At 36.2% G+C, this 72,089-nt stretch overlaps 1 protein-coding gene and 1 long non-coding RNA gene across 2 annotated transcripts; both read right to left on the bottom strand.

The window, feature by feature from the left end:
- Window positions 1-17,191: 17,191 nt before the first annotated feature.
- On the bottom strand, window positions 17,192-41,840 carry LOC122027423 (CCR4-NOT transcription complex subunit 9-like). Its single transcript, XM_042586376.1, has 9 exons — window positions 41,584-41,840; window positions 40,917-40,988; window positions 40,001-40,090; window positions 37,979-38,021; window positions 27,405-27,511; window positions 27,172-27,267; window positions 26,517-26,707; window positions 26,273-26,342; window positions 17,192-17,460 (listed from the first exon to the last, which is right to left on the bottom strand). Exons 1-9 carry the CDS (start codon window positions 41,752-41,754, stop codon window positions 17,353-17,355), a joined length of 948 nt encoding a protein of 315 aa, XP_042442310.1. The 5' UTR covers window positions 41,755-41,840; the 3' UTR covers window positions 17,192-17,352.
- A 10,596-nt stretch (window positions 41,841-52,436) lies between these two features.
- LOC122026382 lies at window positions 52,437-53,401 on the bottom strand. The gene is made up of 3 exons (XR_006124134.1): window positions 53,376-53,401; window positions 52,638-52,718; window positions 52,437-52,510 (listed from the first exon to the last, which is right to left on the bottom strand). It is a non-coding gene; the product is annotated as an uncharacterized LOC122026382 (long non-coding RNA).
- Between the last annotated feature and the right edge of the window lie 18,688 nt (window positions 53,402-72,089).

Here is a 72,089-nt window from a genome sequence, read left to right on the forward strand (position 1 = left end):
AGTTTGATTTCTCAGTCTAGTTGCGCTTTATTTTTTAAATTTTGAGGCATTTGAGTTACACTATCCACACCATTACTGCTGACTTGTCCATGAGTAAACTACTAGCACACTTATTATCAGGATTTCATGAGTTACACTTCTCAGTGCTAGTATATTTAGTGATATATTTTTCTATCTATAGTGGAACAAAATGAGCATGATATTTTTCTGATAATAAAATTTTTCGCACATTTATGATTTAGATTCATGTTGTTAGAATATGAGTACTAGTATGTTTGGTGTGTTGGTGCGGGAAGCATCAGACGATCGAACCCAAGTTTTGATAATGGCAAAGGGTTCAAAGTTAAGTCGTCTGGTGATCTAACAGTTTGAATGAGCTTGTAGGAAAAGTCCTAAGTGTACTTAGGCAAAAGTCCTAGCTGCGGTTAGGCAGGTGGAAAACCCTAGGGGGTGGTAACCCTAGGTCATAGGAGGTGGTAACCCTATGCAGAAAGTCTTGGCGGGTCGAGAGCTTCAGGCATAAGTCCTAGGGGGTGGTAACCCTAGGTTGAAAGTCCTGGTGTCGCGAACCAGGTGGAAGACTGGATGGACCGGGAAGCGGGAGTCCAGCAGAAAGTCTGGAAGCTTCGAACGCTGAGCAAAAGTCCAGTCGATCTTGAGGATCGCACAGGCAACAAATAAATCTCCTGAGTGGAGTAGGTGAGGACGCGTTCCCCGTAAAGGGAACAGTAGGCGTCGGGTCGACCTAGGGTTTCCAGTTGAAAATCTGAAGTCAGACCCGGACAGTCCGATGACTGTCGACTATCATTTGTTATATCATTTTTGTGATAACTTTGTTTTGCAGGGTATGTGTTTGGGACTAACACATTTTGTAGGAACAAAGAAGCAACTTTAGCCTTGGATGAACAGTGTCCGAGGCGCCTCCATGGGGCTTGGAGGCGCCTCGGGTACAAGCCGAAGCCAGCTGTCCAGAGGAGTTGGAGACACCTTCAACGGGACTGAAGGTGCCTTGGAGAAGCTTTGAGGCGCCTTCAAAGGGATAAGGCGCGATCGGATCAGCGCTTATCACCGCGGCGGACTCAAGGCTTGGAGGCACCTCGGACAGGCTTGGAGGCGCCTCCAACATAGTATAAAAGAGGGGTCGAGGCAGCAGCTTAGTACAACAATTTCTAAGTGATCAAGCTACAACGTGCTGCTTCAAAAACGTCCTGAAGTGCTGCTACAAGTTCCCGACGACCCAGAAATCTGAAATAACTATTCTGTCGTCGGTATAATTGTTTTTAATTACTACATTGATTGTAATTCATTTGTAACCTTTTGCCGAGCTTATAGTTGTTGCCCACAAAAAACGATCAATGATCGTGGGCCTTGGAGTAGGAGTCGCCATAGGCTCCGAACCAAGTAAACATCCTGTGTTTGCGTGTATTCTTGTTTTCTCTTTTATTTCCACTGCATTTAATTACTCGTATTTTATGATTCCGAAACGAAATAACCACGAGCGCTATTCACCCCCCACCCCCCTCTAGTGCTTCTTGATCCAACAATTGGTATCAGAGCGGGGTCGCGTTGATCTGGTGCAACCACTAATCACGCAATTTTTCTTCATGGTGTTTTCGATTTTACGGAGTCAATTAGAATCTAGCTTAATAGCTACATTCTAATTCTTTTTACGAATCGGTTTTTTGCTCGAAGTTGGTGGAACACCACTTAAGCTTGTAATCTTAACTTTATTTCCCACACTGCTAATCCAAGACCTAGTCTTGGGATGTTTCTTTTTCCTTTTATTTTTGCATACTATCAATGGCCCAACAAGAGGGTTTCAACACCGTTCGCCCCCCGCTCTTCACCGGAGAAGATTTCGGGTACTGGAAGGGACGAATGGAAACGTTCCTCAAAATCCAGTTCGAAACATGGATGATCGTCAAGACGGGATTGCAACTACCAACCGACGAATACGGCAATCCTACACCCTGCGAAAAATGGGAACCAACCCTAATCAAGAAGGTGGAAGCCGATGCCAGAGTGACCTGCACTCTCTAGTGCGGACTGAACAAGAAAGAACTCAACAGAGTTGGACCGTTCTCCAACGCAAAAGAACTATGGGAGAAGCTGATCGAACTCCACGAGGGCACCTCCGACACTAAGGTTAGTAAGAGAGATATTTAATAAATTATATAATCTAAAGATGCAGGAAGGAGAGACAGCAAGTCAATTTCATGCTTGCATACAAGACATTCTCAACTCCCTCCATGCGATCGGGCAGAAAGTCAAAAATCGGGATATTATAAGGTACGCTCTAAATGCTTTTCCAAGGAGTACATGTGGGCATCAATGGTAGATGCCTACAAAGTCTCCAAGGACTTATCTTCCATTAGACTTTATGAATTATTTTCTAAATTTGAACTGCATGAACAGACTAATACACAACCAACCGAGAAGGGTATTGCTTTGGTTGCAGGTACTAGTCGAACACGCGAACCAAGATCACGGCGAAGAACTGAACCGGAGTCGGAAGATGAACCCGACTCAGACGATGAAGACGACGAATTGACCTCCGAACTTGTGAATCTTGTGAAGAAGCTCTACAAGAAGAAGAAGGGCTTCAACAAAAGAGACCTAAAGAAAGCAATCCAATCCAAGGAGAGTCAACCAAGCTCAAAAGTCAAGTTCGAGGTAACTTGCTATGGGTGCAACCAGAAAGGGCACATTAAGGCTAACTACACAAATCAGAAGGATGCAAAGAAGCAGAGGAAAAAGAAGGTGTTGAAGGCGACATGGGACGAATCCTCAGAAGACGATACCGACGACGAACTCGATCAGACGAGTCTCCTCGCACTGATGGCCCGGGACCAGATCGTTATGTCCGAGAGCGAGAGCGAATCGGAAGCCGAGTCCGAACGAAGCCACGGATCTGTATCCATTTCCTAAGGGCTTGACACCGCTGTAAGTATTCCTCGGTTAAATAATTTAGTTAATTATTTATTATGCAAATTAGCAAAATCAAACCTTAGGGTCAAGTCACTTCTAAAGGAAGTAGCAGTTCTTAATGAAGTAACTAATTCCAAAACCTTGCCTGACCCAGCTCAGACTGGAAATTCAACTCAAGTTCAAAAACTTGAGGAAGAAAATTCCAATCTAAAAAATCAGGTCAAGGATTTGGAAAAGACATTGGAACGGTTTTCTTTGGGCTCCAAGAACCTTGACCTAATTCTTGGGACACAAAGAGTCGTTTACAATAAAACTGGGCTAGGATATAAAACCAAAAAGAAATATAGATCTTATCTATCCTTAGTAAACAAACTAAATAGCAAATCAGTCCAAGCATGGGTACCCAAGTCCAACCTGGTTAATTAAGTTTGACTTGGTCAATATTGGGTTCCTATGGATCAAATACATTATCTCGATAGACCATACCGAGGTTATGATCCAGGGGGAGCTAGAAGAAAAATAATTAAAATTAAATTAAAATTAAATTAAAATTAACGTTAAAATAAAAATCAAAAATCAAATTAAATTTAAATTTTAAAATTTAGATTAATTTAAAATTCAAATTAAATTTAGAAATTAAATTCTTACAAAATCTTAAAAATCCAAGGGAATGCTCCAGAATAGCTGGCACCTCCAAACTTAATCCACCCGACAAGGGTAACAAAGAATAGACTACCCGGTAGGGTAATTAAGGTTAGAATAAAAAGGGTTAGGGTTAACTTGATTCACGGTACTGGTGAAGTATTGGATGATAGTACGTTGGGGAAGCTTAGTCATCGCATGTCTAGGAAGATATGGCTTCGACCTGGTGCATTTGGCTAAGTGGAACTGACCGAAGCTACCCTTTATGGATCCTAACCAGTTAGACCAAGGTTTTGTACTAAGTTCAATGGGTAGGACTATTTGGAAAACCTCGAAGGCATGGTTACTTTAATGATGTCCTTGTGACTCACCATAGCCCAGAAGTTTATCCAAAAATATCTATTTGTTGAAACCAAAACTAAACCTAAATCTAACACAAAGTTAAACCAAACTCTAAAATTGAACCTAATTCATCTCACATAATTATAGAATTCCCTGATTGAAAACTTAGATCGGGTGAGATGACTAAGGACAAATCAAAATTAAAATTTATATTAACAGCAAAATTAAATTAAATCAAAATTAAAATTAAAATTAAACTAAATTGAATTAACATTTTGTTAAACTTAAATTAACTGAATATTTTTTCAAAATTAAATTAACTTAATAATTTTTTCAAAATTAAATTAACTTAAACTTAATATTTTCAAAATTCAATATTCGTTCAAAATTTAATTAACTTAATGTCTTTTCAAACTTAATTAACTAAGTTAACTTAACTTAAACATTTTTAATCAAATTAACTTTAAGACTTTTTAAAAGTTAATTTAAACTTAATATTTTCAAAATTTTAATTAACTTAATCATTTTTTTCTTAACTATTTTTTAAATTAATTCAAAATTTAATTAACTTTTAACTAATATTTTAATTAACTTTTTTCCCAATCTAATTAACTTAACATCATGTAAAATTTAATTAACTTTTCAAAATTAAAAAAAAAATACACGTGGCGCCTCCCACACAAGGGAGGCGCCCTAAACAGCAGCGGGAAAAGTCCCGCCGACTTAACGTAAGGCGCCTCGGATCATCTCCGAGGCGCCTCCAACAACACTTATAAGGCGCCTTAAACAACATTTAAGGCGCCTTCAACCCACGATATTGCCACGAACATAAAGCCTTCTGTTCGTCTTCTGCCGAAGCTTCACACGAGTTTCCCGTGCGATTTCTCCCCAAACCAAGGCGCCTTCAACCCAGCTCTTCCTCCTCTACTCCTAGCAATGCCTCCTAGGTATACTCTAATCCACCCTTACTCATCTACTACATGATTTTAGTACTAGTTTTTGCTATTTTCTTGTATATTGTCAAAAATAGGAAACGCCGACATGCTGATCCTACACCGGCTAGGACTCCTTCTACGGATCCTAGATTCCCCTCTGAGCGACATAGGATAGATTTTGCTAGATTTACTTTTGAATCCATTAAACCTAGGTACGTCAGTAGGTCATTTTTTGCCCAGTTCTGTCACCCTGTAGTCCAGATGATAGATTACTATCGGTTAGGGAAATTGGTTTACTGCAACAATACAGTAAACCAGGATTTGTGTGCACAGTTCTATCACAACCTCAAGAAGGTTGATGATAGTACGTATTCCACCAGGGTTGGTGGAACCGACATCCAGTTTACTCCCTCCCTGATTCGCACTAGTTTAGAGCTTAGGGAGTCTACGTGTACATTCCTATGCTACCCGGGTAGAGATCTACCATTCGGTGATCCCTATTCCCATATCACCCTAGACACCATCTATATGCATTTTTTCGGGGAGGAGAGACCTTTTGGCCTGACTGAGTTCAGGTCAACTCTTCTTAGGGTTCAGGACTACGTTATGTACAGAGTCCTGACAGCATGCATTTTGCCGATCACATCTCGTGACGTCACAAAGATGTGATCTTCTCACTCATTCTTTTTGTACGCCCTGAGTCAACATTTAGATATAGATATTGCACGGCATATGTTCCATAACATCATACATGCATCTAGTACGGTCACATCAGGAGTAGTACACATGCCCTATTGCCATATCTTGACTCAGTTCTTTTCCTCCCTTAGGATAGATGTGGTCGTAGGGACACTTATCTTGCTTACCCTATACGACGAGTTAGGACAGCGTAGTCTTCGGTTAGCCAGTATAGAGGTCACCGCTGAAGGGATTCTAGCCTGGAAGGGCCGGCCACAGCCAGTCGCTGCTCCTATTGCCCCTGAGGCCGAGGATGCACCGGGCGAGGGAGAGGAGTGGCCTGACTTCTTAGCCGAGGAGTTTTTCGTAGATCCATTACCTTCCACCTCTGTCGGGCCCTCCACATCAACCGGACCTTCGACTTCTGCATCACTTTCCGTCGAGGATAGACTCGCTCGTCTCGAGGTTCAGTTCATTGAGACTCGACGCGCTGTTCGAGATAGCCATCGCTTCCTCCGATCCCTACAATCCGATATAGTTGCGGGATTCGCTTCTCTCCGGGGGAGATACATCGCTAGGGCCAGCCTGTACCCGAGCAGCCCCTTGCACCACCTCCAGCTGATGACCCTCCAGCTGATGACCCTTCTCTTTGATGTTATGCATTGTATCTTGGATTGTGGACACAGACTCTTTTAGTTCCTAGTCTAGTGATACTTATGTTACTCTGCTCATTTATGCTTACCAGTCTTTTGATATTATTATTCTTGGTATGTATTGGGTAGAATAGATTTTAATTTTCAAACAAATTTCCTACAATATTCACTTTAAAATTCTTATTGTTCTTCAAAAATGCGTTTTTCAAAAATTATTTTAAAAACCAGGAAAAATAATGTTTTCAAAATCCCAGTTTTCTTAGTTTTTTAAAAAATCTGGACTTAGCCTAGGATCCTCTACCTTAGAAATCATGTTCCCCTAGAATTCAGCCAAAGCATCTCACAAACACCTAGGCTTACCTTGATTGTGCTTGAAAAACTTAGAATAGTGTGAGATGCATAGGGTACAGCTTAGACTCAAGAAAGCTTATATCTGTGCATCAATATGAGTCTAGGCGTTAAATACCTAATTTACAGTAATCAAGTCAAGTCATCCAGCCCTAGTCAAATCTAACTGGATCTATTGACTTAACTTGACTAACCAAGTGAAAATTATTGTCCTCTAGGCAATCAGCTAGTAGCTAGATGGTTAGACATGTGGCCAAGAAATTAAGTGTTTGATTTTTAGGGTTACACAACTTGCACATTAGGGCACTGATACCTTACTCAAAGAACTTAGTTAACTAGCAATCAATTTTACTCAACTCATGCTTGGACATTAAGGTTTAAACTTATTGCTCCTCCTTGGCCGTTAAGTATTTTGGAATTCACTATTCATTTAAATATTTTTTTAAAAAAATAATAATAATATTTTTTCATATACTTTTCAAAATTTAGTGAAGTTTATTTTTTTCTCTTTCCAAGTTATTGTTCAAAAAACTTATTCAAAATTAAGAAAAAATTTACCAACAAAGCTTTCGAATCTATCTAACAGAGTTTGAAAATTGGCTAAAGTTATTTTTCAAAGTAAACTTTTTACTAGCTCTTTAAACTTAATTGAAAGAAAATTATCTCTTTAGACATTTAGCTAAGAGTTTTACAATGAAAATTAATTATAAAAAGCTAAGTGTTTGAAAAGTTCTTTAAATTAGCCAAATATCCTTTCTTTAAAGCTAAGTGTTTTCTTTAAAAGTTTTTCCCAAACTTAATTCAATTTTCGTACTTAAGAAAATCCCTTTAAAAGACTTTTAAGTTTAATGAAAAATCTTTGAATAAAGTCTTTAAAAGCTTAAGTTTTCAAAATTTTGGCTAAACAGAGTTGTTTTGCACTTAAACTATTTTCACTTAGCAAAATTTTACTAAGTTGTTCCTACAAAGTTTTCCCTACAAAATTTTAAAAGTCAGGTGTTTTGAATGTTGGTATCAACATTTTTGGGCTTCAATATTTTTACTAAGTTTTTCCTACAAAGTTTTTTGATATATGGCAAAGGGGGAGAGTAGGACAAAAAATTCAAATTAAGGATAAGAGTTCTCTTATTAAGGGGGAGCCTTAACTTTGAAAATTTTAAATTTACCTTAACTTTTATAAAGTTTAAAATTTCTTTAGCTTGTACTTAACTTGTTACTTAAGTATGCTTACGTTTGTGCTTAAACTTCTTATTTAAAAGCATGCTTATGTTTATTTATGTATTTTGTTTTACTTAACTTTGAATTTGAGTTGCCATAATCAAAAAGGGGGAGATTGTTGGTGCGGGAAGCATCAGACGATCGAACCCAAGTTTTGATAATGGCAAAGGGTTCAAAGTTAAGTCATCTTGTGATCTAACAGTTTGAATGAGCTTGTAGGAAAAGTCCTAAGTGTACCTAGGCAAAAGTCCTAGCTGCGGTTAGGCAGGTGGAAAACCCTAGGGGGTGGTAACCCTAGGTCATAGGGGGTGGTAACCCTATGCGAAAAGTCTTGGCGGGTCGAGAGCTTCAGGAAAAAGTCTTAGGGGGTGGTAACCCTAGGTGGAAAGTCCTGGTGTCGCGAACCAGGTGGAAGACTGGACGGGCCAGGAAGCGGGAGTCCAGCAGAAAGTCCGGAAGCTTCGAACGCTGAGCAAAAGTCCAGTCGATCTGGAGGATCTTACTGGCAACAGGTAAATCTCTTGAGTGGAGTAGGTGAGGATGCGTTCCTCGTAGAGGGAACAGTAGGCGTCGAGTCGACCTAGGGTTTCCGATTGGAAATTCGAAGTCAGACTCGGACAGTCCGATAACTGTCGACTATCATTTGTTATATCATTTTTGTGATAACTTTGTTTTGCAGGGTATATGTTTGGGACTAACACATTTTGCAGGAACAAAGAAGCAACTTTGGCCTCGAATAAACAGTGTCCGAGGTGCCTCCATGGGGCTTGAAGGCGCCTCGGGTGCAAGCCGAAGCTAGTTATCCAGAGGAGCTCGAGGCGCCTTCAACGGGACTAAAGGCGCCTTGGACCAGACGTTGGAGGCGCCTTGGAGCAGCTTGGAGGCGCCTTCAAAGGGATAAGGCGCGACCAGATCAGCGCTTATCACCGCGGCGGACTCGGGGCTTGGAGGCGCCTCAGACAGGCTTGGAGGCGCCTCCAGCACAGTATAAAAGAGGGGTCGAGGCAGCAGCTCAGTACAACAATTTCTAAGTGATCTAGCTACAACGTGCTGCTTCAAAAACGCCCTGAAGTGCTGCTACAAGTTCCCGATGACCCGGAAATCCGAAATAACCATTCTATCGTTGGTATAATTGTTTTTAATTACTGCATTGATTGTAATTCATTTGTAACCTTTTACCGAGCATATAGTTGTTGCCCACAGAAAGCAATCAATGATCGCGGGCTTTGGAGTAGGAGTCGCCACATGCTCCGAACCAAGTAAACATCCTGTGTTTGCGTGTGTTCTTGTTTTCTCTTTTATTTCCGCTGCATTTAATTACTCGTATTTTATGATTCCGAAACGACATAGTCATAAGCTTATCTTTACCCTCATGCTGTTAGGCTATCACTTCTCGATCCAACATGGTGATCTACGTTTCTCTATCATTAATAGTAGGACATGAGCATTGTTTGTCATTGAAAGGATTTGGTTATAGTCTAGCTTGAGGATCTCTATACACCTTGCCGTATTTTGATAGTTGAAAGTTCTGAAAATAGTCATGATTCATTAAATTTGATAAGTACTTAATTTCCCATGGTGATTTCTTAACTACACCTTGGTTATTAGATTGATGCTCGAAACATTAAAACTCATTTTGAAAAATAGAAATCTAACTAATTGCATCATTACAAATATGCAATTGAAAAAAAAACAATGCATATGAAATAAGAGATTGAAAAAAGTTATTGTTATAAGTGGAAACTAGATATTTGTCCCTTTGAGACCAAGTTAGGCTACTGAAAAAATGAACACTAGATTTCTCTTGTTATCAAGCACATGCTTTAGACCTTGGGTAGATCTAAGATAGATGAACCAAGCAGTCTTACTGCTGGGAATAAAAAGAAAAGATGGTTCAATGATGACTTGACTAAGATTGGAAATCGAAACTTGAGAAATTTAGGTCACTATTTGCACTGAGCACGGAGAACTCATTCTTAGGCTAGTTAAATCCATTCATGATCATGCTCACTATTGAAATTATTTGATAGAGTTAAATTGAATCGCTAGGGATTATGATGCACTTATTCCTACATATGTTTCTAGACTATAAAATTTTGTTTGATAACAACCGAATGCTTACTTGTAGATCATTCTTGATTATACTCATCAGTTTCACTAGTTTGGTAGAACGGAGTAGAATCACTAGGGATACTCATTATTAGCTCATGAATCTATATTGTAGGGTCTGCTTGAGAACAAGCAAAGATTTAAGTCTGGGGGTGTAATGAGCGTAGATTATATATGTTATTTTATATCGTTTAACGCACATCTTTCTATATTCATTTGACTATGATGTATGCATTTGCACCCTTTTCTATCTCATTTCAACATAATTACTACTTTTTATCTAGAGATCTACTCGGTGTTTATTTTCATTTTCATGAGTAGTTTAGAGTGAGAAAAGATTTAAGGATGCAAAAGAAGATCACTTGAAGAAGATCTCTTCCCCGTGGTGAGGAAAGAGAAAGAGTGGAGTGCCCAAGTCAAGTTCCAGAAGGTAGTCATGCCTAATGGCACGGCCAAGGAAGCAAATAAAGATAGGTCATGCCGAATGACACAGCTATGAAGAAGAAACAGCGCAAGAAAAGGGGAGGTCATGCCTACTTCTAGAGCAGAGTTGGGTTTGGCCACGCCCATGCCCTAAGGCACGGCCATGCCTCCAAAAGCCAAAAAATCTCCAGTTTTGAAGAATTGGTCATGCCAAAAATGTTGGTTAGTCCTAAGAAAACGTACCGGTTCCATTGTACAAAAAAATTTTCTACAAGTGTCGAACCTTTCCTTAAATAACCTATTGTGTTCTTTAGAAGTTAAATTAGGAATCGCAGACGGAACTTAACATCATTGATTCCAAATTTAACTTATCTGTTCTTAATGGTTTAGATTTGAATCGCAAGCGGAACTTAACACTATTGATTCAAATCTACCTAAGTTATTAATTCCATAAATATTAATTTCCAAAATTGACTTCCAGGACTGCATGGTGAGGCACATGGCCTTCTTGGATATGGGAGCAACCACCACCGCCTAGGCAAAGCCTTTTAAGGAAAGCTAATATTTATTTCCTTAAATAACTCTAGGTTAACCAAAAAGAACAATCGAATCACAAATTCGAAAAAGAAGAAAACACAAACTCAAAAAAACTATTTTGAAAACTCTAGAATCATATGCCTCTTGTGTTTGGTATTTCCATAAATAACTATACAAAGAAAACTAGTATGATGCGGAAAACAATTACTAGTTATACCTTTCTTTGTAAGCAAAATAACCTCTTGATCTTCTACCGTATTCTTCTTTTTATCTCAGACGTTGTGTGGGCAACGATCTTCCGAGACGAGAACCACCAAGCACCTTCTTCTCCAAGCTAGATTCGGCCACCAAGAATTCTCCATGAGAAGTAGAGGTCCGGCCACCACCACCAAACTCCAAGGGATGCAAGAAACAAAACCTCCTTTCTCTCCTTCTCCTAGCTTGAACTGGCCACCATCAAGAGCTCCAAGAGGGGATAAAACCGGCCACTAGAGAAGAAGAGAAGAGGAGAGGGAGAACCTCTAAGGGTCGGCCACACCAAGGAGAAAAAGAGAGGAAGAAACGAATAGAGTTGTTCACTATGAAGGCACCTCTACCCCCTCTTTTATAATCCTTGGTCTTGGCAAATAAGGAAATTTTAATAAAAACTTCCTTAATTCTTTTGTCATGAAAAGGAAAATTTATTTTAATTAAAAAACAATTTTCTTCTCATTAAAATAATGGCCGGCCACTAATCTCCAAAACAAGAAAAATTTTAATTAACACAAGAATTAAAACTTCCTAATTTATCTTCGGAAATTTATAAAAATTTCTCCAATAATTTTTCCCTTCATGGTGGATTATAAAAAGGAAATTTTATAAATTAAAATCTTTCTTTTAAACATGTGGATGATTTCCAAAAAGGAAAGTTATCTCTAAAAATTAAAATCTCCTTTCAATCGACAAATAAGGAAAGATATCAAATCTTTTCTTAATCTTTTGTAGAAACTTATAAAAGAGAATATATAATTTTTAAACTCTCTTTTAAATCATGAACATGGCTAAAAAAGGAAAGTTTTCTCAAAATTAAAATCTACCTTTCAATCTACAAATAAGGAAAGATTTCAAATCTTCTCTTAATCTTTTGTAGAAAGCTATAAAAGGAAAGATTTAAATTTCAAACTCTCTTTTAAAACCATGATATCCACATAAGAAATAATTTTAATAAAAATCCTTTTTTAATATGATGTGACCGGCCACCTAACCTTGAGCTCCAAACTATTGGCCGGCCACCTTAAGGCTCAACCTTTAGGCTTGGCCGGCCCTAAGCTTGAGCTTCAAGCTTAGCTTGGTCGGCCCCTATTGGTTGGGTAAGAAGGTGGGTATAAATCTCTATATACAAGAGGCTACGATAGGGACCAAGAGGAGGAATTGGTTTTGGTCTCCCGATGAAATTAAGCTTCCCGTGTTCGCCCTGAACACGCAACTTAATTCCATCAATAATAATTCATTCCACTAAAGAACTATTATTGAACTACCGCACCAATCCCAAATTACATTTTTGGGCTCCTTCTTATTATAAGTGTGTTAGTCTCCCTGTGTTTAAGATGTCGAATGTCCACTAATTAAGTGAGTTACTGACAACTCATTCAATTAATATCTTAGTCCAAGAGTAGTACCACTCAACCTTATCGTTATGTCGGACTAAGTCCACCTGCAGGGTTTAACATGACAATCCTTATGAGCTCCTCTTGGGGACATTATCAACGTAGATCACTAGGACACAGTTCTTCTATAATCAACAACACACACTATAAGTGATATCATTTCCCAACTTATCGAGCTTATTGATTTATCGAACTAAATCTCACCCATTGATAAATTAAAGAAATAAATATCAAATATATGTGTTTGTTATTATATTAGGATTAAGAGCACACACTTCCATAATAACTGAGGTCTTTGTTCCTTTATAAAGTCAGTATAAAAGAAACAACCTCTAAATGGTCCTACTTAATACACTCTAAGTGTACTAGTGTAATTATATAGTTAAGATAAACTAATACCTAATTACACTATGACCTTCTGACCTGTAAGAACGACCGTAATTATATGGCACAGCCAGGGGCCCAGAACCAAAGCCAAATTGGCTCTAGCCATGCTAGATGGCATGACCAGACGCCCTAGGAATGGTTTCTGCATCCAAAGGCTTAACTCGACATCAAAGGATAAGATTTCCTCCTCTTGGATTTCTATTATTATGATTCTTTGGATTGCATTTCTGGCTATTATGGAATAGATTTAAATTGCTCTAAGATATAAGAAGTAATTGTAATGTGTGGATGTTGTAAACTCTATTGAACTGTCAATTCCCTTGTTTGATGAAGCTTGTATGCATATGTTCTGTTCGATGAAATGCTTGTAAGAAGACTTTCTTTAAGGACATGAATTTATTTATCTAGATTGCATGTATGCGTAGATTTCATTTCTATAATAGATACATTGTTGTGTGTCTATATCTGGGTTTGAGCATGAACCTAAATTTTCATTGGATAGATGCATAGTTTGTTCTTCTTAGGATACTTATTTGGAGTTGAGTATCTATGGTAACTATCCTTCTATATGAAACGTAACCTCCTAAGGGAGAACAATTCTATGTATAGACAAGTCTATCACTTGACCTAATGGGCTTCCCCTAATCATATACTATGCAAGTGACTTACGTAATCTAGAGGCGTAAAACTGGGGGAGACCTTGTGACAGAAGGTACTCTATTGAAAATTCAGACTTTCTAGATTACTTCTTCACTTGATAGCATACATGGTTACTGGCAAGGGAAGTACTCCGATATACCATCATGGGGTGGTATTTAGTAGTAATTTAGATTGTCCTACAATCATATAAGTAAAAAACTATAGAAGGTCAAATTCATAGCACAGCATTCACCATTATAATGAAACTAACGGCCTAGAACATTCACTGAACTAAGGACTTCCTCAATTACTTTCTTTACTTTCACATTTTAGTTGAAAATCTTAAAACAAACACTTATCGATTTTGTCTATCTAAATTCGAAGTGTAAAATCAACTAGCATTTAATCTTCAGTCCTGGTGGGATCAACTTATAAATTTTATTACTTGACGACAACCGTGCGCTTACGGCTTATCACATCAGTGAACCTCATTGTTTGGATCATCTGAAATAGATACGGATCCGTGGTTTCTCTTAGACTGGGCTTCGAATTCAGATCTAGTTTCGAACTCGAACTCAGTTTCAACCACTTGTTCCCATGCATGTAGCACAAGAAAGCTTGCTTGAGCTTGTTCCTCTTCTTCTGATTCTTCTTATAATGATTCATTCCATGTAGCCTCGGCGTCTTCTTTCTCCTTTGCTTCTTTTTCTCCTTTTAGGTTCGGACATGCTGACTTGAAATGCCCCTTTTTGTTGCAACTGTAACAAATTATGTATGATTTGCCTTGTGTATTTGTGTTCAGACTTGAGTTCTTGTCTTTATTTGAATCACCTTTTTGATCTCGTGTTTAGTGAATCCTTTCTTCATTTTATATAATTTCTAAACTAGATTCACTAGTTCATTGGTGATCTCGTCGTCGTCGGAATCCAATTCAGCGAATTCGGGTTTGAGTTGGTACTTGGGCTTCAGCTTCTTATTTGTGAGTTTTCCTACAAGCAACGCAATACCTCTCTCAACCGAAGTAGCATTAGTTTATTCATGAAATTCAAATTCATAAAATAATTCATCTAATTTAATAATTGAAATATCCTTAGAAACATTATAAGCATCTACCATAAATACCTAAAAAGTATTTCTTGGAAAAACGTTTAGGGCATACCTTATAATGTCGCGATTCTCCACTTTCTAACCAATTGTTTGAAGACCATTGAGGAGATCTTGAATTCAAGCGTGGAGCAAGCTTGCAGATTCTCCTTCCTATATTCCTTTGTTATATAATTTATTTAAAATTAAATATCTTTTACTTACTTTTGTATCGGAAGTGTCTTCGTATAGCTCGATTAGTTTCTCCCAAAAGTCCTTAGCGCTATTGAAAGAACTAACCCGATTTAGTTCTTCTTTGGTTAGGCTGCACTGGAGTATCTAAGTTGCCTTGGTGTCGGCCTCGATCTTTTTCTTTGTTGGTGCGTCCCACTTATCGTAGGAGATAGTTACTCCATATTCGGTGGGAAATGTGAGTCCAATTCGGATTATGATCTACATTTCCACCTGAATCTTCAAATGATACTCCATTCGGCCCTTCCAGTAACCAAAGTCCTCGCCGGAGAAAAGAGGCGGGCATGCAATGTTGTACCCTTCTTAATGGGCCATTTAAAATCTTGCACACACAAAAATCGAAATATTCCAAGATTTGGTCTTGGGTTTATTAGTGCGAGAAGAGAATAAAAAAATAAGATAGCTTGAGTGGGGTTGTACTAGTCTTGAGAACGAAAAAATTTGAATGGAAAAAATATCAGAAGGGGTGATTGTTCTGATTCTGATTTATTACGAAAAGCTAAAAACCGGAAAAAAAAAAAAAAAAACTCTTATGGTAGTTGCATCAATTCAAAGCAACCTCTCTCTGATACCAATTAAAGGATCAAAAAACGTGCTAGAGGGGGTGAATAACGCTCATGACTTTTTCACACTTTTCATAAAACTCGAGTTAAATGCATAGTGGAAATAAATAACAAAGTTAATATAAGTTTCTTTTACTTGGTTTGGAGCCAATCATGGATCACTTTTGTTGAGCAATCCACTAACAATTCAAATATTACAAAATCTAAATGTGAAAGTATAGATTTTACTTTAAATTAAATATATCGACAAATAGAAAAATCTAGTGTAGGGCGTAGATGTCAGAGCAACGTTGCAACGTCATAGTCAATGTTCTGAGCAGTGCATAGTTCGTTTAAGCATTAAAATTGTTAGCAGTGATTGATTTGTTTGGCTCTGCTTTGACCTTCCCTATAAAGGATTATCCAAGCACCTCTTTGACTTTGAGGTGCCAAGATCAAAACCGATATGATCCAAGCTTGTCACATCTTATCTTCTTCCAGGCGCCTCTATCCCTTTGAGGTGTCTCAGTTGCTGAAGTAGCGAGCGCTAAGTGGAGCTCCTCCTGGTCGACTCTATCTCACCCCAGGCATAACCGGAAGATGCCACCTCACCTCCCTCTCTTGCGCACCGAGATGATAGAGGCACCTAAATACCTTTCAGGCGCCTGTATCAGCTTGAGACACCTAGATCCATCCAAGCACCTGGATCGGCACTTCCAGGCTTCATGTTTTCTGCATCACAAAGTTAGCACAGAAAAAATAGAATAATATAAATCAATATTATTTGATAGTCACGGACCATCCGAGCCTAACTTTTAGATTTTCTATGAAATCCTAGATCAAACCGATATATATTGTTTCTCAACGGGGAACGCGTCCTCACATACTTCTCTCAGGAGAGTTTATCTTTTATCAAATACCTGTTTAGAATTTTGCTCAACATCTCATCTTGGCCTCCAGGACTTCTGTTAGATGTCCAATCCTCAACCCGCCTAGACTTTCGCCTGGTGTCCGCGACCCTAGGAATTCCACTTGATGTCCTCGATCTGCCAAGTCTTCTGCCCAGTCCACTCGACCAGGACTTCATACTCAATGGCTTATCTTCTGTCAATTCTTTGCCTAATCTCAACTAGGACGCACTCAAGTAAACTCATTAGAAAATAACACGGTTTAACTTTGAACTCTATCATTATCAAAACTAACTTCGAGGGTGAACATTGCAAAGGTCCCAGTATGATTGCTTGGTTGGTTGGTAGGTATTTGAGTTTCATGGTCTAACATGTGTTTAGGCGAATGGTTGGTACTTGAGCTTTTGTTTTGACAGTGACTGTTTTTTGAGATTGGGGTTTAGGCTTTCATACCTTAGATAAATATTCAGATACTTCATCAAAAGTAAATGATTATCTTTTAAACACATATTCAATTATATCTTTTCTGGATGATATATAATTTATCTTTCCTAAATAAAAAAAAATAAAATATCATTTTCTGTATATATATATTTAAAAAAATAATATTACAAACGAAATATATATACAAGCTACAAACTTACGTCTGCAGATATATTATTTACAATTTTATCTTTTCAAGTTTAAAGGTTGAATTTAGAGGTTAACTCTATATATATATATATATATATATATATATATATATATATATATATATATATATATATATATATACAACAACCTTTAATTCATTTATTGATATTTTAATTTTAATTAAAAAATAGTCGTTTGGCATAACATTTAAGAGCACAAAACTCATGTCCACTTAATTTCAATAATTTCAGGATTAATTACAATTTTATCCTTAACTTATCTCCAAGAAATGGTTAATATTTGCACCATCCAGCAGGGGGAAAAAATAGAGGTTACAAAAAATATGACGAGATAAATTATGTATCATACCTAAAATGCTAATTTGCAAAAGAAAAAAAAAACAAACGGGGATAACTATAACTGAATCAAATTCGTCCATCCTTAACATCCTAACTTCCAATAATGTGATCAAGTCGTCCCTGATGATTAGTTGCTCGGTTTGCTGTGTTAACATTGTGTAGTAGTTGTTGAAGCCAATGTCGAGTTCCAGGATCATCCTACAGGCACACAAAAGATTTAACGACATGTTTACTACCAAGAAATGAATAAATATAAATCCAGAGTATTCAAATGTCTAACATGCTAACAAGGAAACTAAAATTATGCAAAATGAACAGGATCAAATTAAAAGACAACGGAAGTTGCTTATAGATTTGAGTTGTCTAAAAAGTTATCAATACTATAACTAGGTAAGCTCAAATAAAATTCTAAAAAGGATGTTTTCTTAACTCTGACTTTCTCTAATATTCTCATTTTTTATTTTATTTATTTTTGTATATCCACATCTATTTTAACATCCTCATCTATACAATTCTCATTTTCTACTCGTATGCTAGAATCATAGTTTAACATTTAGCATATAACATAACAGGTCTAATCGTTATTTTATATAACTTCCCTTTAAGTTTTAGAGGTAGGTATTTTACGATCACATAAAAATCTAACACTCTCCTTCATTTCAACCATCCTTCTTGTATTCTATATAAGACATTTCTCTCAATCTCTTCATTTTACAAAAATAATCCTAAGTATAACACGTTATCTCCTATCTTAACAATTGTCTCATTAAGTCTAATATTGTTAAACTTAAATTCTATATATTCTGTCTTTACTCTACTAAGCATAAAACCTTTCACTTCTAATATTGTCTGCCAAAATTCTAATTTAGTAGTTACTCCTTCACGTGTCTCATTTATCAAAATAATATTTACAAACGATACAATGCATTAAATGTATCTAGTGAGTTCGTTCATAATTAATATAAAAAGATAGGGATTTAAAGTTAATCCTTGATATAATTCTATTTTTATTGGAAATTCTTCAGTTAAGTTTTACTCATACATATCCTTAATTAGTTCAATATAAGTTACGTTAACACCTCTCTTCTTTAAAAAATCTCCATATAATTTCTCGTGACTCTATCATACTTTTTCACAATCAACAATGTGTAGATCTTATTTTTGTTCCCGAGACTTTTCAATTATTTGCCTAAGAAGATCTATAACTTCTATTGTCGACCTTCCAAGCACCAAATTGATTTCTCCTTAATTTTTATTCTATTATTTTTTCCCTAAAATTTCATGGTATGACTCATTAATTTAATACTCATATAGTTTGCATAATTTTATACGTCTCACTTGTTCTTATATAAGGGAACTAGAGTTCTTACCCGTCAATGATCAAATATTTTTTCATTTTCAATATCATATTAAATAATTTTGTAAATCATTCTAATACATTATTTCCCTAGACAATTAGATACCTCTATCGAAATATCATCTGATCCAACGACTTTTTCATTCTGCATCTCATTTAAAGTTTGTTCTACTTCTAAATTTTGAATTTTACAATAAATTACCTAAGTTAAGTTGGTCAGCTAAACTTTTATTAAAAAGTTGATGAAAATACTCTTTCCACTCATCTTTTATTTCTCCATCATTTATTAGTACTCTATTATATTCATGTTTAATATATCTTATTTGGATAAAATCTCGTCTTCTTTCTTCTCACTTTGGCTATTCTATAAATATCTTTTTTCCCTTCTTTTATATTCAATTTTTGATATAATCATTTAAAAGTTTCATTTTTTTCTTCATTCACTACTTTCTTAGTCTCTTTCTTAACCATTGTATATTTTTTAAAAATTTCCTCGTTCGTACAAAAATACAATTCCTTATATGTTGTTCATTTTTCCTTCACTTTCGCTTGTACTTTATCATTCCATCACAAAGATTACTTGGTGTATATCCCTTTGACTCACCAACTACACTCTTAGTTATTATTTTTAATTTTGATGTTATTTTATCCCATGTCGTATTAAAGTCACCATATATTTCACCTAATACATGAACTACTACATTCTTCTTAAATATGTTTTGTTTTCCATCCTTTGACTTTCACCACTTAATTCTACGGGTCTTATATATTTTCTTTCTATTCATACTATGCTTGAGGCGTATATCCAACACTATTAAGCTATGTAAGATAGTTAAAATTTCTTCAAGGATGACCTTGCAATCTTTATAAATTTTTCTATCTTTCTTTCTAACCATAATAAAGTTAATTTGCGATTTATTATTCATATTTTTTAAACATGACCAATTGTTCTTTTTCTTAAAAAATATATTAGCTAATATAAGATCATATGCTATCGCAAAATCTAATATAATTTTTCTTTCAATGTAACTTCATGTACCCTCTCATATTCCTTATTTTTCACTCCGACATACTCATTTATATCGCCTCCTATTAAAATCATTTTATTTGGTGGAATATTTTATAATACTTTATCTAAGTCGTCCCAAACCTTGATTTGGTAGCTTCAGCTAATCCCAATTGAGATGCATATATGTTAATTACGTTCATAGTTTATTTCACCACTACTATATTGAGAGCTATAATTCTATCCCATTTTCTAATTATTCCAACACCTTTATCCTTTAATAAACTATCTACAATAATACCCACTATATTTCTTGTTTACTCTTTCGTGTATCATAACTTAAAATTCGAGTTCTCTATTATATTTGTCTTCTCGCCTACCCATTTTATCTCATGTATACACAAAATATAAATTTTTCTCCTAATCATCGCATCTACTACCTCCATTGATGGTTTTCTATGTTCCATGGTCTAAATATTAGACTATATAATTTTTCTATACTATTTGTTCTTATCCAACCTATATGAGAACCCTTACATATTTACCACGACATCCAAGTTCTCACGGAGATGTAACGGTCCTTACCAAAATGTTACACTACACTGCAACTAGAACTCTGGCATATTTATCACTACACCCGAGCTCTGGAGATGTAGTGGTCCTTTCTAAGACATTACAATTGGACATGTAATGTGTTCCTTCCGAGGAACAACACAACATTAGCACAATAGTTTAATGGATTCATTCATTGAATATTTGCCTTAGTTTTAGCTGACAACCAAACGCAACCCTTCTCCTTTATCCAGACTTGGGACCGGCCATGATTGGTTCATCATGTACGGAGTTAAAGGAGGATTATTACACTACATGGAATGTTGAAGGGATGTTATTAATGAAGCTTTGGCGTGCACGCGCGCACACAAAGATCTGTGAAAAATATAGATAGAATTGATATTACTCAAAAATTGTATTACATTAAGAATGGGAATTACCTATTATTTACAACATTACAATAGAAGAGAGAATAAGAAACTAATTATTCTATATATAAGAAATTAATATCATTCTAACTAAATCCCTTAATTTCCTACTTTATGCTCATAGCTGTTTTATTTCTGTACAAATTGTGAAATCTATTCACAGCTGTTTGACACAGCTATACAATCTACGAAATTTTTTTCACAACTTAGCAAATCTATATAGGCTGTGGCAACTGTTTGACACTCCCCCTTAAGCTGAGGAATAGATGTTTTCCATTCCCGACTTGACTATAAGATCGTGAAATCTAGAACTGTTAGTCCCTTTGTTAACACATCAGCCAATTATAATTCTGACGAGACATATGACATACACACTAATCCTTCTTCTAATTTTTCCTTGATGAAATGTCTATCAATTTTAATATGCTTAGTCCTATCATGTTGAATGGGATTATGAGCAATATTTATAATTGACTTATTGTCACAATAGAGTTTCATGGGGTATTCCCATTTAATTTTCAAATAATCCAGAATAATCTTCAACCAAGTAGTTCACATAATCCTAGAGTAATAGCTCTAAATTCTGATTCTGCAGATGATCTTACCATCACATTTTATTTCTTGCTCCTCCATGTCACCAAATTACCCCCCAAGAGTACTACCTGAGTTGATCTTCTATCCACTAAGAACCTGCATAGTCTGATCTGTATAATCTTCTAAAACTAATCTAATTTCTCTTGATCAAGATTCCCTTTATATTTTAGTGTGAAAATCCACATACAATCAATAATGTTCTTCCCCTTGGGCTTCTCAACAATCTCTCATGTCTTATTCTTTTCTAATGCATCCATTTCCTCCCTCATGGCATCCCTCCATTCCCTTTTTGACGATACCTCAGTAACAATATTAGGAATAGTCATGGTATTTAGACTCACAATGATTTTTTTGTGAGCTAGTGATAGATGTTTAAAAGAAACATAGTAAGATAAAGGATAGAGAGGGTGTTTGGTGCATTCTCTACACATTTTCTAGCAATGATGAATATCAGGGTCGGAGGTTTTTGGTTGAGGTTCTTGGACTTGTATTGATTCTGGTGCGGCCTTTCTCCTTGAATCACTTAAGGGATACTTAGAGTATCACTAGGAGGAGACTCACTAGATGGAATAGAAAGTGATTCGATACGAACTTGAGTAGGAGAAAGATCAAGTGTGTTAATGGGTTCAAATGACTCACAAGTGCTATCTTTTGTCATTGAAATCTCCCCCTGAGGATAGGACTTGGAGAAGAACGGGGTATGTTCAAAGAAGGTAACATCGGCGAGATGTAAAACTTTTGAAATGAAGGGTGGCAACACTTATACCCTTTTTCAGTGGATGAATATCCAAGGAAGACACATTTGATGGCACAAGAATCTATTTTACCTCGAAGTGGACTGTGGATATGAACAAAAGCAGTGCACCCAAAAAACTTAGGAGCAAGTCCATTTGTGGTTCAGAAATGAGGATGAAACCTATTGAGGAGTTGCATGGAACTCTTGTTATCTAGGACATGTGAAGGAAGTCTGTTTATTATGTAAGCGGCATTAAGGATAGCCTCTCTCCAATAGGATTTAGGGACATTGTTGTGGAAAAGTATAGCACGAGTAGTATTGAGTAAGTGTCCATTTTTCCGTTCTACTATTCCATTTTATTGGGGTGCATAAACACAAGATGAATCATGAATAATCCCCTGGGATTAGAAATAGGAGGACAAAGTTTGGTTGAAGTAATCTCTAACGTTATTGGTTCTAACGCTTTTGATTTTTACTCCAAATTGATTTTGAATCATTAAGTGAAAATTAGAAATAATAATATTAACATCAGATTTTTGTTTGAGAAGCACCCATGTAACCCGAGTACAATCATCAATTAAGGAGACAAACCATCGAGACCTAGAAACATTGGGAATATTAGAACCCCATATGTCACTATGAATTAAATAAAAGGGAGTAGAACTTCTTTTATTGCTAATAGGAAAGGGTACACGAGAATGTTTTGCCCATTTGTAAACATCACACTGAAATTCAGAAACATCCAATTCTTGAAAAAGATGAAGAAACATGACCTTTAAAACTCTAAAAGAGGGATGACCAAGCGTTTGTGATGCAACCAAATATTGTCCTTATTGGAAGAACGATGAAAGGAGACAAATTATCTTCTTAGTGGATTCAAGGTAGTAAAGACCACTATGTTCCTTAGCAAGTCCAATCCTCCTCCCCGAATCCTGATCTTGGAAAAGACAATAAGGGGAAAAAATGATATGACAGTGAAGTTCAGTAGTTAATTTTTGAACGAAAACAAGATTGGTGGACAGTTTTGGTATATAGAGGATGTTTTTAAGGAAAAAGTTAGGAGTAAGATGAACATTTCCAAAACCAGTAATAGTGGCTAAAGATCCATTGGCTACTATAAGTTTTCTGTTACTTGAGCTGGGGTTATAAGTGAGAAAATTTTGAAAATTGAGGGGCATGTGGTCTGTGGCACCGGAGTCTATTATTCATGAGTTATCAAACAAATTGTTTGAGGAATTCATACAAGAAGAGAGTGAGGGGGTACCTAAGAGAATCAAAGAGCATGCGCCAGACGGTTTATCAAGGGAACCCAACAATCCTCAAAGTTTCTCAATTTCTACACTGTTGAATCTGCCAAGGATTGAGTTGTCTTTAATATGAGATTGCTCGATCAAGTGTACTTGAGATTTGTGTTGCCTCCCACGGCTTCCCCATTCTCGACTTGGTGATTTACCATGTAGTTTCTAACATGTCTCTTTGGTGTGGCAAGGTTTCTTACCGTAGTTGCACTAAAGATGGACTTTATTGTCTTTAATCAAAGTCACGCCGTACTTATCTTTCTCCTGCGAGTCAATTTTGGCGGCAAGGGCTAATCTAGGGTTGGCGCTCAAGCATCACATTTCGTCGACTTTCCTCAGCCCGGAGTAGAGAGATCACCTCTGCTAGGGACGGTATGCAATCTTTGCCAATGATTTAGATCCGAACCTGATCAAATTCAGGATTTAAACCGGCCAAAAAATCATATACATACTCCTTTTCAATAAAATTCTTCAAAACAGCAGCATCTGAAGTATATTACATCTCAATTACTTGGTAGTAATCGAGTTCTTGCCACAAATTTTACAAAACCGTGGAATATTCAATGACTGATTTATCTCCTTGTTTATTAGCACCTGCTTTGACTTTGAGTTCATAAACATGGATAGCGTTATGAGCTTTTAAGTAAGTGCGGGTAATGCAATCCCAAATTTCATGAGCAGTAGAGAAAAACATATATGTATCAGATGGATGGTTCCATGGAATCCCATAACTAAGACATAATCATAATCTTCTTCATCCCATGCCTCAAAAATTGGATTCGATGGCAGTTCTTGTCCCAAGAATATGGCTAAGTTTCCCTTTGCCTTTGAAGTACGTATGAACAACTTGAGACCATTTCAAGTAGTTCTTCCCATTGAGTCGATTGGAAGCCCGAATATTCTACAGATCACCAATTTTTTGGACTGAACTACCATCATCAAACACAATAGCTTGGCTAGGGTTGTTAGAAATTGGTTGTTTTGAGAATCAGCCATGATGAAGAAATGCAGAAAAGAGAATTAGCAATGAAGGCTAAAGCTCTGATATCATGTAAAAAATGTGGATAGAAATGATATTACTCAAAAATTGTATTACATTCAGAATGGGAATTATCCATTATATATCACATTACAATAGAAGAGAGAATAGGAATCTAATTATTCTATATATAAGAAATTAATATCTTTCTAACTAAATCTCTTGATTTCCTACTTTGAACTCACAGTTGTTTTATTTCTGTACAAGCTGTGAAATATGTGAAATCTGTTCACAGCTTGTCAAATTTGTACAGGCTGTGACAGCTGTTTGACAAGATCTAATGGTTTTGTTCAACACTCTTTAGCTAGTAGAAATTTCAAATTCTTGCATAACTAGTTTTGCAAAGTAAAGTGAATACAAAAGTGAAACTCAACCAGAAAAGAGGATCATTGCACTACGTTATTTATCTTCTGTTCTCAGATTATCATTTATGTTTGATAGAGCATCTATTCTTTGGCTACTCAAACACCTAGATGGGCTGAAATGTTATTCATGGCAGGCTCAACAATCAGTCACACCTCTTTCAGTTGTCAGTGTCAGTTAGATCTCAGTGGGCATCAAACAATATCCAAACATTGGGAACACTAATTCAAAGATGGTTGTACATTTTATGGATCCCTAGGTATGAAATAACAATAAGAATGAATGACCGTTCTATTTGATATGTTCTAAGAAGTGGGATGATTTGCTTTAGGAATGGAATTCTAGAGCTAGCTAAAAGGAGATACAAATAACTTTTCAGTTAATGAAGTAATGGGGGTGATGAAAACAAACCCAAGGGGCCTTTGTTGCTACGATGGCAGATTGAAAATTCATGCTAAGCTTAACTATACTATAATGCAGCTAATAGACCAATTGGTAGGGAACTCAATTGGTAGCACCTTTTATAGTTTCTTGCTAGCCATCTATTGGAAACATCATTTAGCTGATTACTATATCCATGTTACTGCTGCTGAAGGTATTGTATAAATGTCTCTAATAAGCTAGAACTGCTAGCCATTAATTTTCTTTGTAAAACCATCCTGCATGTTAAGAAATCCAAGTTCATTCTATTGTTTCTTGGAAAAAAAATGGACATAATTAATAATATTTACCCTCGACTCCCAAAAGATGGACCTATCACACTGCAAGATTTTAAACACATGACTCTAGAACATTGATTGCATCTGAAGTGTTGGCAAAGAGCTTACAACACGTAACAAAAAAGCAAATTAGCAATTTCCAGTTTGCCTTCTTGTAAGGAAAAGATGCAAAAGATTACCACGTATGCTTCTGAGATTCTCTGGTTAGTGTCACAAGAGCAAGATATAGGTTCAGTGTAAACATCTAATTCTGGTGCTTAAACTAGAGGGGGGCTGAGGTGGATAGAGCAAAAAGGCAATAACAAATCACATTGTTGTGCTAGTAAATGGTAAGCATGAAGCTTGGTTTTAAAACAGAAAGGACTCGGGCAGAAGGATTGTTCATTCTTCTCACAGAGAAAGCTTATTTATGGTAGAGCAAATGGAGCAATGGAGGCATTACACCCATTAGAATCCCTTTGAAAATTCTAAACATACTTTAATTTGCAAATGACACTGACTTCTTGTCAAAGTTCATCGCTCAAATGTTGGATGCCCAGTATACAATGTTGGGTGGACTGTGCATCTCTGTCAATGTTCATATAACGCTGTATTGCATAATTTGCATAGGTTGGTTACATACAAGTGTGCAATCCTATTAAGAGAAATTATCTGGTTATACAGGGATAGGTGGTGGTTTATACTTGGTTGATAGTGGTCTCCACCATTCCCTTGACATTCCATGTTTTGTGGCTAGGACTTTCTTGTATAAGTATTCTATTTCTCGAATTCCTTTCTTTTCTAATTTGTGGATTTAGAAAGTCAATCTTGTATTTGTGGAAAATATCACTTATAAATACATTTTTGGTGAGCTTAGGTCACCAATTATCTTTATTATTTTCAAAAAGAAAAAGAAAGAGAAGTAGCAACAACACTTACATGAAGATAACTGTTAATTGAACCATCTTTTAGAATATCAGGAAGATAATTGATCAACCTTTCACATGCCCTGCGAATGAACAAATTAAGTTGTTTGATTAGCATGTGTGACATTTTAGACAAACTATCAACTGGGATAAAACTTTCAATAAGCATCACAAACTTATTGAAGAAAAGAGGTTTTAATCTTGGACATCCAAAAGCACCTTTCTACCAGCTAAAAAGCATGCCTAACAAAGCATACCTTTGGTGCTCTGAAAGCCTGAGGTAACAACGAATTATATGCTTCAGTAATCTCACTGATGGTCTTTCAGCAAGTGATGTGACCATGGATCCAAGGACTTGGCCTACAGCGTAAAACCGTTCTGAAGTCGCACAAATGTAGCTAAGCCCCACATCATCCAACAATATCTTCTGGACAATAAAAGTTGCAACCTGCAAAAAGGACAAGATGCCAAATTGAAATGATATTTCACAAATACTTCCAATTTAGATAAGCACATTACAAGTTACCAACTAAATACTGAAAATCTTGCATCTTCGTCATAAAATTCATAATAGAAGACATAGAACAACACATTTATCCATGGACATGTATGCACATAAGTTCAATACACGCGTTCTACAAAAACATGTACAAAAGATAAAACTATTAATAAAATTGAATGGTATTGTTTGATAAAATACAAGTTAAAAAATAACAAACAAGTACAGTGTTTAGTTCCAACATGTCAATGTTTTTTTAGTATTCATATAGTTCATGTTCACGAAGTGGAAACATAACATTCCCTCATTAAAAAAGAAAAAAAAAAAAAAAGCAATGTAACAAAAACATGCAGAGGTAACAATAATTTGTCACATTTCTCCAATAAGAATAGGTTATAACTTGGATCACATACGGTTTTTGAGAGTTCACTACCCATCTCCATTGTGCGCAGACACAATGGAATTATCTCAGTTCGGAGAAGAAATCCAATGACCTCAGTTTCATCTACCTGCAATTGAGATAATTAATGAGTTCATAACTTTCTCAAGTAAATACATTTGCAAATATAATGCAAAAAATTCGAGGCTATCAAATAAAATCTTGGTCTGAAACAGACAACATAGGTGGAGTGAAAATAGAAGGTACCTTCACAAGAGCACCGATAACTCCCAAGCTGGTCAACCTTAGATACTCGAATGGCCTTGTTTTACTAGTTGTATTCAAAAAGGGATACAAGTACAAAGGTATATGTGCTGCAAAATGAGTGGACAAACATGAGTCATAAGACAATATCTAACTAAAGTTAAACTAAAATATGAAAAAGAGTAATGGCTTTTTGATGGGGTATAACTACTTATGAATAGACTTCACATCACTTTTGAGTTTAACAAACTTAAGTTTGATGGTTTGAACTAATATCATTGTCATAGACTTGTAGACATCTTTACTTATCTTTCTTAAATACATTCAATGTGTGATTAAATCATTCATAGGACAAACACGGGACTATGTGGAACTTCTACCTTGATGTAAGTTATCAACTTTGAAGATCAGCTGTAGATAACTCATGTATTGCATCATTTTGGATAGACAATGTTCAGATAAATGATAGTCTATGAAAGATTTGTTACCTACAAAGCATAGCTAATTGAGTCTATTTGTACTTAGTAATTTAGTAATGTGTTTGGATCAGTCTCATCAGTTTTCAAGTTGAACACATGCAATGCTAAATGGAAAGAGGAACGAGAAGGATTTAAATAGCTTTAGAATTATGTCTTAGGGTTCTAGGGTGAACTACAGGTTTGTTGGGGTGATCTAGAAGAGACATCCTAGATATCTACCTTCTCGATTGAAGGTAGGCTAACCTAGCTAGTTGATAGGTTAACATATATATTTGAAGGTAGGTCAATCTAAGAAGCACATCCTAGAAGACAAATCCTTTTTTTGAAATTGACCAGGTAGGTCAACCTAGGCCTTTTGTTAGGTGAACCTAAGTGGTAGAATTTGCAGAGCTAACTTTTATTTCAAAGTATGTCAACCTAAGGTTGGCTGTGGCAACCAAAGCACTTATCAGATTGGCCTAATATTGAATTGTTGGATCGTAACAGTCAAATTCTTTATGTAGGTTGGCCTGATCTTTATTTAGGTTAACTAAGTTCGTTCTGCAGACTACTTTTCGTGACCGTTCAAACCATAATTTAAAAGATATTTGGTTGTCGTCGGGTATTATAACCACTTGGGAAAACATGCTAAAAATAATCAAGGAGATAGAAAGTCTCAATTAAAGGTTTGAGCTCTGCTAGTAGCACTTCTTCACCTAGGAATATATTTCAATCTATCAGGTGAGATAGAAGAGTTATTTACTCTTTGCACACAGTTCTTATTGTTTAGAAGTTTGATTGTTTGGGCTTAACAGGTAGTGAGGGCTATGGGAAAGCTACTCTGCAAGACTTGGTGCAGCTGCTTGAGCAAAATGGAGCCAAAGGGAATTGGGTAATCTAGTCTAGAATGATGATTGTTTTTTGAAGTGGTGACCATTTGTTCGAAGAGATGATTGTTGTTGCCCAGAATACTGTAGAACAGTGTCGCAAGTCTCGAATGCTTCTAAAGTCTCTTTTCATGTATCCCAACTCTCCTTTTAGGCCTTAAAATAAGTGTCTGTTCAATAACAATGCTCCATATTGCCAGGATGTCCAAGTGGATCTAACATGTCCTTCATGGTTTCAACTATTAGCTAAACTATTTAGACACATGTTAAGCTTTTCATTAGCTAAACATATACAAGATGGATTAAAATGTTGTTCCCACAATTGGTTATCTCAAAGTACAAAAAAATATTTTTCTCTTTTTTTTTTCTCTCTACTTTCACTCAGTATAGTTCCCACTTTATTCCTGTTGAAGTTTCCTATTGCCACTTTGGTAAATGCCCATTTCTTCTAATTCCATCTTGCATCTCTAATTAACTCCTTTATCAATGATCCCAAATACACCTTTATACACATGGCCACACATGCACAACCTTCGGATGAACTGCACTCACTTTGGCAAAACTGTTTTCACTATCAAATTAAATCTTGAATTTGGCAGATTTGAATCTAACTCGGTGGAACTACTCTGTTTAGGTTATTCTATACTTGTCCTGATGGCACAATTAAAACTCCTACAACCTTACATGTTTCAGCTAGCAAAAGCTAAACAATGAGGCCATAAACCCAAGCCTTCCACCATCACAAAGGCCAAACTGGAGATCACATATTTGTTGGTGCAATCATGCACATGGTGTTGATATTTGGCCAATGTTTACATTAGACATGTTATTTGTCTCACATGAATGTCAAGTGTATAGACAAGGTAGAAAGTTTCTAACGGGGATCACTAGGATCGGACATTATGCCAAGGAAGTCCCTGAACGAATGCTAGGCAAAAGAAGTTCCAGAAACTTGAGGATCAGACTAAGCAAAAGAAGCCTCAACGAGTCGAAGACCAAACACTAAGCAAAGGAAGCTCCAATGAATCACTAAGACCTAACGCTAGGCAGGTAGGTGCATGAAGTCCTGACGACAAGGACCAGCCAACAAACATGAGGAAGTCACGGAAGTGAGGAGCTTCTTGGCAAGGAGAAAGTCGCGGAGGTCTCGAAAACCTCCTAACACCAAGGTCAAGTCAACATGGAAGTGCTAGTACTTTAGAAGAACAAAGGTAAGCATGAATTCAAGCTAGAAGCAGCTGGAAATGGCATACCATTCTATTGACAGTTGATATCAATCAATTGGAGGACGACTAGGCACCAAACATAATATTTCAATTCATTCTGATTTTGGGGGTAATCAATTGCTAGGCATCAATTGACTATTATTAACTTAATTTACTATTGGAGCAAAAAGTTATATCGCTCACTGCAAGCAGCCCAGTATCGTCAATCCCATGACAAAATACAGACAGCTAAATTACAGAGGACATTTTTTTCTAACCTAATTTACTATTGATGCTAGAACAGTTACAACTAATCATCAAATTACTCACAAAAATTCAACCGATGAGGCTTGACTAGTCGATTGCTAACCTAGAAAGCTGATATCGAAGAGAGAGAAGAAAGCTATTGGTTTGTTTATTTATATCGAAGAGAGAGAAGAAAGCTGATATAAATTATCTATTTATTAACTTTAATTTTTTTACATTTTTAATAAAAATAATAAAATTATATATTATAATTATATTAATTAAATAATAGTTTATTTAATTAATTATTAATTTATATAATATGTAATTATAATTTATATAATAATTAATTAGAAATTATATATATAATATACAATTTAATTAAAACTTTTATAAAACCCTACTTTTACTCAAAATTCTGTGATTCCTGTTACCTCCTCCCCTTCCGCATAATTTGCCTCGCCTCACAATTGCCTCGTCGCCACGCACAATCGTCTCGTCATTGCTCGCCACTACTGATCTCTTGCCGGTGGTCTCTCTGATGCTTCCAGGTTAAGTCTTTATTGGATGACAGAAGGTATGTTGCCCAAATTGCTTCCTTCTTCCCTCAATTGTGCATGCAATGATGCACACGAAATTATTGCATGCGCTGTGCCAATGTCGGTCCTGTGTCAGAAAAGTAAAAACACCTATTTCAGGTGGCACAACACGGTATTCCATTCGTTGCTTATAATAGATTTGTACATTCTACTAATTTTTTCATCATTTGAAGTAGTATATGGGTTCAACCCTTTAACTCATCTGGATTTGTCACAGCATGCTAGTTTTGATAGTACAAAAAATGTCAAGTTTGTGAGACATGCATGAGAGTTCAATTACAAATTGAAAAGATGACTGAACAATATGTTATGCAAGTCAACAAGGGATGAAGGAGAATGATCTTTGAACCAGGAGATTGGGTTTGGGTTCATATGAGAAAGGATAGATTTCCTGTTTAAACGTTATACCAAGTTGCATCCACAAGGAGATGGACCATTTCAAGTTATTGATCAAATCAATGATAATGCATACAAACTTAACTTACCATGTGAGTATAATGTGAGTGTTACATTTAATGTTTCTGGTCTTTCTCCCTTTAATGTAGGTGATAAGATTTGAGGATGAATCATTTTGAGGAGAGGAAGAATGATGGAATTAAAGATGGAGATCAAGTTGCGGCTCAACAAGCTAAGCTAAGGCCATGGAAGAAAAGGAGCATCAACTCTAGATGTTGTTGATGATTTATTATGCATAGAGGCCCAATTACAAGGACTAAGGCTTAAAAGACGAAGAAGCACTTAATGTGCTAATTGAAGATGTTAAGGTCAAAACTACAATTGAAGCAGATTTGACCAAAAGCAAGTCATGCAGCTTAGTCGACATAATTCAAGATTAGCTTAATTAGTCTCTTAAGTTCCATGTGTATTTAGTAGGGAAAATTTAGATTGTAGGCTCAATTTCTACCATTATTTAGTGTAATTGTGACTTAAACCCAAACTAGATATGTAGTCTACATAGGCCTCTTCTAAATGGACTTCCTTTTGGCCTTTTAGGGTTTTTAGGTCACCCTATCGTTATAAATAAAAAGGGTGGTGGTCATACATGTAACTTTTGACTTGTTTCAATCTAAAGCATGGTGAGGTTCTCACTTGTTGGTTTTTCATTGAACTATAACTTATCAAGACATCCTCTTATGGCATTCAAAGACTCATCAACCTCAATCCCAACCTCAATCCCAAGGTTCGTGCTTTCTTAAGCATTGGGTCGAGGATTTTTTCATCCATCTTATTGATTTAAACTTTCCTTATTTCTTTATTCAATTAATTGTGGATTCATGATACTTTCTTCTCCTTAGGTTCACATCAAATAGCAAGTTTTTATTCTTCTAGCACGATTCAATTGTCTCATGTGAAACACTTTTCATTAATTCATCAGACAAAGGAAAGATATACTATTAGATTTCGTTTAGATTGGTTGTATAGTTTAGATATGAGAAATAGATAAATTAATTTGTTACTCAATAGTAATGGATGTTTAGGAATTGAGAATATGAGATAGTGAGATCAAAAATTGGATCCATCGACTTTAGCCTTATGTAAGATTTTGTTATTACAATTGAATATTTCCTGTGAGTTTTTCTGAATTATTTTTATATTGTATTTGTAAATACGAATTCGAGTGGAGCACATTGATTTGCTAACACTCAAATTTTTTTTACTATATATAGAGGTATGTAAATCTATCCTTTAACTCGTTATGCATTTCCTTGTGCATGAATATATAAATAAATGAATTACATATGTTTATATAATTATTTTAAAAATATATATAATAGTGAAATGGATTTTAAAATAATTAAATTATTGAGGATAATTGATTTTATTTCATGTTCCCATGTAAAATTCATATGGGAATTAAGATAAGAAGGTATATTTTAAAAATTAAAATAAATATTCTAATGATAATTCACTAAACTACGTAGCCACGTTTCGTAATACCCTAAAATGCATACCTAACTTTCATATTTACCAAAACACGTAGTTGTTTCCCATTATGCTCCTTTACTAGAAGTCGACTGCAATTAGACATGTAGCTGAATTTATCATTCTTGTCACCTGTCACTAAGTGTGGGGTACCTCTTAGTGAGCCGGAATTACACCCTGTGACAAACACCATGCATAAAAACATTAGCATGATACCAAAATAATATCGTTTCCGTCAAAGACTGAAACTTCAACGTTCAAGATTTTGAACTCATACATCATGTATTTATTGATCGCCTAAGTACATATCATACCATCTTAAATATGTCTTTCAGAATTTTCTCTCGGTACAATCCCAACTTTCTCTCTAATATTCTCATTTCTTATCATATCTAATCCATCTATGTATATCCGCACATCTACTTTAACATCCTCATCTGCAACGCATCTTGTGCTAGTGAGCGCACTTCAAACCCAACATTCAATTCCATATAATATAGCAAGTATAACTGTTATTTTATAAAACTTCCCTTTAAGTTTTACCATCATCTAACCAAGCTATGCCATAACAGCATTACCATGGTATAGCTATAAGGTCGCATATAAACCTTTTAGCAAACAGGATATGCTAAGTTAATTAGTTTGTTATTAACTTGCATCAATATTTCAATATAACTATTATATATATCTCCATCTCTTAAAAAGATATAATCTTACCTTTAGTAGTTATGACTTATGAGTCTCTAGTATCGTCTCTATTCACATCTCTACTTATTTTGACATGTTTAGTTGAGGTGGTGTGAGATGTAAATGTCACATAAGGAGAGCTTGTGGTAGAAGTTTGTTGTAAGCATATTTTTAATTTCATTAGTCGTTAGTAAATGTAAATTGTTAATTCATAAATAATTATCAAAATAACATATTATGATGACTCTATATGATTGATGCAAAGGTTCAGCAAGCATGGTAGCAGAGTGCTAAAGATTGATTTCGCCTAGGGTTATCAACAAGCAAAATGTTCATGAGTAAACTTGATGTTCGGTTTAGTAAGAGTTTGTTTATGTTCACTCAACATACATAAGGCTAATTACATGAACAAGCTTAAATAACTCATTAAATTAAATGAACAAGTTTAACACGTCCATTCAGCTTGTTAATGTTCACGAACAATATTCACAAACAAAGTTTGTAAATTATGTTCATTAACAAAACTCTTATCAAACTTGTAACTAACAAAAAAAAACTCTTAAGATGTACCGATAAACTTGTAATATGAAACATATTGATAGCTTAAAAATGTATAAAATTTAAAAAATATGAACCAAGATCAAGCTTGTAAAAAAGATACCCAGCCAAGTTGGACATCGGTTTCAACAGCTTAATTTATTTTAGGCTTAGATTAATTTAGCTTGGAACAAGCTTTGAACAACACAAAATTTTGCTCGGTTTTACTCGTTTACAACCCTAATTTTGCAAAATTTTACACTATAATTGAGAGTTAGCACGGCGGAGGGACAAAATAGACAAACAACATGCTAACCCTACGATTGCATTACTTGAGATGGATGTCCTTGGAGATATGGGAGCATATGGATATAGTTATAGTTGTATAATTTTAATTATGTATATTATATCATAATTTTATCTTGCTTTTATAGGCTTAGGCCGCTCTGGCAAAGTAAACTGACTCTAATGAAGGTATGCTCTCGTAGCCACCAACATGATTGGGCACAAGCAAGTGCATTTCTTCTAGAGCAGCAAAGAAGATTATGGTAACTTATTATTAAAAAATTATTTATTAATTTTTCCTTAGGATTAAAATATCAATAACTAAATAATAAACTAAATTTTCAAACATTAATTAAATTAGGTCAAATCCACTAGACTATTTGCCAAGAGGTATGATCCAACAACCTGGTTAATCATTTAAAATGGTATGATCCAACAAATGGCACTATGCCTTTTGATGTCAATCTTGCAACCATCTTGTGGGAGGGTTAGTGGTATAGAATGCAAATTCATTAAATGGTACTAGCTAATCCTAGGGTAGCACCAATGCGCACCATCAAGTGCAGTGTTACACTTGCCATTGGGAACTAAATAGGCCTTGTCCTCCATGATGTCACATGATTAGAGTTAGATCGGATAGAAAGTGTGTTGGCAATATGTTATAGACCTTCAATGAATACTTCCATGAACATGAGAGACATGTTGATATAAGTCAGAGTGAGCATGCTAGAGATGTCATTGTCTTCAGGATCACCTTAAAGTTGTGATCCTAATTGGCATGCCCTATCATGATCCAATCACATCGTCTCCTTTGTGACGTCATCCAAGCTCAAAACTTCTATTTCATTTATTATTTCATGTTAGTCTATTTTTCTTTGTTAGTTTAAATTAGTATCAAAATATTTATTTATATATCTTTTTTTTTTTGGATATTAGAGAGGCTAGAGGGGTTAAATAGATGCTCGCTTCATTTGTGTTTGTATCTATAATTTGAGTTAGCACAATAAAAAAATATAGAACAACTCAAAACACAAGGATAACAATAAAAAAATACAAACAGGTGCATTTACGTGGTTGAGTAGTTCACCCTCAGACTCTTACTTCTCGATTATAATTCGCCGATGAATCGCTATTGCAAACCATCTATCATTCCTCCTCAAAACTCTTTCGGAAGTGGAGAAACATTTTAAAATACTTATTGTTTAAATATAAGACAAATACAAGAACCAAACAAAAAAGACAATAAAAGCATTCATAAATTTTATTCTTAGTTTCACTTACTAAGTTTTTGACCTCTTTCTAAGCTACTACATACTTCTTAAAAATTTTCTTAGTTCTTACAAATGTATAATAACTTATAGGTTTTTCTTTTTTCTTCAATTTCTCATGTACTTCCTCATTTTACTACTAAGATTTTTTATTTGGTAGTGTCAACCTTTTGACTCACCGAGTATGCTCACAATCACTGTTTTAAATTTAATATTATCTTATCTTATATTGTATTCGAGTCACCACTAAGATACCTTGCTTCCCATTCTTTAATTACCACCACTTCATATTAGGAGTCATACATATTTTTCTTCTATCAATATTATGTTTGATGTACATATCTAATACAATTAACATATGTTGAGTGGTTAAGTTTTTTCCAAGGTTGATCTTGTAATCTTTATAAATTTTTTATCTCTCTTTTTTACCATAAGAAAGTCAATAATTACTAATAATAAATATATTTATCTAATAATTACTATATATGAATAAAAAAATACCAAAACTGTATCGGCACGGCACGATACGATATCAAAACCGTATCGTTCCGGTCTGGGACCGAAACCTCGACACAGGTCGAAATTTTAAACCTTGATGCAAACACCTTTAATAAGGCAAGGAATGCAAAAAATATTCACTAACTAAACTGCACTTAACTTGAATCTATAAGGTTTTATAATAAGTCAGCCTCAACCTATTGACAATTCAGTCTTCTAAAGGTAGACATAAATCTCATATATCCCACAGTAACACTATTCCACCAAAGCTACCACTTCTTTGGCACTACGGTTAGGAAATGATTTCCTGTATTCTTTTCTCATGACACCATTGTGAAATCTTAAAGAGAATGTTAGCTTTGAAATTATCTACACTCAACATGTCCTTAATGTTAAAAATTAAAATCATGTTCTTAATGGCCATACCTTCTACAGGGATGCTTTGCACTGAAAATCACTTAGAACCAGTGTATTCAATAGCGGCGAATAGCGCGCTACATAGCGCGCTATCGCGCGCTACGACCAGCGAACGCTGCAGAGCGTTCGCTGAATCGCGATTGTCCCGAATAGCCCACGCTATTCGGGACAAAAGCGTTGATAGCGCACATAGCGTGCGCTATCATGCCCTAGCGCCCCATAGCGGGCGCTAAAATTACAAATTGCTTACCAATAGCTAGGGCAAAGGTGAGTCGAATTGTGACTGTGGCAGAGGCGAAGGTAGGGCAGACTGCAGAGGCGACAGGCGGCGATCGGCGAGCAGCGAGCGGTGACCTGTGAGTGGTGGCGAGGGACAGCGATTGGAGGTAAGCTTTTCTCCTTCCTTTCGTTTTCTTCGTTTAGGTTTTCCTTCTCGTTTTTTTTCTCGAAGGAGCAAAAACGATTTCGCGATTTCCAGAAGTCGGGCATCTGGATCGATCCAGCGATCGATCCAGGGTCGAACAGAAAGGATCTGGATCGGTCGCTGGATCGATCCAGATCCTTTCTGTTCGACCCTGGAAGGATCTGGATCGATCCAGCGACCGATCCAGGGTCTGGATCGATCCAGCGACCGATCCAGATCCTTTCTGTTCGAACAGAAAGGATCTGGATCGGTCGCTGGATCGATCCAGATCCTTTCTGTTCGACATGTAATGAATTATTATGATTAATTTTAGGTTATGTTATTTTTATTTTACTTATAAAAGTATATTTTATTTTTTAAAATTTAAACATTGACGTGCACGAAAAGCTTGCGCTATACGCTACGCTATTTACGGCAATGACAAGAAAAAAACGCTATGAACCAACGCTACGCAATTTAAAACACTGCTTAGAACCAATGTTTCTATTAGACAACTCTCACAGGAAATAATAAAACACTTGGATGAAGATGAAAGTAATTTCATATGGAATTGTAAGGAAACTTCCTTGCATTTGTGCATCTTACCTTTGAGCCCTTTGAGCAAATAAAAGTAGACTTGCATTCAAAAATTGTGAAGATGACTAATGCATTCAATGAGTAAATAGGATTCATATAACATTATAACACCAAGTGATGAGTCCAGCTATTTGGGTTTGCATTCAGTCCCTATATGAGACGATGCAGATAAGATAGAATCTAAATGCAAAAGACAAATCTTATGTGTACAGCATCACACCCAAACATGCTTCTTAATAAAATGAGCCAATGATGATCTAGAACCTTCTGTTGAAAGTTTTGCAAGAAATAAATCACGAGACATTATGTAAGAGAAATACAAGTTGCAAATAAAAGTATTTCCCAGTGATATTCTATGTTAAATAGAAGTTAGACAAAATTGAAGGTTGAAATAGATGATAGTATATTGAAAAAAGTAACAAAAAACAGAACTATATATTACCATTACCACAGTAAAATTTGAACATTCCATTAGTCTCAATGGTATAAAAGAGATGGTAGATCCTTGATGAAGATAGAAGTGAATGTTTGAATAGAGTATTAGAAACAAACATAATTGATAATTACCCTCTAGGAAATGAACTCTTGTTTCAGAATGTGAGGCAACAGACTGCAGAAAAAACAACCCGTAGGGTGAGAAAATTGGATAAGGCGAGTTATATTACAAAATGAAGTAGGAAATGCATTCTTCAATCTATGAGGATCAATCTGTGATAAGTAACCAGAAAACAACATATATTAATTTTAATCACTTTAAGAATCTTGGTGTTTGTTGAACATTTTAAGCTCATAGAAAAAAGTTAAAATTTTCTCACAGAAAAAATCAACAGAATCATGAACAGCTCAATCAAAAAATCAGAATCCGAATTATTATCATTACAATTTGTAAGAAAGAAATTACATTTCTTAATAAGTACCTAGAATTCTACCTTAAGTAAATTAAGAACAAAATTGGGTGACTTTCATTTCTTTTATTAAAAAAGTCTCGATAGAATCAACTTCCACTACAACTCAATACAACAATTTGTATATCCTGATTATGTAGGGTCAGCTAGTATGAAGTTGAAACTAGTTGATTGCAGTAGTTTACCAAAGCAACCACGAAATTATACTCATCACCAAGAACAATAAAAGTTTTATCATGCTATTTTGCTGACATGTTGTTTTCTATCCCAAAGCAAGTTTACAGAAGTTCATCAGGAGAATATCATTGCCAAGATGTAATAAGAAGAGTTGCATATTGTCTTCTCTTTGACGAATTAAATTGTTTGAAATTCTGGTTTGGTTATGAATTTTTATTTCACATCAAAGAGCAGCTACTTGATGTAATTGGCATTTATCTGTCATGCTAACCTAGTTTTACCCACAAAATCTACTCTTAGAACCTCCTCTTAGTTGACTTTAAAATGAATATAACTGAATAATGATTAGTAAATAAGAAAAAATAAAACAATCTTAATTAAATAATAATTAATAATAATGACAAAGAATAACAATAAATAATAATGAACATCAATGATAAATAAATTATATTACTAAAGACTAATTATTAAAAACATTTTAAATAAATATTAATGAAATTGTCACACATTCAATAAAATTAATAAGGATGAATCTTAGTTAAAATATTCTCAACTGTAGAATTATTTATTAACAAGTATCTTAATTTTTCATTTAGGAATTAGACTATAAGGAACCAATTTCAATTTAGGAAAGGTCTTGAATATCATGTTGTTTCAGTAGGCATAATCAAAGCAACTCATTTTGTTAGCCGAGGAAACTAGCACATAGCTCGACACAGCAACAATATGTTGAAAATTCCTTATTTGGCCTAATCTTCCTCTACGACATCACTCATCTTCCTCTTTAAAACACAACAAAATATTTCCTCCTTCCTTTGAGAAACAGAGGTTTTTGATTCATTCATTGAGCCTCGAGTAGCATATATACAACTTTTTGTTCTTCTTCATTGAATAAGCGGATAATAACTCTTCTTCTTTCTTCAAGACACAACAATAGCACTACATCACCACCTCTTCATCAAAATGAAGGGGAAATAATCTCTCATCTCCTCCTCTACCTCCTCCTCCTCCTGATCCTCTCCTTCTTCCTCTTTTATTCCTTCTCTGCCTCTATCTTTTCCTTCTTCCAATCAATGTGGACAAACAACACTTTGATAAGCTACTAGCACCATCAATGCCAACTCATTTTGATTGGGGATCAGCCATGGCTAATAAAAAGCACAAACTATAGTTAATAAAAAAGGGCAGCACGGTGCACGAAGCTCCGGCTATATAGGGTCCCGGGGAAGGATCCATTGTACGCGGCCTTACCCTGCTTTTTACAAAAAGTTGTTTCTAGGATTCGAACCCGTGACCTTTTGGTCATAAAGCAACAACTTTATCGTTGCACCAAGGCTCCCCTTCAACAAACTACAATTAATGCCAAATATAAAATAAAAGCTAAAGATAAAAGACAAGATGACCCTAATTCTTATCTTTAAAGGTATAGAATACAATTGAAGAATAAAACCTTAGTTAAGTATGAAGAATAACAACAAAATACAAAGAGTCAGTTGCAACTTATGACCTGAAGAAGGGCGAGAGCATTGCAAACTCGATTTGATGCCGCTGATGATAAAGTTGGAGGAGAAAGATAAGGGTATATCGAAATTATCTCCTGCAAATAATAAGTTATGGGAAAGTCAATAATATGTTTAAGTTAGTAACCAACTCTTTTCCAACTAGCTAGAAGTGTTATTTTGTTTTTGGTGTAATTGGAGAGGCAAGGAGTCTTATTAGCTATTTATGTCTCAGGACAAAAGCAGATAAAGTGATACATGCAAGTCTGTCAAATGGACAAATGTACAATAATCACATCAAAGTAAATCCACACTGCATGGAGGCATATCTTAAGAAGGAAAAGATCATTGGAGCAACTTTTTTCAGTGAAATAACTACACACTATATAATATTCCAAGTTTATTATATTACGTTACAAGAATATATTGTTAAAATAAGAACATACAAATTATATTTTCCAAGAATTTGTTGTGCTAGAAAAAAGTCAGAATTTTTTTTAGCATGCATAATAATCAATTATTGATATCATATAGCCATATCTTTGTGAAACCTTGAAACTAAGACAATAGTTCACTACAGAAAGTACTTCTGGCATGAAGTCATGGATTTATGATGCTTCTTCAGTATGGTTGAACCAATGTCTAAAGACTTTTCTTCACTTGGAATTGTAGAGATCTACATTTGTGGGTAAAGTTGATGCGGATATGTTGCATTCTAGATGGATTAGTGTAGGCCTTTCAGTGAAGCCATGAAAATTGATAATGGCTTCGAGAAGCTTGTTCAATTTTTTTAATACCTATTTTCACTCAAAAATGTTTTTGGTAGCAAAAATCTTCTTGCTGCTATCACATATCTATTTAACTCACCTTCTCTAACTAATGTAGAAAAAATATCAAGAAAACTATATCATCATACAAACTAACCTGAAGAAGTGCTGCAATAGATCCAAAAGAGTGCCATAATAGAGGTGCCAAATCATGAAATATGTCTCTTTTCTGCCAAACAAAAATTGCACATATAGCTACATCAATACTTCTTAATAAACAATGGTCATAAGAAGAAAACCAAAGCTTTGAAATATTTGTCATGACTAAATTAGAAAAGTCTAACTTGTTATTCAAAATGCCACAGCGAGAAGAAGAAACGTCCGTGAGGAAAAAGTGGAGCCGTCATATGCTCATCGATTAATGTGCAAAATATCAATCAACTTACTCTATCCAGAAACGAAGGGTAAAGCATGACAAAAGAGATCTAAATCCATGATTACTGATATAGTCAACAGGAGGAGCAATGCTATTCCTGGTGTAAAAGAAAAACGGAAAATATAAAACTTCTTCCAGTTAAACCGTAAAAATAACAACCTTTCTTATGATATTTATATGCTAAATATGCAGTCAATACCTAAAAACCGATTTCTCAATCCCCATTGTTATGGTGATATACCAATCAAGATCTTTTACATACATCCACAAGTAGACAGGCATTTTGCATTCCAACATTTCTGTGAACAAAATTCGGAGCTTCCCGGTAATCAAGATCGACGTCATACAAAAACGACAACCAAGAGAATAGAAGTGAAGAGCGTGAAACCTTGGACAGCTCCAGCAACGCATTCTCACGGAGGTTCCGGTCTGTGAGATCCGACAAGAACTGCTCTACCGACGTCCTCCAATCCCTACCGGCTGGGCCACCATGGGCGGCAGGCGGAGGGGGAGGCGGAGCGGCAGAACCTAAGCCAAAAGCGGACGACGGGTGGTTCATGATGGAAGCGGCGAAGATGGACGGAAGCGTAGGGATTACGAGCGGGGAGAGAGGAACTTGAAGCGAGAAACCAATCGGCGTCCTCTCTCTCCATTTAAAGCGTTGGTTCAAAACCGAGAGGAATTGATGTTGACATGGCCGTGCCCAGGCCGGGTTATGGGCCGTGGCCCGTGACGTTACACCGCCGTCGGCATCGGCACGGGCAACGATTACAGGCCAGATCTGTGGGTCCAAACTCATTTTTAAAATAATATTAAAGAATAAAAACATTATTTATTTTTATAAATAATATTTATAAGGAAATATATTTATAAAATAATCTGAAAATGAAAATATAAAAAATATATAAGGGAAAAAATTATTAATTAAGATATGGAGAATTTAATACATAATAAATATTTATATTTTAAATTTATATAACAATATTATACAACTCAAGTTTAGGTAAAAAAAACCTCAAATGAGTAACCTATATTCTTTCCTTCAAACAAATTAAAAACAATATAATTGTACTTATATCTACTTAGAAGGATTAAAAATAATATAATTGTAATGTGAGGTAATATAAAAGTGTCACATAAATAAAAGAAAATAATAATTAAGCTAAAGTGGCCAGAGAGAAAATTGAATTGACTCTGATCCTGTGGTGTCTCGTCTCTTTAACACCCATCTCCTTGGTGTCCTTGTTTCATTGGCACCTCCGACACTATGGCACTCCAACTCTAAGGGTTCCCTCATCTCCTTGTCACCCTCAACTCCTTGGCACCTGTTTCTTGGACGCCCCAACTTTGAAGTGCCTCCCATTTCCTTGGCGTCCTTGACTTCTTCGCGTCTCATCTCCTAGACGTCCAGACTCCTTGACGCCCTTGTCTTCTTTGCAACCCCAACTTCAAAGCGCCCCAATTCCGAGGTGTCCCATCTCCTTAGCACCCTATTTCCCTGGTGCCCTCAACTTCTTGGCACCCCATCTCTTGGACACCTAACAACCAATATTTTGATGGGTTATTTAGTTTTTATATTTGTCATTTATACCTTCTTCTATGGTTAAAGGTGGATTTATATCATATTTATGAGTTTAGATTCATTTAGAGCTTTAATATAATTCTTCCTATGTGAAATTTTACTGAAAATTATGCAATTATTATTTTTAGGGGATCGAGAATGAGTCATGGATTAGACTCGAGTTAAACCAAATTAGCTAAAAGGCTTGGGTCAAAGGTGGAGCCAAATCAAGACACATCTGAACCCTCTATCACGATCTGAAGTAGTTTAATTAAAGAGTTCATATTTGATCCATCCTAGCCATTCATTAAAGATATGATTGATTCTGAGCCATGCATCCAAATCTGGGATGATTTGAGTCACTCATTATGATCCAGCCATCTTGACCCTCTATTGGGATCTATTTGATCTTGACCATCCGCTCAAATCCAATCTCAGCTACTTCATTAGATCTAGACTAATCAAAGCCCCTCTGATCAAATTGGAGAAGCAACACCAACGTCATTTGACAAAGCACAGTGCCTCCTCTTTGAACTCTCTATTCGGCGCGCGACTTCATCTTCTTCCTCCACAGCTCCGCCGACGCCATCTTCCTCCACTGCTAACCATAGGATGGGAGTCAAGGGGCTTCTCTTCTCCGATCACCAACCATCTGCACTGAGGAAAGGGGGTTCCCTATCTCGACGATGTTATTCCTCCAACCTACACCTCATGCATCACGGGACGCCATTCACCATCGCCTTCACTCCTACCATTGAGATTGGATCGCTGGAGGAGGAAGGGGGTCCCTCCTATTTCGGATTCCAATTTTGAGCTTCCATAACCATTCCATCATTGATTGTCACATCTTTCTTCATTCGCACACTAATGAGCGCAATCTGTCACACCCGCAAATCAAATTAACAAATTATATTCACTGAACCCCTTAACTACACAATAATGTTGTAATAACGAGCCCATGATCGAATCTCTCGAGGAACTAACTGTAGGATGTAATCTAGGAGTGTATGGTATTCCTATTTTTGAAGTTTTTAACATGAAAATAGGGGTTTTAGCTTTGAATCTAAATCTAACAAATGAAAAGCACGACGAATAAGAAACTAATCTAATGCATAAATGAAATCCACCTAGGTGCCAACAATCAATCAACAACGCATTGTCATCTTACATTATGAGTAACCATCAACACACTTTAACTAAGAATGAAATAACAAGACACAATTAAGTCTAATCTTAAGCATAAAATAAAATAACAAGACATAAGATAAATATGATCTAAAGCACCAATTTAAACCCTAGCTTAAACTTAACAACCTAACAATTAACCAAGCACAAATTAAACATAAATTAAACTTCAACAAGGAAAAGAAATGCTAGATCGCAGTGATAAAAACATAACAAAATCAAAATGAACCTGTTCTAGATACAAAAACAGTAATAGCATGAAATAAAATGATAACCGTTCCAATCTCACAATCAATCTAAACAAACTTCACACTCTTGCTGTCACACAAGAAGCCGGAGACGAGAACGCCCAACTCCGATCCTCAGTGAAGAACCCTCAGCTGTAAATGAAGCTAGGAGTGCTCAGCAACGCCAGCGGAACGCCTCTGGCAAGCTGGAAACAACCCAAAACCTAAGATATGGCCAAAAATCTGGAATACTGGAAATCTGGATCTCAGAATCTAGATGGGGGCTATGGATTGCGGATTATCGTCGGATGAAACTCAGAAACGTCGGAGGAACGCCGCCAAGTGTTTTTGATGGAAAGAGATACCACATATTGGAAGAACGTCGCCAAATATGAGGAGAACAAAGGAACGTCGAAAGCAGAATTCCGCCGGAGGGAACGCCCGCCGATGGCTCCAGATGATCGGAATCCAGTTGCCTTGAAGATCTGCATTGAAGATGTCGCTTGAGAAGATGATCGGAGATGAAAAACGGGGTTGGAAATCGTCGAAGGTACTGCGTAACGTGAACACTGTGTAGAAGAGATCGACGAGGAAGCTACTGTAGCTTCTCGGTTTAAATCATATCTGAGATTTGAATGGATGGTTGTGATGCTTCGGAGCTTAATCAACGGTGAAAGATCACCTAAAATCCGATCTGAATGTATTGATCTTGATCAAGGGTCTGGATCTACTCTTCCTTATGTCGGATGGACCAGATCTTCAATGGATGGTTCAGATCTGGCCAATCTTTGATGAACGATCCATAATGCTCTGTAGCTTGATCTTCTAGTTTAAACTCCGATTCGAGCACAAATTCAGTTCGAATAGATCCAAATCCAAGATCCCTTGATGCCTACAAAATAAGAATCAAATATTAGCATCAAATAACACAAAATAAGATAATTTGCAATTAAGTTCAAGAATAAAGACAATGCATGAAATGTGATGCAAATATAGGTTTTATCTATGAACATAACATCAAACCATGCATGTATGAATCAAAATAATACAGTAAAATCATGGTTATCAAATCCCCCACACTTAGTCTTGAACGTCCCGTGAAAGTAAAAAAAATCTAAAAATCATCTCCACAAAAAATTCCCTAGTAATACCTAGAAGATAGTAAAAGGAATTTAACTAAGATTATCTAAAGATCACAAACAATCATGAATACAATCCAAACAATAATTAGTAGGTATGGTAGTTTCAATCCAATTGAAAAATTAAGCAAGTTACAATTTCACAAGGTATTCACCTATTCTATCTCTCACACTTAAACGTGTATAAGTGGAGCTCACTCAATGTCACTCACAACATTTCACTACCATAAGCTTGCTTATTTTCTAATTCTCCACCACTATAAAACATAACATATATGAATCAAAAGGATCTTATCATCAAGAATTGAAATGGAAAATAAAAAATAATAAAAGTGGATGAAATAGGCAAAAGAAAATAATTCAATAAAGAAAGTGAGAAGATGAGAGTATTGGAGGAATATACTTGATGAATTGACCATTTTGATGTGTAAAGAGATGAATACCATTTGCCGTTACCAATTTAAAAGATCAAGCTAACCTCTCCTTCAATTTGATGGCAATCCAAAATTCTTGATACTCTATCTCCACTCTTGATACTCTTTGTCTTACCATTGTTTTTTTTATTTCTTTGTTTTCCCACTTCAATTCCATCACTTGGGAACTCAAATAATTAATTAACTTATGAAGAAGAATTCCTTCCCCCACACTTAAAACATTGGCTGTCTCGGGCAATGAAACACAACCATGATTTCCAATGACTTAATACATTTCTAGCCAATGTTTTCTTTCTTCCTTCATTCTGCATTCTTTCTCAATTCCTGTGGTTTTTTTCTTCAGTTACAGAATTCTCACAATTATAGCAGAAAAGTTCAAGATTTCAAAAGTTAAGCAACATAGAATGACTAATACTCAAGTAAATCTTTATTAAGTTATCAGTAATCACATTACAAGCTCAGTAATCCTGTTTAAGAAGTGCAGAATTTCAACTCTCTTTAGATGTTCTCAGCATTAAAGTTGATGAATCTGGCACCACAAAATTGAGCCCCTGCTTAATTGACATTACTGATTTAATTCCTCACCAAACATATAAACACTAAAGATAGTAACTATTAAAAACCCACAACCTCAGAATTAAGATCCTGGCATAAAGCAGTGTCAACTTACTGATTTAAAAACTGAAATGCAGCTTCTGCATTAACAACACAAAATTCAGAACTGACCAGTTTAAGAATTTTCTAGCAAATGTTTTCTGAACATTATAGCAACTATCAGATTTCCAATGATAATGACTAGGATTCAGAGATTTAGACAAAAGAATCAGCTTCAAAGGAGTTCAAGAAGTCTATTTCAAGATGTCAAATTTAAACTTAAAACTTCCTGCATTACAGATATTCCAACTCACTAAATTTAGCTATGAAGTACAGCTGATTCTTCATGTTCAGAGCACTACACAAAGAAATAATACTCCACAGATTGGAATTGGCACCCATATAAATCAAACGCACCAATAAATGCTGAATTCTGGTTTCCCATATTTCAGTTCAGCAATTGGAATTCAAGGTAACTTCAGCACAACAATTTTAGAATTTGTATTCTAATGACAAATTAGAGGAACATAAAGAACCATGGATGGTTCTTAAGCTTCAATCAGTACCTTGTCATAAACAATTCCCACAATGGCACAATACAATTGAAATGTCTTCACTTGAGGTCCAGCAATACAAGGATGCATTTAAGTTCTTCCAGCGAATTTCCTATATTCTTTTCTTCCATCAGAATCTAGGACTCAAGTTTTAGAATTCAAGAACTAAGGTAACTCCAGCTTCGTTATGAAAATTCCAACTTAGCAAAGATTCTTTGCTTAATGCTTTGGACAGTTTTCAGCTTTTGATCTCTTAATTATGAATCAGGAACACTTCAATAAAGATTTTCAACAAATAAACTTTAGGAGATAACTCACTTAATATTAATCGCAAGGGTCTTGAATCTCATTCGTTTCAGATCAGATTCAGCTAGAAAATTTGATACAGAAATGAACTTCTTTGAAAACAATCTTCAGTTTCAAAATTCGTCTTCCTAGCTCCATTTCTAATTGTATACTGTCCTCTTTCATTTTTTATATCATCCATTTCTGTATATTTCTTGTTGCATTCATTCTATAGCCAAACCTAACTACATTCTCTTACCATGGCACGGATTCTAACTCTACAATTTCAGTAACTGGTATTACTACAGAGTAGATTTTCAGTTTCCAGCCTTTGGTTTATACCTCTGATTTGTATTCAACTTTCAGCCTAAAAATCAAATAACTTCTGGTGAAACAAGTTCAACATCTATCAACACTGAAACAACAGATGAATTTAAATTTTTCCATGAATGAATGGCTAAAACTGCATTCCACTCAGCAAGGAGCAGATTTCAACATTTCCTACATAAGTCCTTGACTTTGTATCAACTAATCATCTTTTAGCCCCTAAAAATTCCAATTCCTTTTCATTGAGCTTCTTAAGACCCTTATCAATTCATATTCAAAAGCTTCCAGGGTTCAGAGGTTCGAGCTCCTTACAATTCTCTTCCCAAATTGGCACCACTATTCTGCAGAATCTGCATGTCCTTAATTCTTTCATCTTTGTTCATTTCTGTTTTTACAGCAAAGATCTCCTTTTGTTTTCATTTGTTTCATTCTAAAACTTAATTTGTAATCCTTGAATGAGTATCACTAAACAACTAGAATAATATTTCCAAAAATAGCCTTCAATTGCTATTAAGTGTCATTATTATTTCATCTGTGCAGTAATTAAAGTAAATCTTGGTAAAAGTTTATGATGCCTAAATTCCATTTGTTGCTTCAAGTTACAAAACTTCATCTAAACTTCTCCTTTACTTGATGTCATTTCTGAATTTTTGATACTCCATTCATTCCAAATTATCTGAATTTGCACAGCTTTCATCTTTTTCAGAATTGCACAATTCTGAATTTTTCTCACAGAATTCTACAATTACTGCTTTCACACTTCAAGCTTCAACAATTTATTTCCATAGAACTTTTCAATCATTTAATCAAATGATAGCTTGATTTCCATCTTGTTTCAGCTTTAGTACATCAATTAAAAAGCTTACTGCAATTTCAGAATTCCAGCAATTTGATACTCTCAGAATTTTGTCCAGCAGGTTTGTAAAGAATGGAAATAAAATAAACAACAATTGCTGATGGAAATACAAGAGTTTCAATTAATTCCCAAAGATTTCAAAGGCTGATAATGAAAAAGTTGCACACACTTGATACCACATATAAACTGAATTTTGTTTCTAGCATTTTCACCTCACTGTTATTGCTACCCTTTTCTTCAACTTTTCAAAGTAAATGATACTATGTTCAAGTGCTTCGTTGATGAAATGTTACCCACCAATTGAATTCTGAATTATGGTCTATTTAAATCAAATTTCAGTAACTATAAAAAACTCCTTGTTTCTGCATTTTTGTGCCCAGAAGAAGTTTCTGAATTTCATCCTTTCTTATTTTACAGGTGTCATGGAAGCAAGAATACCATTTGTTTCAGAACAATACTGAACTTAACTTGAGTTTCACATTGGTTTTAAAGCTGCTCCTGATTTCCGACACAACATTGATACTAAACTCTTCATTTCCATGTTACTACAGCCTTTAATTTCCTGCAGATTCTTGTTTTTGCATCTACAAATTTCTACCTTCTTCAATAAACTTCTTCTACTTCAGAACTCAGGACCTTGTAACTGTCCAGAACAAGCAATGTTCAGCAAACCAAATTGCTGAAATTTTGATAGCAGATAACATCTTTCAGCAAATTCATTCCAAGCAATTTGCTGTAACAGAAACTCTCAGAAACAGATTTGGAGCTGCTGTAACAGAAACTCTCAAATTGCTAAGTTGTAGAATCATTATTGCATTTAGTCCAAACCTTGCTATCACAATTTCATAAACAGATTCTTGTTCATCTTAGTACTTCAATGGGTAAATAAGAGTGTTATCAAAGTTGTTTTCAGCAGAACAATACCTTTAAAAACTGTTGGGGTTGCAAGGTTGCAAACATAGTCCCACATTGAAAACACATGGGAAAGATCATGAGTTTATAAGAGAAAGATATCTCCATTAGCATGAGGCCTTTTGGGTAGAGCCTAAGAGCAAAGCCATGAGGGCCTAGGCCCAAAGTGGACAATATCATGTCATTGTGGAGATATCTAAATTCTTTTCGATCCTACAATTGGTATCAAAGCCCGGACTAACCGCCGACTGTGCACAAGAGCTATGGTCTAATTGAACCATGTGGGTACAATATTAACCTCGAATAAAGAAAGTGGGGGCTCCTATATTCGGATCAAGAGGATCAGACACTAGGCAGGAGGTCCTAGTTGCATCTAGGCAAGAATGTCCTAGTAGGTTGGGTGGACTGAGGGGTAGGAAGACCTGGTGGGTCGAAGATCGGACGTGGGAAGCCTGTGGTCCTTTGTTTGAGGGGGGGATTGTTGGGGTTGCAAGGTTGCAAACATAGTCCCACATTGAAAACACATGAGAAATATCATGAGTTTATAAGAGAAAGATATCTCCATTAGCATGAGGCCTTTTAGGTAGAGCCTAAGAGCAAAGTCATGAGGGCCTAGACCCAAAGTGGATAATATCATGTCATTATGGAGATATTTAAATTCTTTTCGATCCTATAAATACTTCCTTAATGAATTAAAAGGTTAGCAATACCAAGTTGGTACCCAATGGATACTAACTTCATTTCCTGATTCTGCCATTGCAAAAATTTCAGAACCCAATAACATTATCAACTACTGCTCACAACAATGTGCAGGTTTGTATTTCTGCATTCCTTAGTGCACAGATTTTTCATGCATTAGCTTATCAAGGCAATACTCAATTTCCAAAATCACTTATATTCCTCACTTCCATTCCATAACTGCACAACAGTAATGCCCTACCACTCAAGTCCCAATTTATGAATTTTAAAATAGTTGTATAGAATAGCAATGTTCAAAATGGCCAGCTCTAGCACTGAATTGCTGAAAACATATCAAAACACTAACATAGCTCTATAAGTGTTCACCATAATATTAATTTCCAGAATTCAAAGCTGTTTAAGCTTGCTTCATACATGATTAAGCCCAAGAAATGATTAAGTTTAGCACTTCAATCTTAAGAACCATCCATTAAAAATAATACTATTGAGAAACAAGCTCAATAATTGGCACAAGAATCATTTCAACACTCCATCATCAAATTGAATATGAATTCTAGTCTTTAGCAAATTTCATCTAAACATTCAAAAACATTTCACACACTACAACAAAAACTGCAAACGACAACGAATATTATCCGTTGTCGTAGGGTCAAAAAACCGTTATAACTGAGGGCATTGTAGAATGTATTGCCCTACGACAATAGTTTTGAATCCGTTGTCTTTGTAGACATTCGACAAGGATTTTTATCCGTTGTTATTTATATCTCAAAATTTGTTTACGAAGAATACGACAATGTTTTAAAACCGTTGTGGTAGATAATTTCGACAACAGATATAAACCGTTGTGGTAGAATCTTTTTACAACAGATATAAACTGTTATGGTATATAATTTTAATATGTTTTACAATGGATAAAACCGTTGTCTTTTATCACTTTTCACAAAAAAAAAAAAATCTTTTGTGGTTACGTACTTTTTACAATGTTTATGACCGTTGTCTTTAATGTTCATGTTGTAACATGATAATAACAAACAACCAATCTTTATTTAATATAAAGAAACCACCAATACAAAATTAAATATTTACTACATTCAATCCATGAAAATGTTATCTTCAAATTTTGAAAATTAACTACATACATCAAAATGAGAAAATAATAACTGTGTAATCGAAATCCAAAATATGTCAGCTAAAATCCTCTTCCCAACTGAATCTTTAAAGCCTTTTCCAACAACTTACTAGCTGCATCTTCATGTGACCGAGTATACAAATTTCCCTTGACAATCAAATCTGCAAAATTAAGCTGTAGGAGCTGATAAAAATAAACAAATTATAAAAACATTAAAAGATAAAATATACATGTAAGCGAATAAGAATTATCTTAACCTACTGAAACACATACGGATTGATGATACAATTCAGTTTTGCACTATTGTTGTCTTATTTGTGCAGCACGTTATTGGAAATTAACAACTGGTATAGAAGGAAATGAAATTGCATAACATCCATAGCTATTTGGCAATTTGCAATGATCTCAATCATATAAATCATATAGTTCTTCATTGAGTTTAATTTAGCCCAGTGACATATTCAAATCAAAGCATGATACTTTAAGGTTGGCAATGCCATAAAACTTATCCAACAAACACTGAAAGGTCAAATGCAAAGTCATATATTAGAGACCTCTCTTCTATAGTTATGACCATGAAAGTGCTAACATAACACATTCTAACACTGACCAGAACTAATAAGATATTTTTCACCCAGAACGCTAGTTATGCACTATATGTCAAATAAAAAGATAGAAGAGAACGCTTGTGTAATGGGGAAAAAAACTTCAGTTGCCCAAGAAAACAATTGGATAACATGTAACAATTAATGGAGCAAGCCAATGAAGCATCAGAGAGAATAGAAGAGTTACTCATGAAGTGCTTTGGAAAGTTACAAGGATTCCAACGGTTATAACCTCACAATATATTTCTTGCATCCATTCTTTTATCCTATTAATGATAATATCATCAATTTCACCCTTGTTTTCGAATACCAAGTAAATACTTCTAATGTAGAAAGGGAACATAGAGCTTCAAACAAAAAAAAAACAAATTTGAAGCAATTCTAAAGTGTTAAACCAGTAAAAATATTAATATTATGATTCTAACACCAGGCAAAGGTTTGGAAATAAGTAAATTTAAGATAAGGCATAAAATGTTCAAAGTTGTTTTAAAACAAATGGAAGAATAAAGTTAACATTTTCACAAGTAAATAGCTCAGACAAATTCAGAAAGAAGCTGGGGTACAATTAAATAGGAGTTGCTAAGCTTGAATGACAACTAAGATATAGAGCACACTAGTTAACATAAAGAGAAATATCCCCAATACAAACTCACCTCCTCTGCATGCAAAGAAAAATATAAAATATAAGAAAAAAAGAGAATTATAGTAAGTACTGTATGAACTATAATCAGAGAATAAAAATTTCACATAGCTCTAATGTCTGGACATGAGAGAAGGATTTCTAGAATTCCAGGACAACACTCAATGTCTGCAAAACGAAAGAGGAAAAATCTCTCAGATATATACCTATAAGGTCATGATTATCAAATGGCGAGAACGGTTAGTTTAATTATTATCAAATTGATGGAAAATAAGCGACTTGCGAGATGATAAACCTGATTCTTATTGTACATAGCTAATTTCTTGGTGTACTCAGTCTTCAATTTAGCTGCTTTAGCAACATAAGGAGCTTTATCCTGGAACACAGAAAGAAATTTCAGATTAAAAAAAACATTACTAATTCATTTTCCTCTTCAAAGCAGGAAGATTGGTCTGGTGGATGAGAACTAATTAACAAATAGCACTAACTTCTTCTAACAGTGATTTCCATTTATTGCCACCTGCTTTACCAAGCTGATCAAATGATAATAGTTGATTTAAACCAATCTACAGAAGCTGAAACAAGTAGAACTAAAGGAAAAGGGAGCAACCTTACCACAGTGACAGACTTGTTATCATTACATCAATTATCATGAGAAGTAAGTAAAGATTTTGCCTATCATATTGAAGTCATGAAAGGAGTTTATGGGGGCATAAGGTTGCATATATCCAAACAAGTAGTCCTAGATTGTAACAGACATGAATAAAATTTATTAAAGTTGATTAACCAACCATATCCCATACCTGATTGGTCAACCCAATATATGAGCTGACATAACTAGACATATATTTTTTTAATAAAAAAATAGAAACTGACCAAATTAAATGATCACCTATCCCAAAAGCATGAGCTTCCAGGAAAGGACCTAGGGCAGACAATAATGCTTTCAACAAACTGAAATCTAAAGTTGGAGAGACCTTGCTAATGACTCAGCGTATAAAATTGAACTATAAAATACCAAGACCAACAATACCTCCTCTATTATGGATTCACATTCAATAAGTGCATGAACATTTTCTGCTTCTAAAGCCAGAAGTTCCCTCTTTAACCTTTCTAAAAATGCTTCTGCTTCACCAATTCCCATAACATACCTGCATCAGAATATCTTGTGTGTGAATCATGACATAAGTATGAATATTAGAGGGAACATTATGGACATAATGCAAGTAAAAAAATTATCAAAAGATAAAGGAGGTACAGATTCATATATTGGAAAACAAACACCTGAAGGTTAATTTGAAAAGAAAAATAAAACACATCAGATTAAATGCTCCGTTTCACTAAGCAACAAAAAGCATCACGGAAGTATCTAAGATGCATATCTGCATGCTAGGCATGACTTTTACATGATAATTCAAACATAATCAAGTAACATACGTGCCAAGGAGAGCCTCTATGTCCTCTTCTTCAGCTTGTGAAACAAGATCTCTTTCAATAGTAACTTGTGAGTGACCTTGAATCAAACCAGATGCGTCTTGCCCACCATGAGTAATAACTTGACTGCTTACTGCAGTATTATTTTCCTGTAGTAGAATAATAACTTATTTTCCCATTTTTTTGGCTTTGGTTTACATACACAGTAGACTATGTACAGGTATAGAACATCCAATGCCTATATTCAAACACCGTGTTCACTAATCATATGCACTGAATAAAATTAGTAGAATGGCTGTTAAAAACCTTTTGTACACCTCCCCCACACTTAATCCTTTGCCATCTTGTAATGTCTAACTCATCAAGGATTCAACCAAAACTCTTAATAAAAGAATGACAAGCAAAGATGATTAAGGATTAAAATACTAAATGAGAATACTTTAAGAAAAATGTGAGGAAGAAATTAGAAATTATGATGGAATAAGAATGACAAATATCCTTTATCTCATTGCACACAAATGTTATTGTGACTTTGAAATGAAGCAAAGCAAGTTCTAGAGTTTCAATTGTTGTAAGTGCATGTCACACAAAAGAAAATAATGAAGTATAGGCTTAAAGTGGTCTTCTCTAGGTAATTTTCATGCAATCATGCTCAATTGATCAAAATGGAATCCACTACCATACTAACCAATATCATGCAAGTAGAGCATCCAATCATGTCAAATGACCTAAAATTAATGATCAAATTTAAAAATCTTTTACCATATTAAAAATATTACTAGAAAATTCCATTGAGAATTTTATTCAAAATGACATGCTATATACTAAACAAAATGTAATGTATGGAAGCAAAATGTAATGTATGGAAGCAAAATGCAAACGTAAAGTATTTAACCTAAAGAAATGCATAAAGCAAGAAATAAAAACAAGGAACAAACTCCCCTTAATTTCGGGTGGTTGAAGAAGATTTAAAAGAAGAAGCCACCCTGGTAGTGGAGTAATCGTGGATACAGACAAATCCTTTTTATTCATCATTTTTTCTTTCAAAATTCTTTCTGGAGGATGGAGACGGTTCAGTTCAAGCATCCACTCTGGAAGCTTATGTTCTCCTACAACATCAATAAAAGAAAACACCTCCCACATGCATGTGGGATAAAAAGAAGATAGGAGAATATTAATATTGGTAGAAAATATTTCAAGAAATGAATCACATCTAATAAAGTCAACAATTGGTACCTCAATTAAATTTTCTGAAAAATCACAAAAAATACTCACCTTATCATGTTGAAAGGTACCTAGAGTGGTGTTTGTTACCTCTTCCTTATCAAGTAATGGCTCAGGTTCTGGTTCTGGAGAATGTACAACCAAAGGTAGTGATTCTTGGGTACTTGGCTCCATAGCACAAGTCCCTACACTTACATCCTCTATTCTTAGTGATTCTTGGGGTAATGCTTCTAGTAAGCAATCCCCTACACTTAAATTATCTTCTGCATCTGTATCTATATCATTCACAACATCTAAAGCAACAATATTAGTAGAATCAGAAATTTGAACAACTACATCATCATCACAAATAATACTAGAAAAATCTTGTGAATAAATGGAAGTAGGGTCAGGCCTGACAGAATCTCTACTATCCATATCTCCACTGTAGTTTTGTGCTTGTAACTGGTTGATGAATGATGCAATTTCATCTAACTGGATCTGTATATTCTGTATCCTTACAAATTGTTGCTTTTGATGCTTTCTCATTTGTTGCATAATCTCATTAAATTTCTAAATTGGCTCTGCAAATTGTCCTTGTACATTCTAATACTGATATTCAGGCTGATAAAACCCAGTCTGAAGCTTATAGTAATGTCTCTCCCTTCAATCTCCAAAATGCTGATAATATGGATCCATGGTCAAATAGATTTCCTATTCTTACACTGGCAACTAGAAAATAAAATCAGAAGACTCAGGAACAAATAAAATCAAACACATGGATATATGAACATGAAAGCAATCAAAACAACAAATTTTTAAGTTTTCCAAAATAATGAACAATCCTAAAATTATCAAACACCGCTACAAGTCCTTGGCAACAATGCCAACATTTGATGAGAGCAATCTGCCAAACCCGCAAATCAAATTAACAAATTATATCCACTGAACCCCTTAACTACACAATGATGTTGTAATAATGAGCCCAGGATCGAATCTCTTGAGGAACTAATGGTAGGATGTAATCTAGGATTGTATGTTATTCCTATTTTTGGGGTTTTTAACATGAAAATGGGGGGGTTTTAGCTTTGAATCTAAATCTAACAAATGAAAAGCACAGTGAATAAGAAACTAATCTAATGCATAAATGAAATCCACCTAGGTGCCAACAATCAATCAACAACGCATTGTCACCTTACGTTATGAGTAACCATCACCACACTTTAACTAAGAATGAAATAACAAGACACAATTAAATCTAATCTTAAGCATAGAATAAAATAACAAGACATAAGATAAATATGATCTAAAGCACCAATTTAAACCCTAGCTTAAACTTAACAACCTAACAATTAACCAAACACAAATTAAACATAAATTAAACTTCAATAAGGAAAAGAAATGCTAGATCGCGTGACAAAAACATAACAAAATCAAAATGAACCTGTTCTAGATACAAAAACAGTAATAGCATGAAATAAAATGATAACCGTTCCAATCTCACAATCAATCTAAACAAACTTCACACTCTTGCCGTCCCACAAGAGGCCAGAGACGTGAACGCCCAACTCTGGTCCTCAGTGAAGAACCCTCAGCTGTAAATGAAGCTAGGAGTGCTAAGCAACGCCGATGGAACGCCTCCGGCAAGATGGAAACAACCCAAAACCTAAGATATGGCCAAAAATCTGGAATGCTGGAAATCTGGATCCGGAATCTGGATGAGAGCTGTGGATTGTGGATTATCATCGGATGAAGCTCAGAAATGCCGAAGGAACGCCGCCAAGTGTTTCTGATGGAAAGGGATACCACAGATTGGAAGAACGTCGCCAAATATGAGGAGAACAAAGGAATGCCGAAAGCAGAATTTCGCCGGAGGGAACGCCCGCTGATGGCTCCAGATGATCGGAATCCAGTTGCCTCGAAGATCTGCATTGAGGATGTCGCTTGAGAAGATGATCGAAGATGGAAAACGGGGAACGGAAATCATCGAAGATACTGTGCGACACAAACACTGTGTGGAAGAGATCGACGAGGAAGCTACTGTAGCTTCTCGGTTTAAATCAGATCTGAGATCTGAATGGACGGCTGTGATGCTTCGGAGCTCAATCAACGGTGAAAGATTGCCTAAAATTCGATCCGAATGTATTGATCTTGATCAAGGGTCTGGATCTACTCTCCCTTAGGTCGGATGGATAAGACTTTAATGGATGGTTCAAATCTGTCCAATCTTTGATGAACGATTCATAATGCTACACAGCTTGATCTTCTCGTTTGAACTCCGATTCGAACACAAATTCGGTTCGAATAGATCCAAATCCAAGATCCCTTGATGCCTATAGAATAAGAATCAAATATTAGCATCAAATAACACAAAAATAAGATAATTTACAATTAGGTCCAAGAATAAAGACAATGCATGAAATGTGATGCAAATATAGGTTTTATCTATGAACATAACATCAAACCATGCATGTATGAATCAAAATAATACAGTAAAATCATGGTTATCACACACCTCCTCTTCATCTCATTGCCGATTTGACCTTCTTTATCCAGATCCGATTCATCTGAAGCTTCATCACAACTGCTAATTACCTTAGGTTTATCTCTTCATTATTTTGATTTGTTAGTTGTTAATTTCATGTATGAATTATTGATGAATTGTAATTGATTTTGACTTCCTTTGGTTCAGATTTCATGTCATAAGTTGTGATTAAATGTTGTTTGCAATATGTTTGATGAATTGTTCCTTACATGGGATCACTTTAAGTCTTACAATTTTCTTTATGTTAATGTCTTGTTTTGTTGAGTGTTAGTCATGATGGTTATTAGTTGACATGTAAGTAGATTAAACTGGGCTAGAATGCTTACTTTGTGGTTTCATGAATTCATTCTCGGGTGTAGCTTAGCATGTTTACATTTCTTTTAGTGCATTACTTCATGTTTCTATCATTTCCTTGTTGTTTGTAGTTTAGTGATTTCTTGTTTATATTGGTTTCCATTTCTTATTTTTAGCATTAGAAATCTAAAATCTAAACCCCCCAGTTTCAAATAAAATTGATCTTGAGATTTATCATATATCGTCCTTATGAAAGACAACCTGAGTTACTTTATGCTACATTAGTATAGAGGGGTTTGGTATTAATTTGAATTGTAATTGTGTAGTACGATATACACGTTCTATCAACGCCCTGACTTTGAGGTGCCCCGTCTCCTTTACGTCCTCGACTCCTTGTCACCCCGTCTCTTAGACACCCCGACTCCTTGGCACCCTCGTCTCCTTGGCACCCCTACTCCATAGCGCCTCAACTCTGAGGTTCCCTCATATGCTTGGTGGCCCATCTCCTTGGCGTCCTTGACTCATTAGCATCTCATCTCTTAGACACCCCTGTTGGTGCAATATTCCCTAGGTCAAGGTTGACCTGGTTGACTGAGCTTGAATTGGGTCAAGCTCGAGTCTTGATGTTGTGGTTTCAATATTTGACAATACATGTAGTCAATACATGAAGATTGCAGGTGCAATTGTTCATGTGTGAAGGAGAGTCAAGTAGGTCAAGGTTGACTGGATACTTGACGGGAAAATCCTGGTGAGTGAAGCCAGGTGAAAGTCCTAACTGGGAAGTTAGGCAATGGAAAAATCCTAGTGAGTGAAGCTAGGTGAAAGTCCTGGCGAGTGAAGCCAGGCAAAAGGAAAGTCCTGGTGAGTAAAGCTAGACAGAAGAAAATCCTGGTGAGTGAAGTCAGGTGAAAGACCTAGTGAGTGAAGCTAGACAGAAGGAAATCCTGGTCAGTGAAGCCAGGTGAAAAACCTAGTGAGTGAAGCTAGGCAGAAGAAAGACCTAGTGAGTGAAGCTAGGCAGAAGGAAGTCTTGGTGAGTGAAGCCAAGCATGAGGAAATCCAGATGGATCAAGGCTGATCGGACATCTGGTGTTGGAAAGTCCAAGTAGGTCAAAGAGATTGAACAGATACTTGGCACGAGGAGGAAAGTCCAAGTAGGTCAAAGGGATTGACCGGATACTTGGCACGAGGAGAAAAGTCCAAGTGGGTCAAAGGGATTGACCGGACACTTGGTGAGCAAGTTCTAGCAGGTCAAGGGTGACCATATGCTAGGCATGATGTACCAACAGGTCATGGTTGACCGGATGTTGGTTTAGGGGACTTTGGACTTATTTTTGGGCAAAAACAAGGGCTGGATCGATCAGCCGATCGATTGGCTCATGCCCAATCGATTGGCCGATTGATTGGGAGAGTCCCCGCGACAAGCCTTCTCCCAATCGATCAGTGGATCGATTGGGGAGAAGTGTCGCGCGAACAGAAAGCCTCCCAATCGATCAGCCGATCGATTGGGAGCCTCCGATTGATCGGGAGTCGCGATTCTGCGCGATAAGCCCTGGATCGATCAGCCGATCGATCCAGGCAATTCCTGAGAGCACATAGGCACTCTAGATCGATCAGCCGATCGATCCAAAGCCTCCCCGATCGATTGGAAGCAATCCAATCGATCGAGATCCGACCGTTGGCGCAGGATATAGCTGTTGGCGAGCGTTTCTCTCAGGAGGACTTCGAGAGCTCGCACTGTTCACTCCCGATCTTCACAACAGCTTCTCCACAGCGTTCTCCACTCTCACCGCCAATTCTTGAAGGATCTTGGAGAGACATCCAAGTCAAGAGGCGTGACTACAACAAGAGGAAGAAGCTAGGGTTAGGGTTTTTATTGTACATCTTGTAAGCTTTTGCTTATCCTGTATTTCCCTTTCTTCTTCTTGTACTGACAGTGTTGTAGGGCTTTTCCGCCTTTGGTAGTTACCATAAAGGAGTGTTATTCATAGTGGAGGGTGTGTGAGTGCGTGGATCCTTGGATTAGTCACCTCTTGTGAGGTGGATACCAAGTAAATCCTTTGTGTCAGCGTTGTATGTTTTGTTTCTTGTATTTCCACTGCATATCCTTGAAGAAACAAGCAACAAAGAGCACGACGAGCGCACTGAGCTATTCACCCCCCTCTAGCTACATAATTGGTCCCAATAAGTGGTATCAGAGCAAGGTTGCTCTTCACCGGAATCATCGCCGGAAAGGGAAAAAGCTAGAGGGTGAAGAAGTTGAAGCAATTCTACAAGTCGAAGACTTCATCAAAAGGCTCAACTTCAAATGGAATTCCAAGATGTACTTGGATTCGATACGAGGGTGCCTCCACCATATGTATCTACAAGCTTCAATTCTTGGAGGTCAACAATCGAAAACTTTTTGATGATGGAGATAGAGCAATGATTTGCTCTCATGGAAGGGTTCAAAGCTCCAAGAAATTCAAAGGGCAAAGTTCTCAAGAGGAGCAAGTGGAGCCAAGAACAAATCCAAAGATGTGAGGCCACCGACAAAATGACTAAGCTTTTGGTCAATTTATTGCCGAGCAACATCTTGGAGCAAATTGGAGAGTTTGAAGATGTCAAAGAGCTATGGAGCAAATTGGCCAAGATTCTTGAGATCCCCTCTACTGTACAAGATCAAGAAAAATCCAAAGAGGGTGACTCATTGGAGCAAGATCAAGAGGAGGAGAATTTCGAAGGTGAAAGATGCTCATCTTCCGAAGAAGAAGTCCAAGAAGCTTTATCTTCAAAGGAATGCACTGAAGAGGGCAAGGAGAGGGCATACTCCTTGTTTCATGTACAAGATGAAGATGAAGAAGTCTCCACCTCTAGGATTGAGGGGGAGCGACCTTCGGTGACACCGGATCAAGAAGAAGGAGAAGTCTCCACATCCGGGTCAAGAAAAGAAGAGGATGAAAAAGCTTCCACCTCCACAAGTCGAGACAAATCTATTGGAGGAGTATCATTTTCGGATCAAGAGGAAGCCTCTACATCGAAATCAAAAAGAGAGGAAGCCATCCCTACACATGAAGGTATAAACATTTCAATTAAAAATAAAAATCATATTATATGTTTTGAGTGTAGGGAACATGGGCACTACAAGAGCAAGTGCCCCAAATTAGCCAAGAAAAAGGGTCAAGTGGCATTAAAGGGCAAGGAGAAGCTCAAAGAGACCGCTCCCGGAACAAAGAAGAGCAAGGAGCACATTGTGTGCTTCTTGTGCAATCAAAAGGGACATTATAGGAGCCAATGTCCCAAGGGAAAGAAAGCGGTCAAGGCTCATGGAGGAAGCATAATTCAATGGGGAGCCTCCAAGGTAAAAAGAAAGGTATCATTTGTTGAGTCTATCCCCTTAAATAATGGTAAAAAGCATGCTAGTTCTAATTTATATCATTTCAATGCTATTTACCATGAAAATAGGAAGCATGATAGCATTAAGGAAAAACATATAGCTTTTCATGCTAAAACTACCACACCTAGGGTTAGGAAGGTAGATGAAAATCTAGGCAAGAAAATTAAGGGTGTTAGTTATAGGTCTAGAAATAAAAATGCTCATGGATTTAATGAAAAATCAAAAACTAAGGATTTAAGTAGAGAAAATCAAGTCTTGAGGTCAAGGCTTGATAAAATAGAAAAGACCCTAAAAAGGATGGAAAATATCCTAAAAGGGCAAAATGAGCAAAACCTAGGTCTAGGAGTATAACAAGGGTCATCCAAGGGCCATAGAGGTTTGGGATATAAACTTAAGGCTAAGAAGGATGTAATTTCTTACCATAGGGTTCCATATAGCTATGGAACCGAGTCTAGGTCTAAGGGGCAAGTCAAAAATACGAGGGAGGTTATCCCTAAGAGTATTTTTGCAACAAACGTGACTAAGACTTCTAAGAAGTCTAAGAAAGTCACTAACAAGGTCACAAGGGAGGCAATCCCTAGGGTTGACCTAGAAAAAGTGACAAAGGCCTTTAAGAAGCCTAACAAGGTCACTAAGAAGGTATCTCGGGAAGTTATCCCTAGTAAATATCTAGAGCATCCAAGGAGCACCAATAGGTTTTGGGTTCCTAGGAGCATTTTCTCTACCCCTTAGATAGGTTAGAGAGTGTCAACTCTGATTAGAAGGGTAGTTAACCCAACTTTGATGAAGTTGACACTCGGAGAGCATTTTCAAGGTTATCATTAACCTTTGAAAATGATAAGAGTTATATGTTTACTCTTGGTAAGAGTAAAATGTGTCACAATTTGATAAATTGGAGGATATTTTAAGTGACACAAAATTGGGAAAATCATAAGAACTACCAAGTTGGGATTTTGGTATGTTCTTAGGAAATTAAAGGCAATGTATGCCTTAACTCAATTGGTTACTCTTTAAAAGAGTAAATTGTGCCAAAAATTTGAGGAATATGTTTAATTTAAATTGGCACAAGTTAGGAAAAGCAAAAGAAATGTCAAAATTAGATTATTGGCATTTTCTTGGGAAATAGTGGGCAATCTAGGTTTTAAATCTTAATTTAGCTAAGGCTTAAGGATACTTAGGTAGACAACCTAGGTGTTTCATTAATGCTAAAACTTGCCATACTTTGTTTGCCCATCATATGTCATGACATCATGCTTATTTTTGCATTCATATTTTAGTATGAAAAACACAAAAATAATTTTCTTTTGAAAAGCACACAAATATTTTTGCTTATTTTTGCATCCATGTCATGCCATATATACATCATGTAGTTATAGAAATTTTCTTTTGAAAATTATTTCTTTTTGATGTATGTCATAACATCATCATGCATTATTTTATTCCTTGCAAATTAAGGACTAATGGCATTTATTAACTAGTAACATCCTTGGTGGATGTTTACAACTCAAAATGCCTAGATAGATATGCATGATCCCTAGATTAGGGCAAAACCAAAGTTTACATCTCACTAAAAAACTATAAGGTGACTTGTATGTGTCTTAGTACACATTGTATACGAGTGAGATGTTAGAATGATGAACAATACTCAAGATGTTGATTTAATGCATTCTTTTGAGTTTTTGGTTCATCAAAACACATAGTTATGTGTTTTTCAATCATTGGAAAAGCTAATGTACAAGTCATGTGCATTGAGCCCAAGGAACATGGTTGGATATTGGTTTTGAAAATCATTTTAAAATGCTTTTGGAAAACCTTGATGAAGACTATCTTTTGATAGTGATCATCATTGAAGAGTTATGCACAAACTTGAAGAAAACACTGAAGTTTTTACAAGTTTTCAAGTTTGTGTCCATCTTTAAAAATATGGTGTATTTTCTTAGAAAACTATTTTTCCATGATACTATATGCCCTAAATAATGTCTACAATGATTTTATGATTTTTTGGAGTTTTATAGATTTTTCTAGGGGTTTCTGAAATTGATTGAAATGGAATTTCAGCCTTTTCAGAGCTTCAATCGATCACCCGATCGATTGAAGGGTCTCAATCGATCGGGCGATCGATTGAGAGCAAGATTCTCGTGAACAGAAGCTTCCTGGATCAATCCACTGATCGATCCAGCCCTCCTGAATCGATCAGTGGATCGATTCAAGCAGGTTCAATCGATTGGGACCCAACTCCAATCGATTGGGAATGCTGATTTTGGCTGGTAAACCCTGATTTCAGCATTTTAGACCATCTTTAGTCTAGGTAACCATTCCTAACCCCTCAAAACATATTTATATACATTTAAGGGGAGTTTTCATGATGAAAACAAGGATGGATTGGTTAAAGAAGACTAAGTCGAAGTTTAGGTTGATGTTTGATTTCATTATTGAATTTATGAACCTCAAAACTTCTAATATTGGGTTTCCTAAAGGTTTAGGGATTCCAAGTCATTGTTGGTGCAATGACAGAAGTCACGATCATGTCTTTAGGGGAAGTTACTCTTTAAAGACATGAAAAATACTTTTCATACACCTTGGAAGGTGGTTAACCTTCTTTCGCGGAAATGCTCAAGGTTGAGCATTTGAAAATAATGGAGAGTGGATATCTTCATTATTCAAAGGGTGTCTGCTCAAGGATGAGCATTTAATGATAGTGAAGGGTATGGGACCTTCGTTATTAGATTGTGAGCAACAAGTGAAGTTGTGAACAAAGTTAGGTAACTCTTCAGGGGAGAGTTTGCTTATTTTGATGTGTGCCAATAGGGGGAGAATGAAAGGGTTTAAGTTATGCCTTCATTATCTAAGAGGGAGTTTGCCCTCTTAGGGGGAGAATGTAAGGTTTAACTTATGTCTTCATTACCTAGTGGCATGAAGAAGGTTGAGGCTATGGGATTAGCCTAACTTACTGTTGGTTGCTACTCGGAAAACCTATAGGTTCCACTGTACAAAAATTTTGTACAAAGGTCTGAACCTTTTCCTAGCTACCATGTGTTCTTTTAAATTAAATTTTGGATCGCCTGCGGAACTTAACACGTTTGATCTAAAACTTAATCTATTTGTTCTTTTAGGTTTTGACTTGGATCTCCTGCGGAACTTAACACGTTCGACCCAAGTCTCCTTAAGTTATTAATTCCATTAAATATTAATTTCCATAATTGGTTCCCAGTACTGACGTGGCGAGGCACATGGCCTTCTTGGATATGGGAGCAACCACCACCGACTAGACAAAACCTTTTATAGAAATCTAATATTTAATTTCCTAAAATAACTTTAGGTTAACCAAAGAGAACAATCAAATCACAAGGAAAAGAAAAAATAAAAGAACACAACATCGAAAAACATATTCGAAATTCTAGAACATAAGCCTCTTGTATTTGGTATTATTTCCATAAATAACTAGCATGATGCGGAAAGAAAAATTACTAGTTATACCTTGTAGAAAAACCTCTTGATCTTCTACCGTATTCCTCTTCTAACCTCGGACGTTGTGTGGGCAACGATCTTCCGAGATGAGAAACCACCAAGCACCTTCTTCTTCTCCTAGCTAGGTTCGGCCAAAACAAGAAAGCTTCACCAAGGAAGAAAAAAAAAACACCAACCAAGCTCTAAGAGATGCAAGCTTCCTCTCCTTCTTCTTCTTCTTCTCCAAGTAGTATCCGGCCTCCACAAGAGCTCCAAGCAATAGAAAGTTTCGGCCACCACAAAGAGGAAGAAGAGAAGAGATGATGGCCGGCCACAACACCAAGGAAAAGAGGGAGAGAAAATAATAGAGGTTGTGTCTCATGAAGGCACCCTCACCCCTTCTTTTATATTCCTTGGCCTAGGCAAATTAGGAAATTTAATTACAATAAAATTTCCTCAATTTCCTTGACATGATTTAATTGAGAAAAATAAAATAAAATTTCCCAATTAAATCTTCATTGGCCGGCCACATCATTGGAGAACAAATTGGACAAGTTTCAATCAACAATTAAAACTTCCTAATTTGTTTCCAGAAATTTTAAAAAATAAAATTTCTCTTTAAAAATCTCTTCATGGTTGATAAAAGGAAATTTCTGTAATTTTAATTTTATCAACATGTGAATAATTTTAAAGAGAAAATAAAATATCTCACCAATCTTCAAATAAGGAAAGAGATCTAATCTCTTTCTTTAATCTTTTGTAGATTTTTTATAAGAGAGATATTTTAATTTAAATTCTCTTTAATAAATTATTTCTTCCACATAATAAAAATTAAAATTAAAATTCCTTTTTAATTTAATTTGGCCGGCCCCCACTAGCTTGGGTTCAAGCTAGGGCCTACCAATTCATACCTAGGCCGGCCCTAGCTTGTTCCCAAGCTAGCTTGGCCGGCCCCTATTGGGTGGGTATAGAAGGTGGGTATAGGTGGGTATAGAACTCTACAAATAAGAGGCTACGATAGGGACCGAGAGGAGGAATTGGTTTTGGTCTCCCGATAAAATTAAGCATCCCGTGTTTGCCCCGAACACACAACTTAATTTTATCAATGATAATTCATTCCACTAGAGAACTATCATTGAACTACCGCACCAATCCCAAATTATATTTTTGTGCTCCTTCTTATTATGAGTGTGTTAGTCTCCCTGTGTTTAAGATATCGAATGTCCACTAATTAAGTGAGTTACTGACAACTTATTTAATTAATATCTAAGTCCAAGAGTAGTACCACTCAACCTTATTATCATGTCGGACTAAGTCCACCTGCAGGGTTTAACATGACAATCTTTATGAGCTCCTCTTGAGGACATTATCAACCTAGTATCTCTAGGACACAGTTTCCTTCTATAATCAACAACACACACTATAAGTGATACCATTTCCCAACTTATCGGGTTTATTGATTCAATGAACTAAATCTCACCCATTGATAAATTAAAGAAATAAATATCAAATATATGTGCTTGTTATTACATTAGGATTAAGAGCACACACTTCCATAATAACTGAGGTCTTTGTTCCTTTATAAAGTCAGTATAAAAGAAACGACCTCAAATGATCCTACTCAATACACTCTGAGTGTACTAGTGTAATTATATAGTCAAGATAAACTAATACCTAATTACACTACGACCTTCTAATGGTTTGTTCCTTTCCATTTTGGTCGTGAGCTACTATTTATAATTTATAAGGTACTGATAACATTATCTTCTGCATGTGACACCACATGCTATGTTATCTACAATATACATTAATTGAACAACTACAAACAAATGTAGATAATTTGACCAAATGTGATTCTTTATTCAAAACAAATATTTACAAAAGCTTAGGCTTTCAGTATACACTCCAACACTTACAAGTGGTATTATCAAACATCAAAAAGGGGGAGATTGTTGGTGCAATATTCCCTAGGTCAAGGTTGACTTGGTTGACTGAGGTTGAATTGGATCAAGCTCGAGTCTTGATGTTGTGGTTTTAATGTTTGACAATACATGTAGTCAATACATGAAGATTGCAGGTGCAATTGTTCATGTGTGAAGGAGAGTCAAGTAGGTCAAGGTTGACTGGATACTTGACGGGAAAATCCTGGTGAGTGAAGCTAGGTGAAAGTCCTAACTGGGAAGTTAGGCAATGGGAAAATCCTAGTGAGTGAAGCTAGGTGAAAGTCCAGGCGAGTGAAGCCAGGCAGAAGGAAAGTCCTGGTGAGTGAAGCTAGGCAGAAGAAAATCCTGGTGAGTGAAGCCAGGTGAAAGGCCTAGTGAGTGAAGCTAGGCAGAAGGAAATCTTGGTGAGTGAAGCCAGGTGAAAGACCTAGTGAGTGAAGCTAGGCAGAAGAAAGACCTAGTGAGTGAAGCTAGGCAGAAGGAAGTCCTGATGAGTGAAGCCAAGCACGAGGAAATCCAGATGGATCAAGGCTGATCGGACATCTGGTGTTAGAAAGTCCAAGTAGGTCAAAGAGATTGACCGGATACTTGGCACGAGGAGGAAAGTCCAAGTAGGTTAAAGGGATTGACCGGATACTTGGCACGAGGAGAAAAGTCCAAGTGGGTCAAAGGGATTGACCGGACACTTGGTTAGCAAGTTCTAGCAGGTCAAGGGTGACCGGATGCTAGGCATGATGTACCAATAGGTCATGGTTGACCGGATGTTGGTTTAGGGGACTTTGGACTTATTTTTGGGCAAAAACAAGGGCTGGATCGATCAGCCGATCGATTGGCTCATGCCCAATCGATCGGCCGATCGATTGGGAGAGTCCCCGCGACAAGTCTTCTCCCAATTGATCAGTGGATCGATTGGGGAGAAGTGTCGCGTGAAGAGAAAGCCTCCCAATCGATCAGCCGATCGATTGGGAGCCTCCGATCGATCGGGCGATCGATCGGGAGTCGTGATTCTGCGCGATAAGCCCTGGATCGATCAGCCGATCGATCCAGGCAATTCCTGAGAGCACATAGGTGCTCTAGATCGATCAGCTGATCGATCCAAAGCCTCCCCGATCGATTGGGAGCAATCCAATCGATTGGGATCCGACCGTTGGCGCAGGATATAGCTGTTGGCGAGCGTTTCTCTCGGGAGGACTTCGAGAGCTTGCACTGTTCACTCCCGATCTTCACAGCAGCTTCTCCACAGCGTTCTCCACTCTCACCGCCAGTTCTTGAAGGATCTTGGAGAGATATCCAAGTCAAGAGGCGTGACTACAACAAGAGGAAGAAGCTAGGGTTAGGGTTTTTATTGTACATCTTGTAAGCTTTTGCTTATCCTGTATTTCCCTTTCTTCTTCTTATACTGAGAGTATTGTACGGCTTCTCCACCTTTGGTAGTTACCATAAAGGAGTGTTATTCATAGTGGAGGGTGTGTGAGTGTGTGGATCCTTGGATTAGTCACCTCTTGTGAGGTGGATACCAAGTAAATCCTTTGTGTCAGCGTTGTATGTTTTGTTTCTTGTATTTCCGCTGCATATCCTTGAAGAAACAAGCAACGAAGAGCACGACGAGCGCATCGAGCTATTCACCCCCCCTCTAGCTACATAATCGGTCCCAACAACCCCGTCTTCAAGATCTCCTCATCTCCTAGGCGCCCTCGTCTCCTTGGCGCCCCTTCTCCTTAACACCCCGCCGCTTTGGCGACTTGACTCAGAATTTAGGATTATTTCAAGAAGAAGATAATACTTGCATGGATTTTGTGATTTCAGAATGTTTCAAGATGCTAATAATAATCTCATATGAGGAGAGGACATGTGGAGAATATAGGGATTAGCCTTTGCCTTATAAAAGGTAGTCCACTCTAATGGTTATAGGTACACGCATATACACAACAAAACCATAGTACTCTCCTCCGTCCTTCTTCTTCCACCACTATCACTGAAAACTAACTTGAGTATTAGAGTGGATGTGCCAGGGAACCCCCTGACCATCAATTTAATCGCTTTTCTTATATTTTCTTATGTCTAGGATCCAGCAGATCTCCTTGTCGATTCTCATTGTCAGTAGGCTATTGGTGACAAGTTTACATCTATGCCAACTCATTGGTAGTTCTTTTATCGATGTTTTCTGGCAAGATTAAATTGACGTCGTCTGTGGGAAAAACTGACTTAAGACCTAAATAGGGACATTAAGATAGATGACACTGGAAGACCCAACATCATCGCCATAGCAACAGAGGATTTCAATAAATTGGTAGCTATGAAGGTGCAGACGGTATTACATGTTGGTGTAGGTTGCACTAATAATCAAATTCAAATTTTGATGTATGACAAAAGTTAAAGTTAGATTTATGATTTAACATATTTTCCAAGTGTACAAAATTGAAAGACTTGATAAGACTAGATACCAAGATAAAGTCCAATCGGATTAGGGAGCACCAGATGATTGTCAGAAAGTCCAGCTATGTTAGAAAGGACTAGATAGCTAATAGGAAGTCTAGTCGGGTCAGGAAGGACTAGACAATTGGCTGAAGTCCAGGTAGAGGCATTTGTAAGGAAGATCTAGTGGGCCAAGAGATCAAGGTCAACTAAGTCTATAAATGGTAAATAGAGGTAAGCAACTAGAGGAGAGATTTAGTAACGACGTATTCCCGATTGAGAGAACAGTAGGTGTCGATCCAACCTAGAGTTTCAGTGAAATCCAAAGTTAGGGCCGAATAGTCCTGAGACTGTCAAAAATAATACTTCTTTTTTATATTATTTTTATTATACTAACTCTGTCGTGCAAAAAATTAAAGTTGTAAGTTAGTTGGAAAAAGTAGCTCCGGGCGCCCCAGAACGGTCCAGGCGCTCGGAGGTTCGGGTGCCCCAAGATGGTCTAAGTGCCTAGATGGAGCCGAACCTAGCTAGCATCTAGCTGAGTTGGTGCACTCTGATTGGTAGGCACACTTCAAGGTCCAGGTACCTGGGGATGGTCTAGGTGTCTAGAGTTGGATAACTTAGCATCAAAGAAGAATCAGATAGGCCTCAGTTGAGGTGCCTGAGGGGGGGGGGTGGTCTAGGCGCCTGGAGAAGGCAATAAAAGCAGCTTTGACCAACATCTTCTAAACAAGATTTGCTCTAACTTTTGTACTCACACATTACTCCAAAAAGCTCTCTACAACATCGAAAAGCTACTCCGATAACCAATGCTTAAGCTATTACTCTACTTATTATTGATATAATTTGCTTATTGTTTTGCACTTAAAATCTTTGTAACTATTCGATCTAATAGTGAATTGCCTAATGAAATCACTCACCGAGTGTGAGCCTTGTAGTAGGAGTCGTCGAAGGCTCCAAATCAAATAAAATTAACTTGTGTTAGCAATTGCTTTTCTCTCTTTATGTTTCGCTGCATTCTCTTGTTTTATGAAAAAGTTAAAAAGAACATTATAGGGGCACCCCAACTTCCTATACCACTTAAAACCAATCCACCGGTCGAGCCATCACCTCAGTTAGTTGAAGCGATGTTAGTGTTAGGATGTATACTAAAAGCCTAGCTTTTGGTATAAAATATTTATTTGAGAATCACATTGGTCATGTCTGCATTTAGTTAAATGTAGTTGTCCATTTAATTTATAATGTAGATAACATGGTGTTTGGTGTGACATAGAAAATCATGTTATTAGTTCCTTATAAATTATAAATAGTAGCTCACAACCAAGATGAAATGGGACAAACCATTGGAGTGGTTGTAGTATAATTTGGTATTAGTTTATCTTAACTATAAAATTACACTAGTACACTATGTGTGTATTGAGCAGGACCATTTGGGGTTATTTATTTTTATACTAACTACATAAAAGAATAGGACCTCTGTTATTATGGAACTACATACTCTTAATCATGATATAATAATAAGTACGTATACTTAATATTTATTTCTTTAATTTATCAAAGGGTGAGATTTAGTTCGTTAAATCAATAGGCCTGATAAGTTGGGAAATGATATTATTTATATGGTGTGTTGTTGATTATAGAATGAAACTGTGTCCTAGTGATCTAAGTTGGTGATGCCCCCTTGAGGAGCTCATAAAGATTGTCATGTAAACTCTGCAAGTGGACTTAGTCCGACATGACAATAAGGTTGAGTGGTACTACTCTTAGAGCTAAATATTAATTAAGTGAGTTGTTAGTAACTCATTTAAATAGTGGACATTCGATATCTTAAACACAGGGAGATTAATGCGCTCATAATAAGAAGGAGCCCATAATATAATTTGGTTTTGGTACGGTAGTTCAATAATAACTCTTTAGTGGTATGAGTTATTATTAATGAACTTGAGTTGGGTGTTCAGGGTGAACATAGGAAGCTCAAGCTCATCGGGAGACCAAAACTAATTTCTCCTCTCGGTCTCTGTTGTAGCATCTATAAAGCCTTATATCCATAAAGTCCTCTTCTTACCCAAGTAATGGGCCGGCCACATCCTTGCTTGGTGTAAAGGGGTCGGCCAGGCATGGGCTTGGAAGCCAAGAGGTGGTCGGCCAAGCTTGGTGCCCAAGCTAGGGGCCGACCACTAGAAAAGGAAAAGGAAGTTTTGTTTTAAAATAAAATTTTGTTAAAATCTTTTATTATTTGTAGTTATCTACAATGGTTAAAAGAGATATTTTATTTTGTTAAAATCTTTTTTTTTTATAGTTATCTACAATGGTTAAAAGAAAGATTTTAATTTCCTTTTATAGCCATCCTCATGGTTTTAAAAGAGAGTTTTAAAAATTTAAAATATGGAGGGCTCTTGTCCTCTTTTCAAATCGCTCAACTTCCCCTGTTTGATAGGCTACTAAAGCATCATGGAAAGCATTTGATTCAAGCTCCTTAGAGGCCAGCTCTGCTTTAATCGAAGCTAAGAATGAACTTAGGGAAGTTAGTTCAGAATTCTTAGATTCTAGAGTAGCATTCCTAGCAGCTAATTCCACCTTCAATGCTTGTAGTTGGGATAACAATTGAGCATTCTTGGTAACATATGTATCCACTTTGGATGCTAATTCAATGCGAAGAAGGGTCTCTGCCTGAGCTTTGGATTCAAAATCTTCTGAAGAGGTTTTCCATTTGATTGAGTTTACGAGTTCTGCCTCAAGGAGCTGGCAAGTTTCTTGTAATGGCAGGATAATTCCTCAGAGGCTTGAGAGGAGGAGGCCTCAGGAGCTTGCAGTTTTAGCCTAGCCACTTCTTGGGTTAGCTCATACATATGTTGGTGCATATTCATATTAGCGATCCATCGCTGTCCAAAAGTTATTATTAGAATACATCAATAAAAACAGAGGGATAAGGGGTATGTTACCTTAGTTTCCTCAAAAGAAGATTAATCAGCCCATTTAGCAGGAGTAAGTTTCTCAATTTCTTTACGAGCCTCTGCCTAGGTTGTTGTTAAAGAACCCCCCAATAATATTGGGAAGGTAGGAGTGGATGTGGAGGAGGATGATAAGGAG

This window comes from Zingiber officinale, chromosome 10A, assembly GCF_018446385.1.
Source record: "Zingiber officinale cultivar Zhangliang chromosome 10A, Zo_v1.1, whole genome shotgun sequence".
In the NCBI taxonomy this organism is placed as follows: domain Eukaryota; kingdom Viridiplantae; phylum Streptophyta; class Magnoliopsida; order Zingiberales; family Zingiberaceae; genus Zingiber; species Zingiber officinale.

Coding starts and splice junctions, on each gene's coding strand:
- LOC122027423 (XM_042586376.1), bottom strand. CDS start 41,754: ATGAACCACCCGTCGTCCGCTTTTGGCTTAGGTTCTGCCGCTCCGCCT. Junction 27,268..27,404: donor TTATCGGTGCTCTTGTGAAG/GTACCTTCTATT, acceptor TCTCAATTGCAG/GTAGATGAAACTGAGGTCAT. Junction 26,708..27,171: donor GTAGTGAACTCTCAAAAACC/GTATGTGATCCA, acceptor TCCTTTTTGCAG/GTTGCAACTTTTATTGTCCA.